The 72,089-nt window shown below is 38.2% G+C and overlaps 5 protein-coding genes and 1 long non-coding RNA gene across 7 annotated transcripts; 3 read left to right on the top strand and 3 right to left on the bottom strand.

The window, feature by feature from the left end:
• The first annotated feature begins 18,497 nt into the window (after nucleotides 1-18,497).
• On the top strand, nucleotides 18,498-21,051 carry LOC111878539 (probable serine/threonine-protein kinase At1g01540). Its single transcript, XM_023875055.3, has 6 exons — nucleotides 18,498-19,241; nucleotides 19,696-19,800; nucleotides 19,888-20,010; nucleotides 20,216-20,386; nucleotides 20,490-20,619; nucleotides 20,702-21,051. The coding sequence occupies exons 1-6, from the start codon at nucleotides 18,652-18,654 to the stop codon at nucleotides 20,930-20,932; spliced, it is 1,350 nt and encodes a 449-aa protein (XP_023730823.1). The 5' UTR covers nucleotides 18,498-18,651; the 3' UTR covers nucleotides 20,933-21,051.
• Nucleotides 21,052-25,656: 4,605 nt separating this feature from the next.
• LOC111878470 (protein BPS1, chloroplastic) lies at nucleotides 25,657-27,915 on the bottom strand. The gene is made up of 2 exons (XM_052770261.1): nucleotides 27,613-27,915; nucleotides 25,657-26,887 (listed from the first exon to the last, which is right to left on the bottom strand). The coding sequence occupies exon 2, from the start codon at nucleotides 26,874-26,876 to the stop codon at nucleotides 25,845-25,847; it is 1,032 nt and encodes a 343-aa protein (XP_052626221.1). The 5' UTR covers nucleotides 26,877-26,887; nucleotides 27,613-27,915; the 3' UTR covers nucleotides 25,657-25,844.
• Nucleotides 27,916-46,739: 18,824 nt separating this feature from the next.
• On the top strand, nucleotides 46,740-48,597 carry LOC111878520 (protein BPS1, chloroplastic). Its single transcript, XM_023875034.3, has 2 exons — nucleotides 46,740-47,059; nucleotides 47,413-48,597. The coding sequence occupies exon 2, from the start codon at nucleotides 47,424-47,426 to the stop codon at nucleotides 48,453-48,455; it is 1,032 nt and encodes a 343-aa protein (XP_023730802.1). The 5' UTR covers nucleotides 46,740-47,059; nucleotides 47,413-47,423; the 3' UTR covers nucleotides 48,456-48,597.
• Nucleotides 48,598-50,313: 1,716 nt separating this feature from the next.
• Nucleotides 50,314-52,373, bottom strand: LOC111878523 (uncharacterized). Of its 2 annotated transcripts, none has more exons than XR_002845820.3 (4): nucleotides 51,660-52,373; nucleotides 51,325-51,568; nucleotides 51,140-51,217; nucleotides 50,314-50,831 (listed from the first exon to the last, which is right to left on the bottom strand). It is a non-coding gene; the product is annotated as an uncharacterized LOC111878523 (long non-coding RNA). The 2 variants fall into 2 exon arrangements; XR_006190317.2 differs by having other exon boundaries at nucleotides 51,664-52,373.
• Nucleotides 52,374-52,647: 274 nt separating this feature from the next.
• On the top strand, nucleotides 52,648-55,868 carry LOC128133822 (uncharacterized). The gene is made up of 2 exons (XM_052771345.1): nucleotides 52,648-54,301; nucleotides 54,376-55,868. The coding sequence occupies exons 1-2, from the start codon at nucleotides 53,663-53,665 to the stop codon at nucleotides 54,865-54,867; spliced, it is 1,131 nt and encodes a 376-aa protein (XP_052627305.1). The 5' UTR covers nucleotides 52,648-53,662; the 3' UTR covers nucleotides 54,868-55,868.
• A 12,546-nt stretch (nucleotides 55,869-68,414) lies between these two features.
• Nucleotides 68,415-70,521, bottom strand: LOC128133430 (uncharacterized). The gene is made up of 3 exons (XM_052770872.1): nucleotides 70,464-70,521; nucleotides 69,989-70,347; nucleotides 68,415-68,439 (listed from the first exon to the last, which is right to left on the bottom strand). Exons 1-3 carry the CDS (start codon nucleotides 70,518-70,520, stop codon nucleotides 68,415-68,417), a joined length of 441 nt encoding a protein of 146 aa, XP_052626832.1. The 5' UTR covers nucleotide 70,521.
• Nucleotides 70,522-72,089: the final 1,568 nt, after the last annotated feature.

The following is a 72,089-nucleotide window of genomic DNA, read 5'->3' as shown; positions in this document are numbered from 1 at the left end:
TGCTCGGGTCCCCACCGAAAGACCGCGACTTTCTTCGTCAGCCGCGTCAGGGGTACGGCTATCTTGGAGAAATCCTGGATAAATCTCCGATAGTAGCCTGCCAATCCCAGGAAACTCCGAATCTCAGATGGAGACTTCGGAACCTCCCATCTCATCACGGCCTCGACCTTGGCCGGATCGACCAGAATCCCGTTCTGGTTGACGAGGTGTCCCAGAAATTGCACCTCGTGCAACCAAAACTCACACTTGGAGAACTTGGCATACAAGCTCTCCCTCCTCAGGGTCTCTAACACCTCTCTCAGATGCTCCTCATGTTCCTCCCGGGTCTTGGAATAAACCAAGATATCATCGATAAAGACTATCACAGACCGGTCCAGCATCGGTCTGCATACACGGTTCATGAGGTCCATGAACGCGGCAGGAGCATTGGTGAGCCCAAACGGCATCACCACGAACTCATAATGGCCATAGCGCGTCCGAAACACGGTCTTCTGCATATCCTCCTCCCTGACCCTCATCTGATGATAACCCGAACGCAAATCAATCTTGGAGAACCAAGATGCGCCCTGAAGCTGGTCAAAGAGGTCATCAATCCTCGGAAGCGGGTAACGGTTCTTCACCGTTACCTTGTTCAGCTCCCGATAATCTATACACATCCGATGCGACCCGTCCTTCTTCTTCACAAACAGGATCGGGGCTCCCCAGGGCGAACTGCTCGGACGAATGAACCCCTTGTCTAGCAGCTCCTGCAGCTGCGTAGACAACTCCTGCATCTCGGGAGGAGCCAACCGATACGGTGCCTTGGCTATCGGAGCCGCACCAGGAACAAGGTCGATCCTGAACTCCACCTGTCGCTCCGGAGGTATCCCAGGAAGCTCCTCTGGGAAGACGTCTGCAAAGTCCCGAACCACCGGAACCTCGCTCATCGATGCATTACCCGCCTCTCGGGTATCCATCACATACGCGACATAACCTGCGCATCCCTGCTGGAGATAGCGCCTAGCCCTTGCTGCTGAACATACAGCGGGTCCACACTGCGGCCTTTCTCCATGAATTACTAACTCTCCCCCACTTGGGGTCCTGACCCGCACTAGCTGCTGCGCGCAATCTATCACCGCCCCATTAGGGCTCAACCAATCCATACCAATAATTACCTTGTTCCCACGCAACGGTATGGGAACCAAGTCTACCAAGTAACGCTCCTCGAACAACCGCAGAACGCAATCTTGGAACACCATCCATGCTCGCACCGAACGATCATCAGCAATCTCTACCTCCAAAGGACAATCTAACTCTCCTGAGGTCTCATGAAACCTCTTGCTAAGCGTAAGAGAAACAAACGATCGGGATGCACCCGAATCAAACAATACCTGAGCTGGGATGCCGTTCACATGGAACGATCCTAAAGCATACAGAGCACATATCAATAACATAACATCATAAAAATAAGATAGAGGGAAAGAATCATACCCGTCACCACATCGGGTGCGGCGCGTGCCTCCTCGGTAGTCAGCTGAAATGCCCAGCTTCTCACCACTGGAGCCTCTGCCTTGCCCTGCCGACCATCCGTGATCCGCAGGGTCGCTGGAGCTGGCGCCTTCACTGGCGCTGAAACTGTCAACTGGGGGCAATTGGCCTTCTTGTGGCCCCTCTGATTGCAGTGAAAACACAGCAACTCCGATGTCTGAATAGCTGAAACTGGAGCAGTACAATCCCTGCTAAAGTGCCCTGCCTTGCCGCACTTGTAGCAGCCTACTGAACCCATCCTACATGCCCCCACATGCGTCCTGCCGCATTTCCCGCAGCGGCTCGGTCCTGACTGACCTTTCGGCCTACCATCTGATCCCTTGGGCTTCTTCCCCGAAGCCCCTCCTGCCTGACCCTCCTCTAGTTTCCGTTTCCGGATGTGCTCCAAATCTATCTCCCTCTCCCTTGCCCTGGCAATCATGGAGTCCAGGGTAGGGCAAGCCGAAAAGCTAACATGCTCCCGGATGTCAGCTCGTAGCATATCATGGTAACGAGTCCTCCTCATGTCCTCGTCACCGGCATACTGGGGCACCAACAAAGCCCTCTCCCTGAACTTGGCGGTGATCTCCGCCACAGTCTCCGTTGTCTGCCTCATGTCAAGAAACTCCCTGGCCAGCTGCTGAAGCTCGACCGCCGGCGCGAACTCTGCGCTGAACCTGGTCACAAAGTCCGACCAGGTCATAGCCTCGATAGCTGAGGCTCCCAACGAGTCACCTACTGACTCCCACCAATCCCGGGCTCGGTCCCGTAGACATCCCGCTGCATACCTCACCTTCGACCCCTCGGGGCAGAAGCTAGTCAACTGGGCAGACTCGATGTCTGCAATCCATCGCCTGGCAACAATGGGGTCTTTCACCCCATGAAAATCCAGCGCACCGCTGCCCCTGAAGTCCTTGAAGGACAGCGTGCGAGATCCTGACTGGCTAGATGCCATATCACTCCTGAATGCCCGAAGGCGATCCTCCATCAACTCCATGATCCCTTCCTTGATCGACCCAAAGATAATGGGAGTCGACTCAAGGATACCCCTGGTGATCTCTGACGCGATGAACTCGCGTAGCCCCTCATCAATTGGCTCGGAACCTGATCCCGAACCTGACCCCTCTCCTGAGCCGCCATCTACCGGCCTCGATCGAAGCACCACCATTCTGCAATACATCACAACAATCATTAGTGATACTGATACTCCCTGAGGGATCACATCTACTTACAAGTTCCCTGGTCTTATCTTGGCCATCCTTGGTTCGGGTACGGATCCTCTGCTTTCAGTAGTACGGGCCCATACTACCTTCCACATCTATCCGTACCTTCTTCAAGGATTGCCTCGACTCCACCAGATCTCTTTCATTACTGCTGATCACTGCTATACTCATCCTAGGCTTGCCCTAGGAAAATCTCTAGTTCCACTTTAACCAGTCCTCAGCTGTTACATGCCTCCTTGTAATGCCAGTTAGCCATTACCCGAATACCATCACATGTGACGAGGCCCAAATAATCCTTCGAGTATCCGACTCGTCCCTACAACGGTTGGACTCAAACAAGAGTTGCGCAGTAGGATCAAATCCGACACTCTAAGATTATTCAACCCTGGTCACACGTGACGTGACGCATTCGCCTAATGGCTAACTCCCATTATTCAGAGTCCCACGAAGCACGAAGCAAGCAGCATTCAGATAGGGGTAACAATCTCAACTAACTCTATCACCTTCAGGAACTGAGTTAACATAAAGTGCTAAGCTCATACTACCAGGCATAACCTAATCAGGCTATCCTACTTACTGTCTACCCGATAACTAACATGCAATTTTTCATACAATTAAAACACAAATAGCAGGCACATAAGGCATCACTCCTAGATCCTTAGTCCTATTCTAGCATGCTGTTCTACGAAAGCTGATAAACACAACATAAACCGGTATGGGTGCTTTGGGGAATACTTACTTGAGCTCGGCCGGTCGCGCACATCACACACTTCGTTATTTCAAAACTCTTTTCTCCATTTTAGAAAACATTTTCTTTTAGAAAATCCTTTAATCCCTTGATTTGAGTCCAGACACTCCCGAAGGTGTGTCCGAATCCCTCAAACCAGGGCTCTGATACCAACTTGTAACGACCCACTTTTCATGACCAAAAATTTTGTTTTAAAAACATTACTTTTAGAAAATATAAAAGGCTAAAACATTGTCTGATCGAAATATCACACCAGTGAACCGTGTCTAAAAGCCAATTCGTACATTTAATTAAAATATCAGAGTACAAATCCCAGTGAAGCTCGTAAATGCGGAAATCGGAGAGTGTGTGCGTGACGTGCCACTACCGCGCCGGCTCCTTTCCCCTAGCTGAGGAGGTACCTGAAACCAAACTGAAAACTGTAAGCACAAGGCTTAGTGAGTTCCCCCATAATACCACATACCATGCAACATATAACAATCATTATTCAGCTAGGAGTTACGGGCCTTGCCCACACTCGGGAAGATACGGGCCCTGCCCACACTTCGCTAGCCGGGAGATACGGGCCTCGCCCACACTTGTGAAGATACGGGCCCTGCCCACACTTCGCTATCTGGGAGATACGGGCCCTGCCCACACTCCGACTTCGGAGAGATACGGGCCCTGCCCACACTCAACCACTAACCCATAACATACAAGTATCACACAGACAACAAGTATAAGCAATTCTATCATGTTAATGCATATATCGTACTTAACTACAACAGAGATACGGGCTCGGCCCGCACTCTAGTACTAGCGTCTCGTCTACACGGGTCGGCCTTGGTGCCTTAGACCCGTTCCTACTGGAAAGGAAACTCACCTCGAAATAGCTGCTGGTCTGTGTGGGAACTGATCACCTACTATTGCTGCTGCTGCTCCGGAAACCCTCCGGCTGAAATTCCCACGATATACTCAATCAAACACTGCTCACTGACCTTTGGGTAAAATGACCATTTTACCCCTGACCTTGCCCTAAGTCAAAGTCAGAGTCAACTTTCAGTTGACCTCGACTCGCCGAGTTGGCTTTCCGACTCGTCGAGTCCCTACGCAAACGACTGCCCTGAATCCCGATCCTACCCGTCGAGTTAGGCGACGACTCGACGGGTTCGCCTTCATGACCAAAATACAAGTCCTTCATCCTACTCGCCGAGTTGTATGAACAACTCGTCGAGTTCATCTTCATCCGAAGAACACTCATGCTAAGACTCGCCGAGTTGTATGAACAACTCGTCGAGTCTGTTCTTGGTCTAAGGAGATTGCCTTGAACTCGCCGAGTCAGGGCATTGACTCGCCGAGCACCTCCATAGATGGGTTAAGCTTCCGACTCACTGAGTCACACCCTGTGACTCACTGCTCACTCGACACTACGAAAAAAGGGACAAACTCGAAGACTCGCGAGCAGACTCGCCGAGTCACATGAACGACTCGCCGAGTCGTTGCCATGCACTCCTAAAATATACCGATTTGCTCGATTCCAGTCCATGCCATTCATAGATCTGGACTTCTAGGACACGAATCACACGTAAAGTTTCCAACTTTACGTGTGGATATTCACCAATATGGATTTTAGGGCTCAAAATGTCTCAAAAGGGTAGATCTAGGGCTAACAAGCAACATGGGGCCAAAAAGCTAACAGATCTGAGCTCCTGGAGCTCAATCTTGCCTAGATCCAAAGGCCAAACATCTTATTACGACATATAATGCACATACAAACTTGGGGATTTGACCAAGAAGGACCCAAATGAAGTTCTAAGCATAGAATCAAGGGGAAAACGGGTTATACCTCAAAGGAACTGCTGGAAGAACACAAATAATGCTTGGATGGCTTCCTTTCTTCTGGATCTACTTCCTTCCTCCTTCAAAGCCTTCAAAAGCACACAACAAAACTTCAATCTTCAAAGAACAAGCACAAACGAGGGTTGGGGAGCTCAGGGGAGAGAATGGGGGCCGGCCTGGGGCAGATAAGTTGCTTAAATAGGGTGCAAACCCCTGAAACTTAGAGTTTCATCCAACAGTTGTGACTCGCCGAGTCCAGGATATGGACTCGTCGAGTCGACAATTTAAACGCGTCCCGGGTCCCGCATCCACTCGGCGAGTCGGACCTATGACTCGCCGAGTCCAAGGCTAAAAGAAAGGAAATGTATCAAATAACATTTACGTACCATGAACCGGGTGCTACACGCATCCTCACTATAAATGAAGAGAAAGTTACATGGATAGTGTTTCCATATAAATTTTAAATTACAATTACAAATCAGAGTTACACTGTGGTTTGGAGAACTACATGCTAAGATGCTTAATGTATGATTCATTATGATTATGAGTGATCCTATTACGCAAGTATTGACATCCAAGTCATATTTAAACATCTAATACATTCTCAATAGTTTTCTTTATATTTGAGTTATATATATATATATATATATATATATATATATATATATATATATATATATATATATATATATGTACATATATATATATATATATATATATATATATATATATATATATATATATATATAACTGAAAACGTTTGTATTCGCAAAGTTTATACAAATCAAGTTGTCAAATCTACTTAACAAAGATCCTCCATTAGCTAAAACATGAAAGTCAAGTTGGCGCTATATGACCTTGTTGATATAAATAGATGTATTTGATTGAAATTTAGTATTTGGATATTTGAACAATAAAAGCAACATATATTATAATAAGTTGAGATATTGGATATGATTCATTTATTAAATAATTTTTGTGCTCTATATTAGCATGTTTAAATCCTTGAATAACTAGGTTATTCTAAATATCTGAAGTTGTTCTTAGTTATGGGAGCATCTATGAGGTAAGACTAATATGAGTGGATTGGTTGATTTGCATGGAGATGAAAATAGCAAGAGCTGCTATCAACTTCATATGTAGTTGATTAAGAGAATAAGCATTGGACCTGACCCGCGTTAAAATCAATTGGGTCATTAAAATCAATTTATGGATCGTAGTCAAAAGTGATGTTTTGATCAAGGTTGTCTCTTTGTATTCTTAGACCTGAGATACATATTTGGGACTTGAAGTTTAGGGATTGTTGTGCTTTGACATGGTTTAAAGTTGTTCCGTAAAAGGCAGTCATAAGGGCCATCGTTGGGTATGACATGAACTACATTGATGGGCGTAAGTAGTCAAGATGGGATTTGTCTCTCTTATTCGTTGAGAGTTAGACATCTAAGGCCTTACTCAAAGTTGAACACTAAATGAGATTGATCGCGATCCATATCTCGTGTTCAACATGATATCTGAGACAAAAGAATAATTGATACCAAACCTTTAGTAACAATTGTAGCTTAGAGCTCTTGGAATTGGCTGTTGATGAGATGACACCCTTCATATGTTGTTAGGTGCAGTAGCCTGTTGCTAGGCGCCAACTACTATCTATGTCAGTCTGTAATGAATCTTGTTCAAGTGGGATATTGCTGAATCTATATGCCCAAGAATAATTATGGAGTGACATTACTAATAATATATGATCCTATAGGGTCACACCTTTATCAAGTTGACACATTTTGTATATTTATTATTAATGTGATTATTAATAAACAATGTCAATTCTTGTATTTTAATTAGGGAATATTTATTGTTTTATGAAATAATAATTATAAGATAATATAACTAGTTATTATTTCATATGATATGAATTAATAAGTCATTCACAACATTTTGGACTTGTTGGATCTTTTTGTCTTTTACCTAAAGACAAATTTTATATTTTATAAACTTTAAGTTTATAAAATTTAAAGAATCCTTCACTTTTGTAAAGGTATGGCCGAAATTTAGAGGCAGGGGAGACTGCTTATCAACCTCTCTCCTCTTGTTCTCCATGATTGCTTTAGTAGGCCATACTTTATATTTAAATAATATGTAGGTTTTACTTTGCATGGTAGTATATAAAGGAGAGTAAGAGACTTGCAAAAGTAGCTAGTTTTTTTTGGTGAAACCTTCTCTTTTCTTCTCCATGGCCGAAACCTCTTTCCCTTTGCCTCTTCTTCTTGTCTTTTGAAGTATGTTGAAGGTTTGATGGCTTAAAGTGCTTCTCCTTTAGTTCTTATTTGAGTTAAATAATTAAAGGCTTAAGTGCTTATTTGAGTTAAATAATTAAAGGCTTAAGTGCTTATTTGAGTTAAATAATTAAAGTGCCTTACTCTTGATCGTGGATACTTATAGAGAAGATCATATTCTTTGATCATTACATCTTCATCAACACCCCAAAACCATGTGGGGTCATAGTCTTCAAAGGTTGTCATTGTAAAAACTCTTTGGTTGTTTTTATTTCATTCTAACCTCTATAAATGGATCATTGATGGTTTGATTTTGTTATGAACTAAAAATAAACTTGTTATTTTTTAAAGTTGTCCGTTGCGGTTTTTGTGAAAAACAAACTTATATTTTGTATCAAAACCCACCTAGCATGTATCCCTATTTATACTTGAGGGATTAGACCTAAAACCCTAATGGGCCAAGCCCATTAGCCCATAGACCCATGAATGGTGGCAACCAATCATATTCTGCCTTGTAGTATCTTCTAGAACATTCTTCTATGCCATACAACCCATGAACATCAACAACAGACATGATGAAGCACATTGTGCCATAATGGAGCATCATGGTGTACAACTGGCACATCATGAACTCTAATGGCCCAACATCCATCATGCTGGTACAACATGGTGTAATCATTGACCAATACCAACTTCTGAGCATCCTTGAACGAGCTTGAGCATCATAGAGGACTTCATAGCATACTTGGCTCATTAGGACCAAGATGGTCCATCTTGTGCCATGATGGCGCAACAGGTGTATGGATTGCTCAACAGGCTTCATGTGTGATGCAAAAGGGAGTAGCTTGGCGTAAGAAGGAATGCCCTTGGCGCAACATCATCCTTCTTGGCCCAACCCTTTATCAGATGGCGCAACAAGGTCCCCTTGGTGCTCCATATCACTCCCAAAGTGCTCCAAACATCTTCCAGGTGCTCCTAACCCCCTTTTATATGATCCGTTCCTTTGGCACATGATTCGTTCCTTTGTCAGACGATCCATTCCCTTCTCAGATGATCCGTTCCTTTATCACATGCTCCATAAACCCAAAGTGTTCCATTGAGTTCCAAGTGCTCCAAATGCTCCATGAACATGATCCAAATGCTCGAGTCACATTTAACAGTCACAAACTCAGTGCTTGCTAATTTTTTTGATGCAAATGGTCCATGTTTCTTGAAAAACTTGCACGGAATGTCCTTTTTACTCATGTCGTCCTTTTTGCTAGGCATGTGAGATTATTTTAGTCATTTCAAGTATAACACTATATCATGGGCTGAATTCGTTACACTTGGTAAACCAAAGGAATCATTTTTGTTATTTGTCTTAACATAAAAAAAATGTAAGAGAGTGAATGGAAAACTATTTTTTTTTTTTTTTATATATTTTACATAAAACAAATACGTTATAGTTATGTGAAAGCAAAAAAAAAACCTTATTTTTTATGAGTGCAAAACATATTAACATATTATACGAGAAAATATATCTTAGGATTATAACAACGTAATAACATATTATACGAAAACGTATTTTTAAATACATTAAAAACATATATATATTTTTGTTTATTTTATGTAAAGACGTTAACATAAAATAAAAGTATATTTTAAGATTATAAAAATATCTTTTCATATAATATTTATCACGATGCTATAATCCTAAAATATATATATATTTTTTCGTATAATGTGTTATTAGCTTTTGCTGTAAATCCTAAAAGGTTTTTTGCTTTCATAAAAAAATAAGATTTTTTTTTTCTTTCATGTTAAAAAAAGTTTTTTTACATATTAATTTTATGTAAAATATTAAGTAATATGTTTTCATATAATATGTACGATAACATGTTATAAGAACTTAATAACATATTATATGAATATATATTTTTTAAATACAAAAAAAATAGTTTACATAAGATAAATACGTAATTTTTTTTATGTGAAAGCAAAAAAAACTTATTCTTTTATGAAAATGTGAAAATATGTTTTAGGATCATAGTCCTTGGCGCAAAGTTTTCATTGGATGTGGCTTATTCTCTTGTATGTGTATGTGTAATAGGTCGAGTCTTTCCTACAAATAGGAAGTGAGTGACTCCTATTTATGGAAGAACTTGTAAGACCCATTTGGAAAGTTTAGTTTAGTGAGAGAAACAACATTACTCATTTGTACTCTTACTATTCTAATGGAGCTTAAACGTGTTTATTTACTCTTGGTGTTCTTGATGTTTTTATGATTCACTAGATCGTTATAATTATGCACATGTCATCATAATCAGGGTCACTACAATTGGTATCAGAGCAGGTGTTCTTGAAGTTCTCCAGAATTGATCCATGATGATAAATTTTGATTTGGTGGATCCCAAATGGGTGTATATTCTTCATCTTTGAGAGAGTTTTTGTTGTAGAAATCGAATTTATTCCTTGATTTGATTCAAAATTTGATTTTCCCTCTCTAGAATACTTGTTAATTTCAATTTCTCTCTCTAGAACTTGGTTCATATTCACTTTCTCTCTCTAGAAAAATCCAAGTTCTTGTAATCATGGTGTATTTGGCTTATGATTCTTAGACCGTGATGATTAAAGATTTCAAATGCAAAGTCAATGAAAAACAATTTTATGGGTTATTTTTGAAAGGCACGTTGATTTCATGGGAAACTTTGATTTCTTATGGAGGCTTGAAAGATAATCATGGAAGATTGATATTTCAACCTCTTTCGAAGATTGGAATTTTGATTGATATGACCATGAATATGTTGTGTTGTTATGGTAATAAAAAAGAAGAAAAAGAAAAAGAATTATTCACAAATGAATATGTTTCTCTTATTGAAGACCCAAATAATCTTCATGTTCTTGAGTTTGTTGAAGATGTTCTTGAAGAAGTTCATTATGTTCATGATGTTCTTGATGTTCAAGACAAGGGAATTCAATGTGGTTTTCATTAAGATGTGAATTTTTTTTGTTCAATTGGAGTTCAAACCGATGAATGCTTGAATTCTTGTGATTCGTTTGAAGGAATGGTGTCATATTGAAAGCCTTCAATCGAAGAAGTTCAAATGTATCAAACTCCAAAAGATTTGATTCAATCTTGCAAAGTTGAAGTTGTTCTTGAATTAAAAACTTCAAGATCCAAAAAGATGAAAAGGAAGAAAAAAAAAAGAAAATCAAAAGCAAGAACAATTGAGTTTCTAAACAAAAATCTTCAAAAGTTGTCTTGAAGCCGAAATGTATGAAGCAAATTTGAGTTCCAAAACTACAATCATCAAGTGTTGCAATGAATTTGAATTCCAAACCCAAAGTTGTTGAAGATTCACATGAAGATGAAGTTAGATTTTGTAAAAACGGATTGTACAACATGCATCGTGGGTGGTACAATGTGAAGATTGAAGATTCTCTTGTTCCAACAAAAGAATATAGATCTTCAATGATCGATTCGAGTATTGCAAATGGAAAAAGAATCATCAAGAAGGTTTCTCAAATGGATTCTGAAAAATTCATCTTGAGATTGAAGATGACGATTAAGATTTTTCTCGAAATTCGAATTCAATCATTTTTATAAATCGTGCTTTTCGTTTTTGATTGTTGATCATTTTGACTCGTTGGATCTATTTTGTTTCAACCCCATTGATGATCCAATAGTTTTTTTTAAGATCAAACACCAAAATCAAAATTAAAATCTCATTTTTTTTTTGTTTACTGTTCATCAATTCGAAATCCATTTTTTAGCCCAATTGAAATATCTTCATTCCTTGAGCCCAAATAATCTCAAACACTGTTCATTCTTTTATTTGATTGAGCCCAAAAATCATTCGAATATTGTTCTAATCTTGTACGTAAACCAGATTCATTTTCATTGTCTATTCGTCTATCTCGGTTTCTTATTCTCGATAAAGTCAATTTCGAATATTGATATCTGTGATTGTTGTGTCAAAAGCTATATAGCCTGGTAATCTAAAGCACATAGAATCGAAAATCAGTGAATTTGAAACAATGATTGGATTCTTAGTTAAAGGATTAAGATTCGACTATGTATTGGGTTTGATAATCGAAGGATGCAAGTTCGACTAATGTTGTCAGTAATCTTGGAATCGAATTGCAAGATTGAATTGGAATCGATGTTCATTTAATTTTGACTGGAGTGATACTTGGATTAGATTCGAACATCATTTTGATTGTTGTTGCTTTTTTATTCGAGTCAAGAAACTAATTTGGGAATCGAATTTGATTTGAAAATCGAATTTGACTGTTGTTTGGAATTGAACGACTTGGAATCGAAAGTAGGTGTTTCGATGGTTAAATTAAAAAGTCAAGCATCCTAATTTCGATTGGTATTGTGTTGATTGAGTCTAAGTCAAAAGCAGATGTAGTTATGGGATTGAATGCTTTTAAAACATTACATAATGACAATCAAGATTCAACTGTTGAAGGGGAGCATGTGCGAATTACGTCTCAAGTCGAGGGGGAGCATGTGCTAGACCATGCTGATGTTGAGAGGGAGCATGAGAACTCAAATCCTTTGGTTGATTGGGAGCCAAGTGGATCGAACCATGATAAGCTAAATGATCAAACTAATGAGTTTCATGATGTCACTGACAATCTTTCGAATGTAGGAAAAGGTTCAGAAGCGAGCGATGTATTCCGAGATGCGCCTTTAGATTTTGATCTTGCACATCCACCGATGGATAAATGGACACACACTCATCCAAATGAACAAGTTCTTGATGACCCACATGCTGGAGTATTGACATGAGCACAAATTCGAGCCAAAAATGAAGTGCTTAATGTTCATCGGGAATACTGTATGTTTAACATATGTTCATCAGGAATACTGTATGTTTAACGTGTTCATTTCGAAACTTAAACCATATATTTTTAAAATACATAAATAAATAATATTTTACATAAAATAAATACGTAAAAAAACATATAAACTGTTTGTAAAAAAAATTTACAATACGTAAAAATATATTTTGTTTTATTAGAAAAAAGTTTTATGTAAAAATATATTTTTTAATTTATTTTTTTATTTATATACAATTTTATATAATATTAATTAATTTTTGAAAATATAAATCAAGTTTGATTCTAACCTAATTGGTTAGGAAGTTGGATAATGAGGGAAACGGGGAGGATGTCCCAAGTGAATCTTCTTGCCTTTAGTTTTCTTGCATTTTTTTTGAGACAAATTAAAAAAATGATCATTGTGGTTTACCAAATGTAACGAATTGAGTCTTTGTTATATTTGAAAAAACCAAAATACTCTCACATGACCTGATGACTCAAAATAACTATGTTAGTAGAAATGATCTTCAATGCAAAACTAAACCTAGAGACAATTTGTGCAAAAAAAAAAGTAAGGACTGTGACTTTTAATTTAATTACAAGAACCATTTATATAATTTTTTCTAGAAAAATACAACTTGTGATATTAAAAAAAAAAAAAAAAAAAAAAAAAAAAATGGTTTCTTATAAAATGGAGGACGTAATGGCGCTTGTCTACATGATTGATGGTTGGAGAAAGCAAGTGAGAAAAATTGAATAAAATAGGTCCGACATTCAAAGTAAAAAATCTTCTTGGGAATTTGTTTTCAAATATTTTACTCACAACTTGCTAATTTTGTCTAAGGAAATTCATTCTCAATTATGATATTAAAACTTAAAGGTATGATAAACAAGAATCATACAAATAAAGATATGTTTCAATTTTAATCGATTGTTTGTTTTATTTTAAATTTCTTTTTAATACCGAACAAACTAATAAGTATTATTTTTTTCAAAACAGAAAAAAAAAAACGTATTGTTTTAAATTCGGCCCAATCACATCGAGTTATCTACGTTCAACTGAACAAAATATAGTGCTTCATTTCTTCTCTGAATTATGTTTGTTGGTATGATCGATGTATTTTTCTTCATAGTTTGTTTGTTGTAATGTTTGCTACTTGGCTCCTTGTACTCCCTTTTTTGTTTAGCTTCCGGCTATAGTCTTAAAGAATCTGTAGTTAAAAAAACTAGAAACATCAGTCAATTCCTGAATCAAATAATAAGAGTTTTATGAGGGAAATTAGTAGGTTTTAGAACCTATAATAAGTGAATATTCCCAATGATACTTTTTGATATTTTGGGCGATCTAAAATTTTTGGATTCTAAATCAATAAATCATTGCATTATTTTTTATTACATGAATAATCGCTGTTGGAGTTGTTGTAATCCATTAACTATTTATAATGATATCTCTTTTCAAAATTCCTTTAACTACTAGACGGGGATTAGCACTACCCTTAATCAATCATTTCCTTTTAGATTCCTGTGGAAATAATTAGCGAATAATATTTTTATAATACAAATTTAGAATATTAATCTTATTCGTTATTTGGCTATCATTTTATTGATTTTTTATGGAGGTCTCCAATCCCAACAAAATCTACATAATTATATGGGGACAATCAAGGGGTATACCCATATGCTATGTCTAACGTAAGAGTAACACATTATCATTTATAGAAAAATCATATAAAATCATATGAATTATATCAAACAATACGTTATTACGTTATGCAAATAATTACAAATTTCTAAACGTTTCAAAGAATTATTGATTGATTTTAATGCGGAATTATTATTTCTTCTTCATTTCTTATAGTTTTGTAATTTTGTCCTACTTTGACTTTGATGTCAAACAAACTATATGTATCAGCTATAAACTTCATGCGAACGTAACAGATTTGTGATGGGTTGATCATTTAATCAAAAGATACGCTAAATATTATTAGGAAAATGACATAAAAGTCTTTAAGTTTTCACAAAAATGTCGGTTTTACCTTTGGACGTGTTTCATGTCCAGTAAAGCCCGAAATTTTGTTTAATTTGTTCATTTTTACCCTAGCCGGTTTCCAGATAACCAAATGTCATTAAAGCCCTTGATTTTTCAAAAATGTTTGGGTTTACCCTTAAGTTTTTCAAAAATATTCGGATTTACCCTTACATTGATTGATTGATTGTTGTTGTTGTTGTTGTTATTATTATTATTATTATTACATTTTTAATTGTATAAAAATATTTTATACATACATTTATAAATGTATAAAAATATTTTATACATTTTTAATACATTTTTAAATGTATTAAAATAATTTATACACACATTTTTAAATGTATAAAAATATTTTTACTAATATAAATATATTTTTAAAAATATATGTACTTGTATTTAGTATTTATATACATTTGAAAACCCTAAATAGTCATCTATAATTGTTGAATCGGACAGAAAAAGCTTAATAAAGTAAAAAATATCGTCAATGACCGACTTTGCAAAAACAAGTGCTTCAGATCAATATAAAAATTGATGCATTTCGTGATCTTTTTTGTGAACTTACAACAATCATAAATGAAGTTTACACTCGTATTTGACATTTCGTAATCAATTTTTGAGATAAAAACAGTTAATGAATGATTTTAAGTTGATAATACTTAATTTTTACAGTGATCAAGTGTTTTTGTCGAGGTTATTTTTACAGTGATCAATATGTAGTATTCATGTATTTTATAAGTATAACAATTTTAAGATCAAAAAGTTTGAAGGCATATACAATGTTGCATAAATCATGATTATCTTTCTTTCATTCATACTAGTACATATCAATAATGTTTTAAAAACCGGTTGGACCGGAAACTGGAGAAAGGAACGATTCAGTTAGTACTATTTTTATATCTATTTGTGAATCAGAATGAACTGACCGTTTTTTACAAAAATTCGGTTGAACTGGTTATGTTAAACCGGTTAAATTAAATAAAAACACATGCAAATGAATCATTTTTATACCAAACTTTAGTTCTTTTCACATCTATTTAGATTTTTTTGAACAAAAACACATGATAAATGTTATAAAGTTTTTTAATGCGTTTGTATTCATCTAAAACTATATTTTGTTTCTGTATTATACTTTATTTTATTTTTGATTTACGTGGATTGATATAGAACTTACGGTTATGTGCTTTTAATGTATTTGGATTAATCTTCAACTTGTATTAATGTGCATTTTTAATATTTAAACTTGCAGATGTCTATATATATGTAGGGAAAATAGGAAAAAATATGAAAATTATAGAAATCGATTGAACCGACGGTCGAACCGAGAACCGGTCATCATACCGGTTCAACTAAAAAACCGATTTTTAAAAGATTGGTACATAGGTAAAGAGATCACACACACCTAACGTGTTATTTTAACATATACATATAGGAAAAACATGCATTATGGTGTGGATTGAAAACAAAAGATAGTCGCACGATTGCACGAACATGAGCTTTTTTTTCGAAAAGAAGGAAAATATAAAGTTCTTTTTTCTAAGAAAAATAAAAGATCTCAAGATAATTTATTTTATTATACTACATATCAAGTTGCACATTAATATAAAAACTAAATTCTTATATTAATAATCAAATAACTAGAATAAAAAATCATCAAAATATATTATATTGATGGTTAATAAACAAAGAAATAAATGTAGCAATAAAAGCTTTGCATGGAAAAAGATTATGGCTTTCAAACGATATAAACAAAGTGCTGTTTTCTTTTATAATTTATTTTGAGGGGACGAAAAATCTTTGATTATGCAAAGTAGAGGAAATATAATGTAACGCACAAATGGTTATTTGACTTATGATAATATTAATCACATGTATCATCAAGTCGAATAATAATTAATTGAGTTGGTGTTTTATTTATAAAAATAAATAAATTAGTTCTACTATGGAATCCGTGGGTAGATGTATACCTAATTAAGGAGGCAAGTTGTCTCCATCTAATTTGACTAATGGTATACGTTTTGCATAGCTATAATTTGTCGCCATCGTTTTTTATTAGCAAAATTACAACCGATTTAATTCAAAACATTTATGATTTGTCTCAAATTAGATAATGGATCGTCTTTGATACGGAGTTTTTTAAAGTTTTTATTTTAAAAAAAAAATCTCAAGAAAAGTAAAATTTCCATTTAATAATAGATGCTTTTAGTTTTTTTTTTTTAAATAAAAAATATAATTTAAAAACTATTTCAAATAGACTTTTAAAATTTAAAATTTTTTATTTTTATATAATTTTATATATTTAAAAATTAACAACTACTTTTATTCAATATTTATACATGACAAAATTGCAAAAATGGTCCCTGTAGTATGCATTTTTTGGGGTTTTAGTCCAAACAGTGACTTTTTTGGATTGGTGGTCCTTTTGACCATGTTTGTTTGTGATTTTGGTCCCTTGGAAAACTGAAAAGACTAAAATGCCCTTACTGATATATTTTTTATATTTTTTCTATTTAATTTAAAAGAAAAAGAAAATAAATAACTAATTTGGGCCCACATCTTTCTCTCTCTCTCTCTCTCTCTCTCTCTTTCTCTCTCTCTCTCTCTCTAGCCATTCCTTCATTCATCGGGTAGAAGACATTCCTTCAAAACTTCCCGTTTTTCTTCACCACCGGCCAAGGAAGAGGTTGTCGGTCACCGGAGCTGCTTTTGTCTGTTGTGTTTTCTGTCGAATTAAGAAAGAAACAACGAGGAACTACTAGACCATCGATCCCCTATCCCCACCATTGTCGGCGATGATAGTCACCAACATCTGTCTATGTTTCTTCTTTGTGTGTTGCTACTGGCGCCGGAGCAAATGAACCAAGGAGGGCTCTCCATAGATCGGTTGCCCGTCCTTGCCTCGTGATTTCTCAGTCATCACCGGAGCTTCCCGTTAGCTGCCTTCGTTCCTTTCTTCTTGATCTGTCGAATCTCGTTGGTTGGAGCTTTGGGGGAAATACACTTATGTTCTTAATCGGCTTCAGGTAACATTTTCTTTTATCCCCGATGATCGGATTTTGTGTTGGATCGAATTTTGCAGTTTATTGTTATGTGATTGTTTTAGGGTATACTAGAGTTGGTGTTCTCTAAACCACGAGCAGAGATGAACCCATGTTTCCGTATGCAATTTTCGACTTCCTATCAACAACGATACCACAGGGACCGTATTTGGTTGATGTTTGCTCTACGTATTCCAGTTAACAGCCTTTACTTCAATCTATGGATGTATTTCTTTCTTTTGCTCAGTTTGGTGGCTTAATTTCAGATTATGGAAGTGGACGCCCCAAATAAAGATTCAGTGTGTGTATCTCTTCCCCATGGTGTTTGTGATCAATGGTGATAGGGGATGATTACCTCGGTACATGTTTTTGTTGTGGGATTTTCAATGGTGCAGCTTCGGTGGTTGAAGAAGGAAGATGATGATGGCTAAAAGGAAGATGATGAATGTTGATGATCTGGAGTGTGTGTGTGTGTGTTTGCTTGAGAGAGAGAGAGAGAGAGAGAGAGAGAGAGAGAGAGAGAGAGAGAGAGAGAGAGAGAGAGAGAGAGAGAGAGAGAGGTGGGTCCTCCATTATTTTTTAATTGTTAAAATAAATAAATAAATATTTAATTTAAAAAAAATGAAAGAAAAATGAAAAATAAATACCCCAAAGGTATTATAGTCATTTCAATTTTCGGAGGGACTATTTTCACATACAAACTACCTCAAAAAGGACCATCAATCCAAAAAAGTCATTGTTTGGACTAAAACCCCAAAAAAATACATACCACAGGGACCATTTTTGTAATTTTGTCTTTATACATAAATAAAAAAGATACAACTATCTATTTATATATACCAACTTCCAATTATATATACCAGGTATCCGTTATTTTTACTGAAAACAAAAATATGATCATCAAGACATCGACTACATGACATATTTTTCCCATTAAGCTAAACTAAAATTAATATTTAAATTATTAATTATCTAACGGTCATTTACGTGGCAATTTATGTAACAAAGGGGTAAAAGGTGTAATTAAACCAACTTAAGCCCTTATTTGTAGAGAGAAGAGAGAAACACAGCTTACTCATTTAGTGAAGAGTCTGAAGACCGAAGCCAAGACTTGTCGGAAAAATATTGCATAATCGCCGGAGACATTATTTTCCGGCTAAACAGAACACATGTTCCGTTGCTTGCATAATTACGTTCTAACAGTATCAGAATGTCGCTTTATGATAAAGCGTTTATAAACAGCGAGCTCTCAAAACCCACGTCGATATTCGGTCTTAGGCTATGGGTCGTCGTCGGAATCTTCGTCGGAGTTATCATTGTTCTCCTACTATTTCTTCTCTCCCTCTGTATTACCTCTCGCCGACGAAACTCTCCGTCGAATAAAAGAAAGAAGAAATTTGAACAAACCCAAACCCTAAACCCCGCTGTGTCAAAGGATATACAAGAGATCGTCCATCATGACGCAATAGCAGCGGTGGATCACCGTCTACCTGTGCCGGAGATTCAAATCGATTTAGGGAAGTTGGAGCACCGGGTGGTTTTCTCCGATCGGCAGTCGAGCGGTGAGAGTAGAGCAACAAGTATCGAAGCACCGTCGTGTGGTGGTGGCAGTAGTGTGCCTTCTTTGCCCGAGGTTTCGCATCTAGGATGGGGCCGGTGGTATACGCTCCGGGAGCTTGAAGCGGCGACGAATGGACTTTCCGATGAAAATGTTATCGGAGAAGGTGGTTATGGCATCGTTTATAGCGGTGTGTTGGGGGATGATACTCGTGTTGCAGTCAAAAACTTGTTAAATAACAGGTAATTACATTACTATCACCTTATCATCTCTAAATTTGATTTTGCAGTTGATCATGTTAGCAAAAAATCAAAATTCTGTTTCACGATTACCCGTAATTAGATAACCGATGCATTCAATCGTGATTCTTCTTCATTAGTCATAATTTAAGCTCCAAATATATTGGACTTTATCAAGGTAATCTCTGATATGATGTTCATGTTGTTCTTCAACAGTGGTATCAATTGTGTCTTTTTCTTTCAAAGGTAGCAATCAATGATGCCTTTATAAGAATTAAATTCAAATTTCAGCTGATTATAGCATCAATAATTAGAAAATCTTAGCTACTGTTTACCCACAATTCGATAATTGATTGTGCACTATTTTTTTCCCTTAAATAAACATGGTTTGGAAGTTCTGTTTTATGAGTTTTCTTTTTGATTTTTGATTTTTTTTAATGGAATGATTAAACATCAGGGGTCAAGCTGAGAGAGAGTTCAAAGTAGAGGTGGATGCAATCGGGCGTGTAAGACACAAAAATCTTGTTCGCTTGCTAGGATATTGTGTCGAGGGAGCCTACAGGTAACAATTTTATATTATCTAATTGCATAAAGCATAATAATCACATCAAACATTATGAATCATTTCTCATATTATCTTTGTTTATAGGATGCTCGTTTATGAGTATGTAGATAACGGGGATTTGGACCAATGGCTTCACGGGGAGGTTGGAGATGTTAGCCCGTTAACTTGGGCTATCCGTATGAACATCATTTTGGGAACCGCAAAAGGGTAAATCCGTCATTTTCAAAACTTGGTCAAGGGTTTTTTAAGTCTTGGAAGTTGCATTGTGAGAGTTTCAATTCTAATGTGGATTTGCCTCCTTATGGACAGTGGGCCCTTATGTCAGCCATCTAGTTGGCCACTGAGTACTGTTAGACCGTTAAAATAACCCTTTTGCATAAACAATTGTTTATATTTGTATTTTTTTATACAGTTTGGCGTATCTTCACGAGGGTCTCGAACCAAAAGTGGTCCACCGGGATATAAAATCGAGCAACATATTAATCGATCGTCAATGGAATTCTAAAGTTTCCGATTTTGGTCTTGCCAAGCTTTTATGTTCAGAAAGCAGTTATGTTACGACTCGTGTAATGGGAACTTTCGGGTAATTTTCTTGATAATTTTACATAAATCCTTTTCTTTATCCATTTTACTACAATTTCTCATGTTTTTTGTTGTCCAAAAAAATAATTACTACCAATTGTTAGATATGTTGCACCAGAGTATGCTTGCACGGGTATGCTAAATGAGAAGAGTGATGTATATAGCTTTGGGGTACTAATTATGGAGATCATTTCCGGAAGAAGTCCCGTTGATTATGCTCGACCTCAAGGAGAGGTTAGTTCGTAGATCTCCAGCCTCATGACATGACAGATAACTGGTACTGATCCTGAGACTGATGTTATTATTATTATTGCAGGTGAATTTAGTGGAATGGTTGAAGACAATGGTAGGAAACCGAAAAGCTGAAGATGTGGTGGATCCTAAGTTACCCGAAATACCATCTTCAAAAGCGTTAAAACGTATACTTTTGGTTGCTCTTCGGTGTGTAGATCCAGATGCACAAAAAAGACCCAAAATGGGACACGTTATTCACATGCTTGAGGCTGATGATTTGCTCTTTCATAGAGACGACAATCGTAGTAGATAATAACTATTGTTTTTTTTTTTATATGTTTCAACAGTTTAAAGGCCTAAAGTTACATCACTATTGGAGCACACATATGTATGTAATGTTATTCACATATTAATTCAATTAGTATTCTTTCATGTGTTACACTTTTATTTAGATTATGTAGGTTGTACTCTTGGCTGAATCATTTGTACCTTCTTGGGTGGGGATCCTTTTGTGCAAATAAATGGTAAATCAAAATAACGAGATTGGGTTTGTTCCATTTTGTGTGGGGTAGTGGGCCATTTGCCAGCTATTTTTTGATTTGAGGAACGAGGAAGAAGGTAAAGTAAGTCTTTTTGTCAGCATATGGAATTGTACATCATTCAATAAAAACTGTACATTGTATTATTGGAATAGCATAAATGTGATGGAACCTTATTTGCCAGCTATGTTGTTCATCGGAAAAGGTAACTCATTTATTCTAAGCAATAAGCTATGCTGGTTTGTACATCGTGCAAAGGATGGTTGTACTTGTACATCCTCTTAGATTTTGCAATGTCAGTTGTTGTCATCATGCATTAAAATGTCAGTCCTTGTCTTCACCGTGCATTAAAATCTTACATTTGGCCATGCGGTGTACTCGCGAAAGGCAGTACCATCAATGTAACGGATCCGTCGAAACATTGGTACCGTCGAAATGAAGTCACACGGGTATCTTAATTAACCGTGTCTGATTTTTTTTAGTAAATTACACGAATGGTCCCTATGGTTTAGTGTAATTTGTATGTTAGGTCCCTAATTTATATTTTTTAACTCAAAAGGTCCCCTACTGTTTGTTTTTGTTACGCGTTTAGTCTCTATCTTACCTAAAAAAACTATTTTGCCCTTGATTTTTTAACTTATTTAAATAAACACCCCAACCCCCTCACATTACCCTATCTACCATACCATTTTTCATATTTAAATAATAATTTTTTAGGTAAGACAGGGACCAAGCGCGAAACAAAAACAAAAAGTAGGGACCAAGCGCGAAACAAAAACAAAAGGTAGGGACCAAGTGCGTAATAAAACAAACATTAGAGACCTTCCGAGTTAAAAAAATAAAATAGGGATTAAATACGTAAATTACCTCAAACCATAGGGACTATTCGTGTAATTTATTCTTCTTTTTTTTCTCTCAAAGGGTCAAAATTATTTATTGATTTTTAACTTTTTACCAATATAAATACTCACATTTTAAAAAATCACACATTCTCCTATTCAATTTCATATTTCTTTCAGTTTCCGTTATTGGTGAAGTTCTTTTGTGGACAAGGACTGAAATTTTAATGCATGATGAAGTTTTTTGTGGACAAGGACTTACATTGCAAAATCTAAGACGATGTAAAAGTACAACCATCCTTTGCAAGATGTACAAACCAGCATAGCTTTATTGTTTAGAACAAATGAGTTACCTTTTCCGATGAATATTTATTTTTAAGTTTAAGTTTTTGGCTCAATTGGTAACTAGGTGGTCTGGTGGGAGAGGAGCCGCAGATTCGAGTCTGACTCCCTTCATTTTCAAAAACAATCCGTTTTGATGTGTAGATTTAATAAGTGGCAAAAAAAAAAAAAAAAATTGTTCAGATCTAATAAGTGGCAAAACACAAGAAAATGTGTATGAAAAATCAACATAAGTTTATATCTTTTGCATTTAATAATTTTGGTTTCTTTGCGCCGGATGTTGTGGAGCTCGTCAATAGAGTCCAACAGATCATACATAGTAACATTATGACCGTAAAATCTATTAATGTTTTTAAAAGAATTAGTTTTGTCATCCAAAAAGGGTTACGGCACAGTTTGTTGTTTGTTTGCCTGCTACGTCTATATAAAACTTTTAAGAATCACCATAACTGATCAATTTAATTCGCTTGATTAGCAGTAAAAACATAGAGCAATTTTTCATTGCAATCTAAATGGATTCTTGTGTCTAGCCAAAAACACAACTAGCAAAAAGAAAACATTTCTCAAGATTTTTTATTTTCTGCTTCAAAAACTCAAAACCCAACAACTTTACGATTCTAAGTTTAGTTGCAAGGTTAAAAAGTATACTTTCAGCAGCCGTGGATATTCGTTGTGTCGTTACAAAATCCACAAAGAGGTTGTTCGATTTGCTCCCATCTTTTTATTTTGTCTTGGGTCTTGAGTTTCAAGATTACAACAAGCCAAAGAACAAGAGTCTGGCTCGTAATAGATTGGTGAAACGAGACCAACTTGAACCATGGAACTCTATCCCTATGGTCTTGAATAACCTTTCAGACATTATTCGCTAGAACAAAAAAATAACCAAGGGTGCCAAATGGATTTTGGGTTTGTGATTACAAGAACACACTCTCAGAGATAATTTCACATAGAAATTACTGATTACAAGAATATGGAAGATATATGAGAATAAATCCTAACATAAATACTAGGTACAGGGGCAGAACACAAACATTGGAACGAAGGGGGCCGAAACCAAACTTCAAAACATGTCATCTATTAGGGAGTCTTCTATGTTAATCTTGAAAACTTTATCTTGATTTTGATAACATATGGTACTTATCACGAAGTATCACGGTCAGCATTTTGTAGCGTATATATCTTCAGTCATGCTGACAAATCTTCAAAACACCACACTGAGATCATCCATACAAACACACGTTGAGACCATTAGTGTCAACATAGTTGGAAGCATATCAAAATTTCTCCTTTGACTCGTCAAATCATAGGGTTCGACTCGACATGCTCTGATATCAGTTTGTTGTATAATTTTCTTTGTTTGAACTTTAAAGTGTTTGTGATACTGTGAAACATCGATTAACCAGAAAATTTGATAAAAAAATTCTTTGGTGTCAACGTTTTTATAAATAATGGTGTATAACTCAAGGAGAAACATTTTAGTAACTCGATATGTCACATGTACTATGTGATAATCCACAAGCAATGGCTAATGATCTTTATATTGTGATGTAAGCTTGGCTGTTCCAAACATATTTTGGGCATAGGACGAAAAGAGGAAAAAATGTTTTTAAAATACACAAATTTCATCAACTATTTTTATATTAAATTAATAATTGAAAAAAAATTACTTATACTAGCTTCTAAATATAACATTTTCGATTATAAAAAACCATATATTTAAAGAAAAATATTTATTTTAGTTTTTTGAGATACAAAATCACTAATAATATCTTCAAAATTGATCATATCTAACATTATATTAATAAAGTTTGTAAAAAATTTGGGTCCTTTAAAAGATGGGTCATGAACGGTCGTCTCTCTCACCCACCCTTTGGGACAGGTCTGAATGTAAGCTCTTTCCATTCTTTATCCATCATTACAATCACTTCAGTTTCAAGGAAACATTCCTTGTGGAACACCTCACTGAGATGGAAAATCGTAAAAGACATTTAGGTACTAAAAAGTAATGCTTGGGGAACCTAAGGGATTACCAGCTACCCCTCAAAATTTTCAAGAAATTTTCCTGACATACTAGCCTTAAAATTATGTATGCTACATGTACGATTATCAATTTTACCCACCACTCGTCATGATTTAGTATGCATCAATATGCATCCATGTGCATCAAAGATCCTATGATTGAGATACAATATATGGAAGCTTGTTACGAAGAGAAGTCAATGCACAATCATAATCAGAATCCATACCATATATGTCACTATCCTGTAAGGTGTGGTCTTGCAATGCTCAAGATTGGGCCCTTGAGACAACAAAAGCATATGAGTTCGCCATTGTATGTCGCCAAAGAAAGGGTCACCATAACCATAATGTCCTCAATCGCCCTGCACAACCAATTGTCAAAGAATATTGCCGCCTCCTCCATATGAACGGTTTGACATGCCATCAGCCCAAAGAAAAGCTTAACACCCTTACAAGACCAAAGCAGAAGGAGCTCACTCTGGGGTTTAGACAATTATGGAAGAATGCACATCAAATTCACAGCGTTTTCGGCTCTTTTTATGGCTAAACTGCTAATGAAACTAGTATTTTCGTAAAATTATTCATGATATGGAAGTGCATCTTGATCATTTTATCCCCAAAAATGTAAGTCAAACACATTTTAAGGATGAGGAGTTTTGTAGTCTTTTCAGCACCGTCAATCATATATGGCAGCTTTTACCAGCGGTAAACACTGCCCCTCACCCTTTGTTTTACTGGCGGTATCATGTCGGCGGTGGAAATTCACCGATGATAAAAATCAAGTGTATGTGAATTTTGTTGGCGGCAATCTAAACTACCAAACCCACATGTTTTTTACAAATGACAAAAATTGCAAACATAGTCTCTATCAACAAACGTGGCCATCCGTAAAAAAAAAGGTAGGACTACCGCGATTTAAATCCACGTGATAATATTCTATTGATGATGGTATTAATCTCTTTCGTATACATACAAGTGTTCCAATCTGTGTGTCTCATTAGCAACGTAAATCGATACAATCTTTTACTGAAAGTAAATTATATTTGTAACCAACTTGTACTATTTCTAAAATTACACAAACTATAGACAATTTAATTATTAAAAAATAATTATTTTATTATTTTTTATTCTAAGATTATAAAAAGTATATTAAAATATGTTAATATTGATTTTTTTTTGTAAATGAAAAAAAAATCATCAAATTGAGTATATTTTGTTTTTTATTTAAAAAAAACAAAAATCTAAATTACAAAAATTAATTTGGTTGAAAATAAACTTAGTCCATATGACAATGCCAATAAAGACAAATACAAATTTAATGCTAACTATAATATATATAATAATCCAACAACAAAAACAACATCCAAAAAACTCAAGAAAAACAACACATACAATTCTACAACATAATCGACTGAAAAAAAAACATATAAATATATAAACATGTACCAAAAGTATAAAAAAAAAAAAAAAAAAACATTCCTTGAAGTCACATTCTAACCTGTTGGACCCCACTCCTTGGTGGTTGCTGTTGAAAATTATCCAACAACGCCATCCGACCACTCACCACAACTTTAAAAAATCGATCCATTTCTGATTTGATCTCATCCAACCCAATCAAAAACTTCTCATTATTCTCCATCAATTCAGAACAATAACTCTTGAAATCTTCATCTTTAACATCACCCAGACCCTCATGAAGCAAAGGGTACAACTTCTTCACATTTTCCTCAATTCTTCGAAGCTCCATCAATGGAGAAACCCCATTCGAACTATATACATTCTTGATTTCACCATTGACAACCACCTGCAACTCTGTAAAAGATTCTTGCCATAAATACAGTTTAGGAACCTGCAACTCGACAAGAACCCTAGGGAAAGTTGAAAATGCAGCCACGAATGTGGAAAAGATGAACATGGTCTGAACCTTGAGTCCATACATGGCTCGAACCAAGTCTTTGGCTTTGGGTATGTTCTTGATTTTGGGCAAGTTGAGTGTTTGTTCAAGCTTGGATATAACATCACAACAATCTTGTAGCTTTGAGTTGTGATAAGAGTTGTGATATTGTCTCCATTCATGAAGCGAAGAAGATGCTTTCATTAGCTTTTGTGGGTTATCTGAATCAAGATCAAGTAATGCACATTTTAGCATCACGTAACCGAATCTTTGCCTCACGATATCAGTTCCAAAAGCACTGCAAAAATCAAGTAAATTTAAACTGTTGTCTAAATACATATCCACCCATTTTATATCCCAGCTGCATATTGGAAGCTCTAGATCTACAATGAGTTTCCTTACATCATCAAGTGTATCACAAATTGAAGACAATGCGGATTTCATCCATGAAAAGGTGATGACATCGTTTGGATGATTTGGCTTTAATTGTTGAAATCTTTTGGCCAGATTTTTCTCGAATGTAGTTAGGAATGTTGATGGGAGATGAGAAGTTTTGGGCATCATCATCTTGAAGGGATTCCCAATCGGGAGAAATCCTCGGTGAGGTCCCTCTGAGCGACTCATGGTTTATGTATCTGCAGAAAACGAAATTGCAAGAGGAAAACATATGAACCGGATCTCAATTCTGACTCCATTAAGGAAAAGAAGAACCATTAAGACAGGAATTGGAATTCGAGATTCCATTCCATGGAGTGCTTGGTTGCCAAACGGGGGGAATTTGATTCCATATTTAGCTTACCAAGGAGCCAGGGAGAAATCTTTGTTTCCATGGCTGGCACCCGTGACTGAACAAAATCATAAATAAATTTATGTTTTCTGCTTTATCATCATAGTAATGGATAACTCGAAAACAAGGCCATATACCCTTTTCAAATCATTAAAAAATTCGTAGATCTTGATCATCATGTAATTAATGGTTACTACATAAACTTTCAACAACAATTATGATGATCCATAGTTTAGTGGACTTGATTATTGGAAACTGGCACCATCCAAGATTATATTCATAATTCTTGATTTGAGAAAAGGCAACATATGATTACATCGAAGCATATGATGCTCTAGAACTACAAAATTCACCATGAATCTAGAAAAATCAACTATAAATGTAAAGCTTAACTAATGGGTTGAGTAAAATTTATAAAATTATTACAATTTTATTCCAAATACTTTCTCTGACAATCTTATAAAGCGAATTTTCGAGGTTTAGAACCCAATTTTCATTCTAGGACGAAACTAATAAAGCGCCAGTCAAAAGCGCAATTTATCCATCAAAAGGGGGAAAATGAGAAAATCTTACCGACAAACGATCTTGGATGGGTACAAAGAAATTCAGGTGATGAACTCCAATTAAGCTACGCTTAATCTGTATGAATATCTGAAACCATGATGAACTGAAGAAGGAGTTATATAAAAACAACTAAAGAAAACCCCCAATTCCGTTGAAACTGATAGATGAAACGTAAAATTCAGATAACCCTTGAAAAAAGTTGTAAGGTTCAAAAAACCCAAATTCGATTTGATAAAAGTGTAGACTTGGAAAGATAAAAAGGGGCGCAGAGAGATGTTGCCCTGATAATCCAGCAATTCAGCAACTCTACAAGACTTTATGTGTCCCTTTGACCCAAACCCCGTTAGTCTCTTACGGTGTTTGCTTTTTCGAAAGACAAAACTTCAAAAATGGTCCTTATGGTTTTCAAAAATCTAAAGTTTACTCCCTAATTTTTAAAAACCTCACAGATGGTCTCTATGGTTTCAAAACTTTTAAAAAATGGTTCTTTTTGTAAACTCCGTTAGGTTTTGGCCGTTAAGTGAAAGGTATTTATGTCATTTCACTGTCACAAGGACCATTTATGAAGATTTGCTTTATATATATATATATATATATATATATATATATATATATATATATATATATATATATATATATATATATATAAAAGACAAAACTTCAAAAATGGTCCCTGTGGTTTTCAAAAATATCAAGTTTAGTCCCTAAGTTCAAAAAACTTCACAGATGGTCCATGTGGTTTCAAAACTTTCAATGTTTAGTCATTCCGCCTAACTCCGTCAGCTTTTTACCGTTAAGTGAGGGGTATTTTCGTCATTTTAATACCCAGGGACCATTTATGAGGTTTTCTCTATTTAAAAAAACAATATAAATATCTAATGTCAAAGGGTCTCTCTCTCAACATTTACTCCTCTGCTACTTCTCTATTTCTCTTATCACTTTCTATGTGTGTGTGTGCGTGTGTGTGAAGATTTTACGTATTGATCCACATAAAAAGGTCGTGTTTATAAAAAGGGTGTTCATAGGTTATGTACGATTGATTTCATGCGTTTAGAGTAAAGGGTGTCAAATTAAATGGGAAAGCTTCATCAAAACAATCTGGGATCAATTATTCTAGACCATCACCCCACCACTGTTGGAGATGGTGGTGGGAATTTGAAGTTTTGGTTGTCATGTCGTCGTAGAATCATTGCTACAATGAGATGCGGTGGAGGCAGGTATCGCCACCGCGAAACTGTTATGTCTCCGGTGATGGAGAAGCCAAAGGAGGAGAGTAAGAGATCCGAATGCAGATCTGATGTGATTAAGAGCTATAAAAATTGTAAGAGTTAGAAGTCTGACAAGCTTTTAGAGTTGTTGTGGATGTCAGAGTTGTAGGAGGAGGAGGATGAAGCGGTGAAGAAGAAGGTAGGTGAGTTAAAGCAGGTAGTGATGGGGTTACAGTGCGGCAGAGATTTCAACTATGAAGAGCTTAAGCCTAACCCAATTATTTACAAAATAGAAGCATTTATGCATTTCTCTTATTAAAAAAGCTTGTTTGTTAATCTCCTCAATTTCATACCTTCATCCCTGCACATTCCCCTATTATCTTGTTATCTACCGGATTTCATATACTAAGGTATAGATGAATCATTTTGCATTCGTTAATTATAAATTATCAGAAGAGCTACGCACATAAAGTGTTCGGTAAAATGACATAACCAAAACACTGTCCGGTTCCACCAACTTTTCCTTTGTTATATCCAAATTCATTTCACACCACTGTTACACTTGACACTAAACCAGTCTATAGTGTTGATCTGGGAATTATAACCATTATACTTAGGAAAGGAGAAAAGAACGACCATAGTGTTCATCACCTATCGAATTTGTATTCATAATAAAAAGGCCCCATGGAAATTTGTTTCAGATCAAATAAAAGAATGGAATCCGGCGGCGATTTAAAGAATGGGGTGGAAGAATGGTGATGACAGTAGGAAGTAGGAACGGTGGAGAGAGAGAGAGGAGGGAGGGGGTGGGACCCTTTAATATTAAATAATTATATATATTTTTTAAATAAGGCAAATCTTCATAAATGGTCCCTATGGCATGAAATGACATAAATACCCTTCATTTAACAGCCAAAACTAACGGGGTTAACGAAAAGGACCATTTGTTAAAAGTTTTGAAACCACAGGGACCATCTGTGAAGTTTTTTGAACTTAGGGACTAAACTTGATATTTTTGAAAACCACAGGGACCATTTTTGAAGTTTTGTCTATATATAATTATTTAATATTAAAGGGTCTCTCTCTCTCTCTCTCTCTCTCTCTCTCTCTCTCTCTTGCAACTCAAAAACCTCATATACAGATACAAACATTGAAAAACAAAAAGCATACACACTTCAAAATCGTTTCACTTCTTTCTTCACGTTTCTTTATCTTTTCAGCATATAAATACCGATATCTGCTCCAATGTTCAAGAAAAATGTGGGATTGTTCTTAAGGGGTGTTTGGCTTATCTTTTTGGGAGGCAAAAGTCCTTTTGGCAAAAGTTACAAAAAATCAGGATTTCCTGACTTTTCCAAGAAGTCGGTTTTCCTTATATCAAAAATCCAAAAGTTGCTTTTAAAATGCTTTTACCAAACATCTTTTGCATTTTATCTTTTCCAAAAAGAACTTTGGGCTCTCAAAAGATAAGTAAAACACTCCATAAATTTCAAAAACCTCCACACCTACGCCCACCTGATTTGATCTGAGTTCTCAGCTTTCATAAACGATTTCAAATTCAAAGAGGGAGGACTACAAAGGTTATCAGATCAGATTTTAGAAATCTGGGTTTTTCTTGTGTTTACTCTTGGTTTTATATTTGAATTTCAACAAGAAGCTCACCTGAGGAAATATCAGAATATTTTAGCTTTCATAAATGATTTCAAATTCCAAACTTGGTTGTTGTAACGACCCAAAAATCCTATCATAAACAACGTTATTTTTTCCGTTACTCAAAGAAATATTTATGCAGAATATTTTAGCTTTGTGAGGTTAAACTGGAATAAATTAACTAAAAATAGTATTAGTTAATATATGGAAGAGTTAATAAAAATTAAAAGGTGTGTTATTAAATGAAATTGATTTATAAAATTATTAGGGTAAATAGAATTCATTTTAATGTGGTAATTGGGATTGAGGTGAAGTAAGGTAGATGGGAATTGGAGTCACCGACGAGGTGAGGTGAGTGTGAGGTGAACATTCGTGTGGAATGACATTTTATGAAAAAAAAAAGCCCTAGACTTGGACACCTTTTGTAATTGAGGATAATGGAAGCACTTTTGGTAAAAGAATTATAAAACGATGCCTCTACACGACACACATATTTGATAGGTAAGCTCTGTGTTTTTAATTTTTTTATTAGGACATTATTTTTAGGACACACAAAAAATGAGTGTCCTAAATCCTTCGAATTTTAGGAGAGATAACAATATTTTAGGACACGCACTTTTGTGTATCATAGATTACCGTGTGCTGTGTTTTGCGCATCATAAACACCTATATTCTAATAGTGTGAACAATTACACTTTGGTCCCTGCACTTTCAATTAACTCTTTTATTCACCACATTTATTCTAATTAATTTCTGATTAAATATTAATTAAATATTACTATTTCTAATTAATATATTAACAAATCATTTATTTCAATTTATTAATTAAATAATAAATCATTCTTTATCTTAAAAATATAATGTTCATTGCTAGGTTTGAGGGCAACCCAAAAGGATTATGCTACTATCAATTCAACTTTATACCAATTATAGTTATAGGTTTAGACACCTAATCCGACACTAAAACCGTAGTCAAACAACCTTTAACCGCAGTTAAAGGCATGTTGACTATAGACCAATCCGAAGTCTACGGTTTTAAAGGGTATTTTTGGTTAATTGCTTATTTTTGGATAAAAACTGAAAAGTAATTAAGGAAAATGACTAGTTTAGTAATTGCCCCTTAACTCTATGCAAACCATCTTTTTCTAAAACCATTAAATTACTTTTTTTTTGAAAAAGTTTCAATAATCCAATATGTGTAACAATTTAATCTTTAAATTATCTTGATAACAATTTAATCCGATTTGTATAACAATTTAATCTATAAATTATCTTGCAGACATCTTCTAGGCATTTATAAATTATCTTGATAACAAATTAATCAAATTTGTATTTAAAAAATATTGTTGTTGCTAATTATTTAATACAAATATAATCTAATACTTCAAGTATTATTTATTCATATTTTATGATTATAATATATATAAGATGAATATTAGTTTATATCATTTCAAATACAAATCTATTAACACATGACAATTTCCTCGAACACAATCTCACACTAATGACGATTTTAGTGTATGGGATGGGTCATTTGTCCCACCACAATTGTTAACAATTACTAGATATTCTATATCCAAAAAATTATGACTTGTCTTGAAAAATTAAAGGACTGCCTTGTGTTGGAAATAAAAAGATAGAAAAGAAATGTATTAGTTAAAAGAAGAAGAGACATGTATAGAAAGTTTCTTTGATTACGTCTTATAGTTAGTCCCACACCAATCAATTAAATGAAACATGTGAAAGATGATGCCTAATAAGTAACAAAATGAGAGAAAACTTTGAAGTACATTCGTGCTTGGTGGCTATGACTCAACTAATGAATTAAAAGCCGATTAGTCGGGGTGCCTTTTTAATTTAAATTGGCTTCTACAATTGTTTCTAAATTTTTAATACATATATTTATTGAAACCGGTTATCAAGGTCTAAACAGTCTGGCTCATACTAGTTTACTAACAAGCGGTCGTTTGAGATAAAAAAAAAAAAAAAAAAATCGACAACTTTATCGATTCTCGATTCAACTGGTCAAATCGGCTAGGTCTTGTTTTCAAATCGTGCTTATACCGATCCAACTTTGGTTAAGGAACCACATGGTTTTATATTCTTGATCTGTCATTGTCTCACATCAAATACCTCTTTATTTTTTTAAAAAAAAAAAACTTATTGGATGTTATAAAAAGAAAACCTTGTTTTTTTTAGCTTCAGAAATTAATCTAATCGAAGGAAGTAAAAATAAGACTAAACTACATAAATGGTCTCTGTGGTTTGCTTAAAATTGTCACTTTGGTTCAATAATGTTTGTATTAGCACCAAAGGTCCAAGGTTTTCATTTTGTTGCTTGTTTGGTCAAATATGTTTTGAGTTTTTTTTTTCAAAATGATGGATTTGCCTCTGTTAATAGGATTTTCTTTTTTTTATTTGTTTTTCTGATTTTTAGATTTAAAAATATAAAAAATAAAAATAAATCTATCTCTCTCTCTCTCTCTCTCTCTCTCTCTCTCTCTCCATATGAACACACAAACAATAATAAAAAAAAACTAACATACAAGAACACATAAAAATATGAATGTCCTAAATCCTAAACTTGTAACCATGAAAGAGATCGAGTTCAATGGTTTAGAATGGAACCCCAAATATATACAAATCCAAATACACACACAAAGATACATCGATCTGCATAGTTGGGATGTGAGGAGTATAAATCGTCATCTGAACACGTGAAGTCTCTCCTTCTCCGTCTTCAAGATCTAATGAGTCGTCCACCGTGTCTCTCCTTCTCTGGCAACACCGTCTTCAAGATCTGATGAGCATCAAGGGGTGACGACAAGATGGCTCTAAATGTTCTGATCTCGATGATGATCAAGGGTGATAAATCTTCTTCTTCGGCATGAGGATTTTCATCTGGAACCCTAAACGACGGTTGAAACCCTAAAAACAAGAAGGGTGGCAGCTGAAACCCTAAAATAAAAGCACACACGAAACATTAGCGACGCACCATCTCCGATATGTTTCGTCCTCCATCATTTCGTCTTCGGATCTGGCAATGATTTTTAGGGGCGATGAAACGATTCAAGTTTAGGCTTAGGTTTCATTGTAGAAATCGATTCAGGTGGTGGTGAAGGGCCTTGAAACACCGACAAGGGTTTCATCGAATGTGAGAGGGATAATCGAAAATGGACAACTGTGGTGGTGCTCTTTTAGATCTTCACAGGCTGCTAGGCAGCTGATGAAGGCCATGAGACGGAGATACATTGACGATGGCCATGAGCAGCAGTGACATGGATTAGATATCCAAAAAAACCCCACCTTGGAAACATCCATTCTCGTTGGATCGTGGTCTGATGTCGTCTCTTCCGGCTCCAATGAATGCTTCGGCAAGTGAGAGATTAAAGGCGGGCTTCAAGTTGAAGACATTGTGGTGGATTTGGGGCAGGAGGATTGTTATCGATTTGTGGATTTGTGTTTTCACAGTAAACACACACACTCAAATACGAGAGAGAGAGAGAGAGAGAGAGAGAGAGAGAGAGATCTTTTTTTAATCTGAAAATAAAAAAAAAACAAATAAGAAAAAAAATCATAATTACAGGGGCAAATCCATCATTTTGAAAAAAAAAATCAAAACAGATTGGACCAAACAAGCAACAAAATGAAAACTTTGGACCTTTGATGCTAGTCCAATCCTTTTTGGACAAAAGTGGCAATTTTTAGTAAACCACATGGATCATTTGTGCAGTTTAGTCTAAAAATAAAGTAAATTAGATCAATACATGTTATCGATGATATGTTAAATAAGGTAATATGGATAATATTTAATTAAATATGTTATATATGATTGTTTGTTTTGTGCTGTTTTAAATATACAATCAATCAAAAATCAAGGACATGTCCTATTTCTCGTACAAGTCTATTTTAAAATGTAAATCGTTATATATTTATCATTTTAACCATAATAATAAGTGGTTCTTAAAAAGTTTTCTTTAACTTATTAATAATAAGTGGTTTTAAAAATTAATGAACAATAGTTATAAATAATGATAATATCAAACTATAAATTACATAATGTTACCTAAAAATGAATTGTATTTTAAATAAACACCATGACTGAAATTAAAAGATGGTTGTGTAAGTAAAATTTTAAATTAATCGTTCATAATAATTGTTAAAAATAACATTAAATCGAGAACTATATTTAGTTTTATTTATGAGCAAGCATCGGATAGAGGTCATCGAATAATATTGTTCAAAATAGTTCAGATTATATATATATATATATATATATATATATATATATATATATATATATATATATATATGATTAATGTAAAAATTATTATGTTAAAGTTCAATAATATAACGATTTTAAACATATATTTTCCAATATTCTAACAAGATTTTTTAACATGCATAACGCATGGATATTTGTCTAATTTTATATAAATCTATAATAATGTGATTTCTATTGTTTTTATATATACAAAATTGTTGTATTAAGTCACCCCTTGAAATTGTCATAACTCGTAAAGTTTGCGGCTTGATCTTGTTGTAGGTCACAATTCACGTCATTTAGAACCATGAATAAAAACAACCAAACACTTTGAATCTTTTTGATTCTTAATGGAATCATTAATAGGTGAAACAAACAACCCTTAAGGAAGGTGTGGCATAATAAAATCTAGGATCAAATATTTGAATGAGATAATGACTTAAAAGACCATTGAAGTTTCAGATTTGTTCAAAAAACACCATTCAAGTATTAAATGTTCAAAAAACACCATCAAACTAAGACATATGTTCAAAAACACCAACGAAGTACATATTCTGTTCAAAAAACACCATCTTTATGGTTTTGGGTAACTTACATGTTTAGCCCCTAACTTTTTTTTCTTAACTCGGACAGTCCCTAGCGTTTATATTTATTTTTTCTTCGGACCATGATCGAGTTAAAAGACTAACATACCCTTATTAGTTTCATTTAACATTCATTTTTATTACTTGTTAATTATTTATACAATTGATATACTTATAATAAATAATAACATAAATTGTATAAATAATTAATAAATAATAAAAATAATGTTAAATGAAAGTAATAAGGGTATATTAGTCTTTTAATTCGATCAGGGTCCGAAGTCGAAGCAAATTTAAACTAAAGGGACCGTCCGAGTTAAGAAAAAAAAAAGTTAAGGGCTAAACATGTAAGTTACCCCAAACCTTAAAGATGTTTTTTGAACAGAACATGTACTTCGTTGGTGTAACACCGTGAATTTCAAAATAATTTTTCACAAATTATAAAAACATTTCTCATTTAATTTTCATAAAAACATTAAGTTAAAATCTCAATTCACATCATACAAATCCCAAGATCATATATATGTATCAAAAATCTCATGCGTGTGTACAGATCAAGTCGGCGCCTTCCCACGGTCATCGCTAGTACCTGAAACAAACAACACTAACACTGTAAGCACAAAGCTTAGTGAGTTCCCCAAAATACCACATAAACATATATTAGCCACTCGAGGCTATAACTCTATGGGTCCGTGCACCCAAGCTCTGTGAACCCTCAGGTTCTAACTCTGGGAACCTTCCGGTTCCAACTCTAAAAACATGCACAACATAAATCACATAGACATCATGCAGTACAACACATAGCATACACATAACATACACATACTCTGGCACATAACTTTGATTACCTACTCAAGGTAAAGTATAGTGAGAAGACTCACCTCGGGTATCTCGATAACTCGCGAATCCTGGAAATCACTCGTGCTCGATCCTCCGAGCTATAATCCTCCTATAACATCATATATCTCTTAATTAACACTTTTACCACTAAGGTTGACTACCCTTATCAAGTCAACACTGGACAACTCTGGTCAACGGTCAACGGTCAACGGTCAACGGACTCGGCGAGTGCACTAGGGCGACTCGGCGAGTCTAGGCGTTTTCACCAACTCTCTAGGATTCCCTTTTTGACACGTCGAGTATTCCCCTGACTCGACGAGTTCCACCTGGTATGAATCGCAGGGCCACCCTGACTCAACTTGCCGAGTCTCAAGAACAACTCGGCGAGTTCCAGTTCGACTCAATCCACCTGTCAACCCTCTCTAACTCTCCCTGACTCACTGAGTCAACTCATAACTCGGCTAGACCACTCACTGAGTGGTTAAGGTCAATCTTCATGCTACTCACCGAGTCTGTTCTTCAGACTCGGCGAGTCCATGCCATGCATCAACTCAAACTTGCTTCTGAGGTCAGATCCGCTCCAACAACTCATAGATCTGGCCCTCCTAAGCTTATTTATCATGTAAAGTCCACATCTTGGTGCTCATAACACACCCCATGACTCATAAATGGTGTTTTGACCTTAAGCACAAAGACCCCAATCCAAAACCCCCATGGATTCATAAAAAGCTGGGGCAAAGGGACACTCTGGACCTCCAAAGGTCCAGATCTAGAACCTAACTCGCTTAAGGGACCAAGGAAGCACTAGATCTAGCCACAAAAGGGCTCAATAAGCCCTAAATCAATATAAACATCAACATAATAGAGAATAGCTCGAAGGTAGTACCTCAAATGTGATGTTCTGGACCTCAAATCTTCAGGAAGTGGCTCCTCTTGATCCCCCCCCCTTAGCTATTGCTTCCTTTCCCTTGCAATATAACACCTCCAAGGTCAATAATGGCTCCTTGCTTTGCTCCAAACGCTCAAACTCGCTAGGGTTTCACTCAGGGGTTTGGTGAGCACAAATGACGGCCTTAAGGCCCTTTAAATAGGTCCCAAACCCGAGAAATTAGGGTTTCATTAAACAGCGCGGACTCGCCGAGTCCAGGCGCGAACCCGCGTCCAGAACCGCGATCCTACTCGGCGAGTTTGAGCTCCAACTCGCCGAGTCCCCTCACAAAATACCAAAAACATAAGCATAAAAGATACCTGGAAATCCGGGCTGTTACAACTCTCCCCCACTAGAACTAGACTTCGCCCTCAAAGTCTCGCTCTGAAAATAGCTCCGGATGCTGCTCACGCATCTCACGCTCCGGCTCCCAGGTCATCTCTGATCCCTTCCTGTGTTGCCACTGAACCAACACCAGGGATACCTCCTTGTTCCTTAGAACCTTGATTTTCCGATATCTGATGGCCACTGGTCTCTCGGCATAATTCAGGCTCGCATCCACCTGAATATCCTCTAATGGAACCACTGCCGACTCATCGGCTATACACTTCTGCGACACATGAAAAGTGTCGTGAATCTGCCCCAACTCTGCTGGCAAATCCAAACAATAGGCTACCCGGCCTACCCTCGCGATCACACGGAATGGACCAATATACCGGGGCCCCAACTTGCCTCTCTTCCTGAATCGAATCACTCCTTTCCAAGGAGAGACCTTCAGGAGAACAAAGTCGCCTACCTGAAACTCAAGCTCGGACCGGCGCCTGTCTGCATAACTCTTCTGTCGGCTCTGAGCGGTCAACAACCTCTGTCTGACCTGCTGAATCTGCTCTGTAGTCTGAAGTACGATCTCTGTACTGCCCATCACCCTCTGCCCAACCTCTCCCCAACAAATGGGGGTCCGACACCTCCTCCCATACAACAGCTCAAAGGGCGGCATACCAATGCTTGAATGATGGCTGTTGTTGTAGGAAAACTCTGCCAAGGGTAAATACGCATCCCAGCTACCCCCAAAATCCAACACACATGCTCGGAGCATGTCCTCAAGCATCTGAATCGTCCACTCACTCTGACCGTCAGTCTGGGGATGATATGCGGTACTAAAATGCAGTTTAGTACCCAACTCCTCATGAAATTTCTTCCAGAATCTGGAAGTAAAGCGCACATCACGGTCTGAAACAATCGAGATCGGCACCCCATGCCGAGATACTACTTCCCTCACATACACCTCCGCCAATTTCTCTGCTGAAGAACTCTCACTGATGGCAAGGAAGTGAGCGCTCTTCGTCAACCTGTCCACAATCACCCAAATTGCATCAACTCCTCTGGCAGTCCTCGGCAATTTGGTGATGAAATCCATAGTGATCTGTTCCCACTTCCACTCGAGAACCTCCAATGGCTGCAACTTGCCATGCGGCCTCTGGTGCTCGGCCTTAACCCTACGGCAGGTCAAGCACCTCTCAACAAACCACGCAACATCTCTCCTCATACAGGGCCACCAATACTCCTTTCTCAAATCCAAATACATCTTAGTGGCCCCCGGATGGATCGAAAATTTCGACCGATGAGCCTCCTCCATCAAAATGGTACGCGTTCCTCCCACAAACGGCACCCAGATACGCCCCTGAAAAGTCATAAGCCCCCGACCATCGGTAACGAACTCTGAAACCAAACCAACAACCCGTTCCCTCTTCTGCATCTCAGGTTGCACAGCCTCGGCCTGTGCCTCGCGAATGGCGTCCAATACCGGAGCTATCACGGTCAATCTCAAGCATACATCCCGCAGTGGAGTGCTCTCCGCCCTGCGGCTCAACGCATCGGCTACCACATTAGCCTTGCCTGGGTGGTATAGGATCTCACAATCATAATCCTTGACCACATCCAACCACCTTCTCTGTCACATATTTATGTTGGGCTGATTCATCAAATACTTCAAACTCTTATGGTCCGTGTATATCGTACACCGAACCCCATACAAGAAGTGACGCCAAATCTTGAGGGCGAACACCACTGCCCCCAACTCTAGATCATGGGTGGGATATCTCGCCTCATGAGGCTTTAGCTGCCTTGATGCATATGCTATCACATGCCCTCTCTGCATCAGCACCGCTCCCAGTCCTAAAATCGATGCATCACAATATACCACAAAGTCCTCCATCCCTTCCGGGAGAGCTAATACCGGGGCTTCGCACAACCTTTGGCGAAGTGTCTCAAGGGAGGCCTACTGCTCGAGGCCCCATGAAAAAGCAACACCCTTCCGGGTCAATCTGGTGAGTGGCACTGCGATCTTAGAGAAATCCCTGATAAACCTCCGATAATACCCTACCAACCCTAGGAAACTCCTGATCTCGGAGGGTGACTTCGGCACCTCCCAACTCATCACCGCCTCAACCTTGGCCGGATCGACCAAAATCCCTTCCTGGTTAACGAGATGTCCTAAGAACTGGACCTCTCGAAACCAGAAATCACACTTGGAGAATTTGGCATAAAGCCTCTCCGATCTCAGAACTCCGAGAACCTCTCTCAGATGATCCTCATGCTGCTCTCTATATCTCGAATATACCAGAATGTTGTCGATAAACACAATCACCGACCGATCCAACATCGGCCTACACACTCGGTTCATGAGATCCATGAACACCGCCGGGGCATTGGTGAGCCCAAAAGGAATCACCACAAACTCATAATGCTCATAACGCATCCTGAACGCTGTCTTCTGGACGTCCTCATCCCGCACCCTCACCTGATGATACCCAGACCTCAAATCGATCTTGGAGAACCAAGATGCTCCCTGTAACTGATCGAACAAATCGTCGATCCTCGGCAACGGGTAACGGTTCTTGACCGTCAGCTTGTTCAACTCCCGGTAATCAATGCACATCCGGTGTGAACCATCCTTTTTCTTGACGAACAAGATAGGCGCTCCCTACGGTGAGCTGCTTGGCCGAATAAACCCCTTCCCCAGCAGCTCCTAGAGCTGTGAGGATAGCTCTTGCATCTCTGGAGGTGCAAGGCGATAAGGCACCTTAGCGATAGGCGCAGCCCCCGGAACCAAATCGATACTGAACTCCACTTGCCTCACAGGAGGCACACCCGACAACTCCTCGGGAAAAACATCCGGGAACTCACGCACCACCGGAACCTCCTCAACTGAACTCGGCCTGTCGGAAACCACCCGTGTATCCATCACATACACCACAAAACCCTTACAGGCCTACTGTAGACACTGCCTCGCCCTAGCGGCCGAACAAAACGTTGATCCTGAACGTGTACCCTCGCCGTACACCGAAAGAACTCCCCCACTAGGGTCTCGTATGGTCACCAGCCGACGCTCGCAGTCGATAACCGCACCGAATCTGCTCAACCAGTCCATGCCCACAATGACACAGACATCACCCATCGCAATAGGAACCAGATCAATCGGGAACTCAACACCGAAAATCTCGACTACGCAACCTCGTAGAACCTCCGTGGCATATATCACTCTCTCATCAGCTATGGAAACTCTCAGAGGCCGGCTCAACGCCTCACGACTAACACTGATATGCTGACTAAAAGCCGAAGATACAAAAGACCGACTCGCACCCGAGTCAAATAACACCAAGGCAAGTACAGAATTCACAAGAAAAGTACCTACGCATAACATAACATAAGCGTAATATCTCAACATCAAAATAAATACATGAAAGAATACATACCAGCCACGACATCGGGCGCTGCACGGACCTCCTCCGCGGTCAGCTGAAAAGCTCTCCCTCGTGCCCTCGGCGCCTCGGCCTTCACCGGCCGACTCTCTGTAGCTCTGATGGCGGCAGGGGCGGATCCCTGAGGTGCTCCCTGAGCTGATCCCCGCAACTGCGGACACTCCGCCTTCCGGTGTCCGGTCTGGTTGCAGTGAAAACACACTGCGAACCCCTTGGGGCAGTCCTTGGCCATATGCCCCTCCTTGCCACACTTGTAGCAAGATCCCGCTCTGCAGACTCCATTATGACCCTTGCTACACTTCCCACAAGTGCGGCCCTTCTGGCTCCCTGGTTTGGGATCAGCGGGCTTGGCCCGCTTGGCTGTCGGCTGAGATTGTGCCAGTCGCCGATCCCTCCCCTAAGATTCCGCCTCCTCCCTGGCCTGAGTCTCTAGCTCAATCTCCCTCTTCCGGGCATTTGCCTGAAGCTCCGCAAATGTCCGGTACGAGGAGTTCGCCGCGAACTCCCAAATATCCCGCCTCAAAATGCTCAAATAACGGCTCATACGTGCCTGCTCCGTAGACACGTGCTCAGGGCAGAACATCGCCCTCTCATGGAACATCCTGGTAATCACCGTAACAGACTCAGTACCCTGCTTGAGGGTCAGAAACTCTTGGGCCAAACGCTCCCTCTCCACCTGGGGAACGTACTCATCTCGAAACATGACAGTGAACCTCTCCCAGGTCACTGCCGCAAGCTCAGCAGGCGTAAAATGCGCTGTCACAAACTTCCACCAGTCCTTCGCTCCCAAGCAAAGTTGGTTCAGCGCGAACCGAACCTTCAAATGCTCAAGAGATGAGCAAGTGAAGAAACACCCCTCTATATCAGATATCCACCTCACAGCTGCCACCGGATCCTGGGTCCCATCAAACTCTGGTGGTTTTGTGTTGCTGAACTCCCGGAACAACAACGCATCACCACCTTGCGGCCTCGCGGCAGCAATCGTTGCGGTGGCCGCTGCAACAGCAGCCTCAGAAAGAGCGGCATAACGCTCGTCAAAGGTCTCAATCAGCGTGGTCTTTATAGACCCAAACATCTCCGGTATCTCTGCCCTGATGGTCGCAGCCACCTCCTCATGGATGATCCGGTGGATCTCCTCATCACTGGTACCACTGTTCTCAGGCATCAAGCGTGTCCTCACCATGATCTACCTCTGAAACACAACATACGATAAATTAGAACCCATACGAGCATACTCACACTCGTCAACTCTTTCCTCCTTGATCCTTGGTATTCCAAAGATTCTTACTTGGGCTGTACATCGCTCCGGTGCTTTCAGTAGTACAGGCCCAATACTACTGTCCACACCGTATCAGAATACACCCCAAGTCCTCCTCTTCGGATCCCAAATTCCAAGTACTCTATCATGCATACATCTCCCTCTAATAGATCTCTTACAAGCCCCTCGCTGCTACCTACTCACTCTCAAGCATCTCATAGCAACTCACCTCCTCCTAGGCTAAGGAATCACAAATCAGACCACTCCAGTCCTAATAGGAATACCTAGCCTACTCTAGCATGCGGATACATCATATCAATATCAATATCACATAACATAAGGGTATTTTGGGAAATCACCGCTCGGGCGCGGACTGATCGTACACACAACTCTGCTCTGCGTTTTTTTTTTCAAAATCTATTATTCTTTTTGAAAATACTTCTCCAATCCTCAGTTTGAGTTCAAATACGCCCGAAGGTGTACCCGAATCCCTCAAACCAAGGCTCTGATACCAACTTGTAACACTGTGAATTTCAAAATAATTTTTCACAAATTATAAAAACATTTCTCATTTAATTTTCATAAAAACATTAAGTTAAAATCCCAATTCACATCATATAAATCCCAAGATCATATATATGTATCAAAAATCCCATGTGTGTGTACAGATCAAGTCGGCGCCTTCCCACGGTCATCGCTAGTACCTGAAACAAACAACACTAACATTGTAAGCACAAAGCTTAGTGAGTTCCCTAAAATACCACATAAACATATATTAGCCACTCGAGGCTATAACTCTATGGGTCCGTGCACCCAAGCTCTGTGAACCCTCAGGTTCTAACTCTGGGAACCTTCCGGTTCCAACTCTAAAAACATGCACAACATAAATCACATAGACATCATGCAGTACAACACATAGCATACACATAACATACACATACTCTGGCACATAACTCTGATTACCTACTCAAGGTAAAGTATAGTGAGAAGACTCACCTCGGGTATCTCGATAACTCGCGAATCCTGGAAATCACTCGTGCTCGATCCTCCGAGCTATAATCCTCCTATAACATCATATATCTCTTAATTAACACTTTTACCACTAAGGTTGACTACCCTTATCAAGTCAACACTGGACAACTCTGGTCAACGGTCAACGGTCAACGGTCAACGGACTCGGCGAGTGCACTAGGGCGACTCGGCGAGTCTAGGCGTTTTCACCAACTCTCTAGGATTCCCTTTTTGACACGTCGAGTATTCCCCTGACTCGACGAGTTCCACCTGGTATGAATCGCGGGGCCACCCTGACTCAACTTGTCGAGTCTCAAGAACAACTCGGCGAGTTCCAATTCGACTCAATCCACCTGTCAACCCTCTCTAACTCTCCCTGACTCACTGAGTCAACTCATAACTCGGCTAGACCACTCACTGAGTGGTTAAGGTCAATCTTCATGCTACTCGCCGAGTCTGTTCTTCAGACTCGGCGAGTCCATGCCATGCATCAACTCAAACTTGCTTCTGAGGTCAGATCCGCTCCAACAACTCATAGATCTGGCCCTCCTAAGCTTATTTATCATGTAAAGTCCACATCTTGGTGCTCATAACACACCCCATGACTCATAAATGGTGTTTTGACCTTAAGCACAAAGACCCCAATCCAAAACCCCCATGGATTCATAAAAAGCTGGGGCAAAGGGACACTCTGGACCTCCAAAGGTCCAGATCTAGAACCTAACTCGCTTAAGGGACCAAGGAAGCACTAGATCTAGCCACAAAAGGGCTCAATAAGCCCTAAATCAATATAAACATCAACATAATAGAGAATAGCTCGAAGGTAGTACCTCAAATGTGATGTTCTGGACCTCAAATCTTCAGGAAGTGGCTCCTCTTGATCCCCCCCCCCCCCCCCTTAGCTATTGCTTCCTTTCCCTTGCAATATAACACCTCCAAGGTCAATAATGGCTCCTTGCTTTGCTCCAAACGCTCAAACTTGCTAGGGTTTCACTCAGGGGTATGGTGAGCACAAATGACGGCCTTAAGGCCCTTTAAATAGGCCCCAAACCCGAGAAATTAGGGTTTCATTAAACAGCGTGGACTCGCCGAGTCCATACCTTGGACTCGCCGAGTCCAGGCGCGAACCCGCGTCCAGAACCGCGATCCTACTCGGCGAGTTTGAGCTCCAACTCGCCGAGTCCCCTCACAATACACCAAATACATAAGCATAAAAGATACCTTGAAATCCGGGCTGTTACAGTTGGTGTTTTTTGAACATATGTCTTAGTTTGATGTTTTTTTTGAACATGTAATACTTGAATGGTTTTTTTCGAACGAATTTAAAACTCCGATGGTCTCGTAAGTCATTTTCCCTATTTGAATATGAGGCATTAAACGTGAATATTAGATCCGTTAGTTTGTGGCAGAGTATTAGTGCATCTCCAACATCATTGTGTTTTTTGTCGTTACAGACTATTTATAGAGTATGAAATATAGTAAATATTCAAACTCATTTATATTTGACACTCTATAAAAATAAAGGAATAAATAGTGATACTTTAAATTTAGAGTATAAACTATATAATCTCTCACACAAATTATTTTTACATTGAGTGAGGTTGGAGATGAACATTCTAAACTCTATTTTAAATGAAATGTAAAAATAATGTGTCTAGATATGCTTTTAGAAGAGTTAATATAATGTTAAAAGTGTTGTAACTCTTAAAATTCAAAAATCAGCCATTATAATGTATAGACAAAACTGTAAATTTGGTCCTTGTGGTTTTCAAAAACCTTTGGATGGGGTCCAAAAAGTTTCTGACTTCCATGGAAGGTCCAAAATCAAGGTTTTTCTGTGTTTTTGGTCCAAAAAAACTTAAAATGACGATTATACTCTTTTATTTTCTTTTTTTGTATTTTTTATAATTATTATAATGTTGTTCTAATTAAAAAATAAAAAAAAGAAAAAAAGTATTCCCACCCCAGTCCCCACCCAACGCTCTCTCTCTGTCTCTCTCTCTCTCTCTCTCTCTCTCTCTCTCCTTGTCGAATTCAATTGGGTAAATGAAAAAACCTTTTGAACCCATTCACCACAAACTCCACCTTATATCCCCCACTACTTAGATTAATCAAACATCACACAAGCACCCATAAACACCACCACCACAGCCTCCCTGTCGTTCTTGGGGTTGTGTCACCGGGAACCACCCAACTCCACCCCTTTCTTCCTTGGATTACCGACCAACAGTCCCCACCACCTTATTTCGGCGGTTTCCACCACCATCCTCTTCCTTCCCTCCCTCTCGTTGAGCTCATCGGAAACGAAGCAACAAAAGTAGTTGGAGCAGCCCTTGCCACCACGTCGTCATTGCTGTGAACCACCGTTGTCTTTAGCTGCTGCTTCCGTCAATCACATCTCCAACCAACTTCGTCACCCCTTACGACCCCTGTAAGTCCGATTCTCCACCTCGTTATTATTGTTCTCCTGTTCAATCAATCAAGAGGATCGATTGTTTAGTTAGTTCCTTACCTACGACGTCTAACAGACGAGGGAGGAAGATGATACAGGAGCCCTAATAGTCGATGTATTTTTTGGGGGGGCAATAGAGGTAGTGATAGTCAAAACCCCATTTGGATTTGGAAGATAGAAGAAGAAAGGTCAGAGGGAAGGAAGCAAAATCGGGTCACCCACAAGTATCTGAATGGAGGACCATCGATGAGTCTATATGGACTTGGGGGAAATCGAAACGGGATCAAATTGCAGCAAGGTTTTTCTTCAATCTTATTTGCAGATGCATAAGGATGAAGAAGAAGAATGGCAGAGTCAAAAGAGCGGGTGTGATGGAGAGTACAGGGGTGGGTGGGTGTTTTTTTTTTTTTTTTTTTTTTTGAGAGAGAAAGAGAGAGAGAGAGAGAGAGATATTTTAGTTATTTTTTTAATTATTTAAATGCCAAAATAAATAAAGAAAATAGAAAAAGAAATGAAAAGGGTAAAATTGTCTTTTCAAATGTATCATGGACTAAAAATGCAGAAAAACCTTGATTTTGGACCTTCCATGCAAGTTGAAAACTTTTTGGACCCCATCCAAAGATTTTTGAAAACCACAAGGATCAAATTTGCAGTTTTGTCTAATGTATAAATATGATAGATTTGAACAGCATACAACAACAAACATAATTAAATTACAAAGAAACAAAAGAATATGTGAATATGTTACATTAATTATTAAGGATGATCACAATAGGTAAACCTTCTTTAAAGATTAAAAATAACGTCAATTGATAAAATAGATTACTAGGAGTGTTGGGGCTAATATCGTCTAATAACACCCATGAACACCACCCCCTTCAATATTATTAGGTATTAAGAGCTTCTGTGTTTCCAGTTACCACTACCACTTTCCATTAACGCTTGTTTTCTTCTTTTTATCAAAAGGCCGGTGCCCACACCCACCAGGCTAATTTATTTACAAAAAGTTGTCAGCAGACATAAGTTGATAGAATTTTACTAATAAAATGATAAATATGGATTATAGATCATTTGTAAACTAATAATTAATTTTTTGAATATCAGGTATGTATGACCTACAGTTAACCAGAGTTACAGAAACGAGGGTTTGGGTCAAAGTAACATAAAAAGTCTTGTAAAGTTGCGGTATTATCAGGCAAGTTCTATCTCCTCCTCTCTTTTGTCTTCCAAGCCTATCCTTTTATCTAATCGAATTTTGGTTTCTTTGAACTTCACAAACCCACATAATCTCAGGATTATCTGATTTTTACGTTTTATTTTTCAATATTCAACGGATTTGGGGTCCTTTATCTGGAAGTCTTTGTTTTATATAGCTCTAAGTTGTTCGATTCTTCATGTCATTTCAAATTTCGTGGTTTCATATAGTCGTACGGATTTAGTCGTAGCTTAATTTGGTGTTCTTCACTTGAATTTCTTGGTAGCTGTCCAAGATTGTTGTCGGTAAGTTTTTCTCATCTTTTTTGACTAATTTTTTTGAATGAATTTAGTTTGTCTGACGCTTTATTAATCTCATTTCTGCTATGAGTTTAAATTGTTTTGATCTTTTTATTGGACGATCTGGTTTCAGATGCTCTTATTCGAAAAAATAAATTCTGGAATAAAATTAGGGTTTTAAACCTAGAAAATTTGTTGTAATCGTCAGATAAAAATAATTGGAATAGAATTGTACCAACTTCATAAACATTATTACATTAATCAAAGGTTTTCTACAATTCTAGTTCATACTTTAGATTCATGGTGAGATATTGGCTTCCTCTTCATATGTTTTCCTCTTGCAATTTCGTTTTCTGCAGATACATAAACCATGAGTCGCTCAGAGGGACCTCACCGAGGATTTCTCCCGATTGGGAATCCCTTCAAGATGATGATGCCCAAAACTTCTCATCTCCCATCAACATTCCTAACTACATTCGAGAAAAATCTGGCCAAAAGATTTCAACAATTAAAGCCAAATCATCCAAACGATGTCATCACCTTTTCATGGATGAAATCCGCATTGTCTTCAATTTGTGATACACTTGATGATGTAAGGAAACTCATTGTAGATCTAGAGCTTCCAATATGCAGCTGGGATATAAAATGGGTGGATATGTATTTAGACAACAGTTTAAATTTACTTGATTTTTGCAGTGCTTTTGGAACTGATATCGTGAGGCAAAGATTCGGTTACGTGATGCTAAAATGTGCATTACTTGATCTTGATTCAGATAACCCACAAAAGCTAATGAAAGCATCTTCTTCGCTTCATGAATGGAGACAATATCACAACTCTTATCACAACTCAAAGCTACAAGATTGTTGTGATGTTATATCCAAGCTTGAACAAACACTCAACTTGCCCAAAATCAAGAACATACCCAAAGCCAAAGACTTGGTTCGAGCCATGTATGGACTCAAGGTTCAGACCATGTTCATCTTTTCCACATTCGTGGCTGCATTTTCAACTTTCCCTAGGGTTCTTGTCGAGTTGCAGGTTCCTAAACTGTATTTATGGCAAGAATCTTTTACAGAGTTGCAGGTGGTTGTCAATGGTGAAATCAAGAATGTATATAGTTCGAATGGGGTTTCTCCATTGATGGAGCTTCGAAGAATTGAGGAAAATGTGAAGAAGTTGTACCCTTTGCTTCATGAGGGTCTGGGTGATGTTAAAGATGAAGATTTCAAGAGTTATTGTTCTGAATTGATGGAGAATAATGAGAAGTTTTTGATTGGGTTGGATGAGATCAAATCAGAAATGGATCGATTTTTTAAAGTTGTGGTGAGTGGTCGGATGGCGTTGTTGGATAATTTTCAACAGCAACCACCAAGGAGTGGGGTCCAACAGGTTAGAATGTGACTTAATGTTTTTAGTGCATGTATGTATGTGGTGTTTTTGTTGAGGTTTTTTGGTGGATTATACATATTTGTATTTGTGTTCATTAGCATGTCATATATAACTAGTTTATACTATAATAACATTTTAAAAAGGTATTGGTGTCTGCTGTGTTGTTTTGACTTGACAGTTCTTAATAGAGAACGACTTTATAAAGAAATTCAAGAAAATGATCATGGTGTTTTGTTTCACAGAATATGCACCTTGTGAATAAAACATGTTATTAAATTATAATGCTCACTTTTTGAGTAAAGAATGACTTATGTTATCCAAGAATCTTAAAATTTTGTTGCAAATGGTTAAAGTGAGTGTCCTTTTGTAAAAAGAAAATGCAACATATGTCGAGAATATTTTTGACAAGATGAAGTTAGTTAACAATGTTTTTTTTTGAAGAAGATGCGTATCATCATGCATGTTATACTTTTATGTTTGTTTATCATCAAATAAGTAATCACATGTACCAACAAAATAAGTGGATAGTATATAACAATAAGGAGTTTGGTTTGTTTGTTTGCTCTCATCAACACAGAAGTAATGCAATAAGAATATGAGAATAATAAACCGATTCACATATCGTGCAAATACATCTAATCAGATACTTTTGACTTTGGTACAAGCCTTCACTTTTAACAATTAGTTTTGAATACTTTTGATATAAATCAGCACTATAAAAACATCTAAGCTATATAGCAAGTTAAAGTTTGATATACATAAGTAACATATGAAGCTTAAATCGGTCTAGGAAGTTATATAGTGAGAATGGTAGGTAGAAGATTGGTAATTGGGTTGTGATTATGTGTTTGACTTGGTAGTTGGTGTTAAAACTCTTTATTTCAAAGTTGTTGATATGCTCAAGGTTTGATTGCCATCATAGACTAGCTTTCTGTCTTTTCCGCAAAAGTAAATTGCTGACTGGGTAGAGGTTTGCCTATTTGATTTATATCGGTTTAGGACCGCGGTTAAATCTCTTATCTACAACACTGACCGCAATATCCAAAATCAACTGATATCGTGATAAAAATATAAGTGACACAAATTAAACAAGTACAACTCTCCTATTGATGAAGAATCAATGCATGAACTTTTACAGATAAAATTCACAACAAAATTCCTCAAACCTTAGACATATTATATCACTAAGTAATTAACACAATGAACAAACGAGAAAAAAACGCATAAAGAGAAGAATTCGACCGAGAACTCATAAAAGAACTCAACCAATAACTCATAAAGAGAAGAAATCAACCAAGAACAAGGATTTCTAGTTGAAAAGATGAAATAACAGAGAAATTGATCTGAATGTAAAAGTCTAACTCTCTAATGACTAAGAAACAATATATATATATATATATATATATATATATATATATATATATATATATATATATATATATATATATATATATATATATATATATATATATATATATATAGGCTTAGGTTATTTTATTCTAACTAATTATTATACGGATGTAGAAATGATTGTAGGTCAGTCATTTTACTTATTTTAAGAAATTGATTAATACATATTATTAAATTAAAAATAATTAAAAAATACCATCTAATTTCAATATAAGGGTATTTTAGACAATTGTGATAAATTTAAAAAAAGAAAATTCCATATTTTTGGGGATAATTAATTCTCTTGATTTTAAAATTCTGATTTTTTTTAATTAGTTCAATTTTAACTATAAAATAATTTTAATTTTTAATTAAACCCGATTTTATTCTGTCAGAATAACATTCTATTAGAATCATATTCTGTAGGAATGTCACGATACATATTTCTATTAGAATAATATTCTATGAGAATGCCAACACAGACTAATAACAAATTTTTGAATACAACTTAAATTTTTCATTACATTCTTAAAAAATAAAAATTTTATATAATATTTTATGACAATGAAACACTAACTAATAACAAACAAAAACATGTATATTATTCCACCTGAATATTCTAGCGGAATATATTATTACATATAGTCTTATCATTCAATTGTAGATTATTCTATCAGAATATAACAACGAATAGTTCTTTCTTTTGTGAAGACCAATGACCATTGTTCATCTGCATCCCACATGCCATCGTCTAATCTTCAAACCCTTGATCATCATGTTCTTTCCACCTGATGCGTTTCCGTGGAATGGAATTCATGATTCCTTGAGTCATTTCAAATACTCCAATACAAAATTAGCATTTTTTAGTGTTCTACTTTTATAAATATAAATCATGCATACCATAATATATCTACCGTGGATACCTGCCAAGATTGATGGACCACGGAAAAATGAAAATGCAATATAAAACTTCCATCCAACAAGAGGCCATGGCTTTCCCTAGTATTAAATTATAAATTAACAATTTGTGAAAGATTATATATAACTTGACCAGTAAAAGTAAGCATTTTTAATAATAATCTTATAGAAGCAGAGCAATAGCCTGCAAGATATTCTTCCAAATAAGGAACTCCTTGAGAAGTATCAATCATTTTAAAGCCTCCATTATGTTTCACTTTCTCATGTGAAATATCTCCAACTTAAAATTGTCGGAATGGAAGGACAAAATGGTAATTTACTTTTAGCTAAAAATGTTTTGTTAAGCTTCATGTATGATATACTAATAATAGTGAAAATAACAGGTTTACCATATAGATGTATGCAACATCACACATCTGGTTTCCAAGAGTGGACAACTCCCAATCAAGAATCCCAATCACTCTATCCTGCATTTCCAAATTTCTACAAAGTCTTAAAATACTAACAAAAGAAATATGTAATGAAAAAAATTATATATAGAAAATGAACGATTAAAAGCTTCAAAGAAACACACCTCAACAGGATGGAAAACAAGATTATCAATTCGGAAGAATCTTCAAAAGGAATATTCTCACGCAACCAGCCAATAGGTTGCAACATTTTAAGGTTTCTTTCAGATTTTCCTTCACCAATAGAAGCAATGTACTGGATTGACCATAATATTCAAGACCAATAGCATCAACATCAGTAGAATGAAGAGAAGTTAAAGCTTTAGCAGTAGCATCGTATAAAGCTCGCCTCCTATTGGGTGTTATACCCTAATATAAAAGGAATAGATCAACTGAATATGTACTTGAAGCAATTAACAAAACAAACCAAAAACGGGAGGAAGGTTATTATAATATGTACCTACCGCCATAGCAGCATTCTGATATTCTTTGAAGATGTCAACTGAAGGAAATCGAACAGACAAGTTGTGTGTCATCACCAAGGAAGCCAAGGAACAATTTACAGGACTTCGATTATGATACTAAGAACAATACGAGGATGGTGTGGTAGGCGTGCAATGCACGTGCTTCACCATAACAAGAGGAGCGGGAGGATAAGTTGTTTCAGAGAGAGAAAACCTGACGATCTTCTTTGGGCGTTGGTCGATGGAACTCTCCGTTAGTAATACCTCTCCCTCCGCTATTGAGTGACTTCTAGATTTTGTGTTGCTAGATGACGGAGATGAAGAAGTGAATTTCTAGATGATCGGAAATGTGATTTGGGGAGAATGGAAACGACTACTATTATTGTTTTGAGGTTTGATAGGTTTGGAGGCGGAGGGCAGAGACGAAAAGGCAGCAGCAGAGTCAATTACAGCATACAGAGCTTCGTCGTCGAGATTGTTGTCATTTAGGGTTTGGCATATCGGCGAGATAATCTCTCGAAGATGGAGTGATTGACAATTGTGGTAGGGTTGCAGATCGAGTGGTGGAGGACCGACAATGAAGGGTCAAATGATGTTAGTGTTCGACGATGGAGATGATGATGGTGGTGGTGGCCGGCAGCCAAGAGGACGGTGCTTGGATTGAGTTGGGGGCGAAGAATCAAGATTGGGGCAAATAGGGTTTTTAAGATTAGTGGTAAGCATGCACAAATGATTTAAGGACTAGAAAATGACAAAAATAGTCATTTACATTAATTGCATTACAAAAATAGCTAAAAAAAATCGAAATTACAAAAATAGCCTCCCATTTCGCAGATGAGAATGTCCCATCTGCGAAATGGGCTTCTCATCTGCGAAAGTACAAGTACCTAAAGCACAGTTGTGCTTTAGGTACTTGTACTTTCGCAGATGAGAATTTTTTTTTTTTTTTAATTTTTTCTGTATAAATAGGGTTAATTTCGCAGATGGAGTAGGTCCATCTGCGAAATCCTCTGAGCCTATCTGCGAAATGGTGTAATTTTTTTATTTTTTTATTTTTTTTTATTTTATTTTTTATTTTTTTAAGTTTGACTATGAAATGAATTGGTTTGACTACGAAATGAGCTTTGCTATATAAAAACTTTTGTAGAAAAAATATCATTTTGGTTGTTATTTGTTTGTCTTGTAAAGAAATACTCTCTACAATTTGCTCAAAAAATGATTGAATATTTGGTTTGTCTTGTAACCGGTGGGAGATGGCAAGTTAATGGAACTAATCTGGAATACATATGTCCACAGGGAGGTATTTCTGAACTTGCTTTGATATTTTCTGAGTATATTAGTTATAGTGATTTTGTATCTTTGGTAAGAAGCAAAATTGGTTTGTTAGACAAATATAGAATTAGTCTTCGTTTCCACCATCCTGAATTAAATTATTATATAGCTATAGTTGAAGACGTGGATGTTAGAATGTTGATAAACGTAATCAAATGTAGTGGAGGAAGGGCTATGAAAGTGTTTGTGGTGGTTGATGAAGTTGAGGAGGTTAATGGGGGCGGTGAAATTGGAAACCAAGTTGTTGGTAATTTATGCAGTTATAAAGGGAGCAACGATCCGATAGGTACTTTCAATACTCCTAGTGTACCTCAGTTTCACAGTGTTGCTGAAAATGTTAATGTTAGTTATTCACCTATTCACTATGTGGATCCCGAGAATTACAAGTATCTTGGTGATGATGATGTTGGTACATATCTTAATCATGTGGGTGGTCGTTGTGATGATGTTGCCGAACAAGAAGTTAAACTTATGAATAGGCGTGTGGTAGATAAAACTAAAAAGAAAAAAAAATTCAACTCAAAAAAATGAAAAAAATCATGTTTACGGGCATTATGTTGATGTTGGTGATGTATGTTTAGATATAACCGAGCTACAAAGTAATTCCGATAGAGATGAGTTGGGTGATGAAGTTAAAGCTAAGTATCCCGATAACCTTTTTCACGGTATGCCCCCTGTACCAGCATGGCCAGTTGATATTAATGAAGATATCCCAACACAGATGGTAGACATTAATCTTCAAAAGATTCAATGTGAGAGTATATTTAAAAACAAAGAACTTTTAAAGCGATGTACTGGTAAAAAATGTCTTCGAGAAGGTTTCCAGACGAGGACAAGTAGATCCACCAAATCAAGGTATGAAGCTGTGTGTGTTTTGAAAAATTGTTCTTGGTTACTAAGAGCAAAAGCAATTAAAAATACTGATGGACTTTTCCAAGTGAATAAATTTGTTGATGTACACACATGTTCTTCAACATTGTTGCAACCTAATCATCGACAAGCAAACAAATATGTTTTGGGTGAATATGTTGCTGATGTTTTGGCTGAAGACTATAGTAGAGTTTATCGGGGAAAAGAAATTGTTAATGATATGAATGCTCAATTGAATATCAATATCTCATACCATCAGGCATGGCGTGCGAAGCAATATGCATTGTTGTCGTTAAGGGGTACGAAAGAGGATTCTTTTACCAAACTTCCGGCGTATTGTCACAACTTGGCCAAACATAATCCGGGTACTGTCACACATATTAAAACAGATGCTGATGACCGGTTTGAGTTTTTGTACGTCGCACTCGGTTGCTCGGTTAGTATTATCATGTCCTAATTTTTTTTAATATTTATTTTGGTGTATTTGAATAGATATACAATGTATTGTAGGTACGAGCTTTTGTCAATTTTTGTAAGCCGACCCTAGTAGTAGATGGAGCTCACCTAAAGGGCGAGTTCAAAGGTACCATGCTACTTGCAGTTACTAAGGACGGACAAAATCAAATATTACCGGTTGCATATGGTATATGCAAAAATGAGTGTACTGATTCTTGGACATGGTTTTTTCAAAAACTACGTGATTGCATAGGAAATATGCAGGAGCTTACAATTATATCTGATAGGTCTCCATCTATAGCAACATCCGTTGCCAACATTTTTCCTCACGCTCATCATGGAATATGTGGTGTCCATTTGTATTTCAACATAGTATCTAGATTGGGCAAGAGTAAGACGGTTAAAGGAATTTTTTGGGAGGCGTGTAGGGCGTACACAGTTGATGCTTTTGATGCTGCCATGGATGTTATGAAAAAAGACAAAAGAACCAGTATGGGAGTACTTAAAAAGTATAAATCCAGAAACCTGGTCAATGGCACATTTTAAAGGGAACCGATACAATCTTATGTCGTCCAACAGTGCGGAGTCTATAAATGCATTATCTAGACACGCACGTAAGGTGCCAATACTTATGTTGATTGATTTTTTTCGTGCTACAATGCAACAATGGTGGTTTCAAAGACGTAGCTTTGCATGTATTATGTAAATTTGTAATATTAATGTTTTATTAGTTTCGATGTTATTGATTTTAACTTCTTCATTTTGGCTGTTTTTTTAGCGGAAGCAACAACAACACTTACCCCTTGGGCGGATGAAGTTGTAAAAGAAAACAAGAAAACTTTTACCAAATGGGATGTTCGCATGATCTCAAATACGAAATGCGAGGTCAAAAAGGGGGCACAAAATGTGATTGTTGATTTTCAACATATGACATGTACATGTAGGCATTGGCAAGTTGATGGGATACCCTGTGGTCATGTCATAAGATGTTTAACAGTGAACAATTACCAAGACTGCTCGAGGTTTGCATTAAATGCTTACCTTACCGAAACACTGAGGAAAACATATGAGGAATCAATAAACCCTCTGCCGAAGCCATCCGAATGGGAGATCCCCGATGATTTGATGATTGTTAAGCCACCTATAATGGATAAACGTCAGCCAGGCAGGCCAAGAAACACATACCGCATTCCATCCCAAGGCGAGGGTCCAATTATAAAAGAGTGTTCTACATGTGGTCAACTAGGACACACGAGAAATAATTGTACTGGAAGGGCGTCTGGTAGCAGAGCAGGTCACATAATTTCTACTGCAGAAATGGCATATAATATTGGTGGTTCAGCGGGTTGCTCACAAACCCATAACGTTGATTTTGATATAAAACAACCTTGAAATTTAGAGTAATGACGAGTTGTTAGCTTATTATGTATTGTAATATTTTTATTAACTCTTACAAGACATTGCTATGCTTTCATATTTTAGTTAAGTTTGTTGATTATAACAATGAATGAAGCCTTTATATTATAAAATATAGTTTGCAGATTTATTTTAACAGTTACAACATGTTATTTAAAAAAAACAACAAATGATCCTTTGGCAACCTAATCTGTTTCATGATAATATTACAACAACTTTATAACTAATTTTTAAATTCAGGGAACTGCAACGGGTACTTCTCTTTCTCCATTGTTATATAGTCATCCCTAATTCTCATTTTGTCTTCGAAACGATCCTTTTTTACCATAATGTGTATCAACTGCTCATCCTTCTCAGCAAGCCGTTTTTCAGTCGTTTTGATTGCCTTCTTACTCTTTTTATCCAATCTTTATGATCTTTGATTTTGTTTTTATTGAGGTCAATCCATTCTTCAGCTTGTTTGCATTCCGAACCTATATCATTAGCAAGTTGAGTGAGAAGTCGGGATGACTCTTTGTCCTCTTCTTGTTGTGCTTCAGCCTTCTTTAATTCTTCAAAATTTTCATGTGACATATATGACCCGGCTGAAGAGGGTGTAAAAAAAGGGTCTACCGAATCACAGTAGTAACAATCTACTTCGTTGCATGAGCAAATTTCGAATTTGTGTGAGGAACTCATAATAAAATCGATATTGTATTAAACTGGAGCAATAAGTGGTATTTATACATACTAGACAGTAATGAGAAGTCCAACTTTGAAATGACTAGACAGTAATGACAAGTCACTGTAGTAACCTGCACATCTCAGTGGGTCCCTTAAGTGACAAGAGATAAATGACAGTTTGACATGACAAAACACTGCATAAAGCTGAAATTCGTATTCCAAATATAACCATTTCGTAGTCAAAGTATTATTTCATAGTCTATTTATTTATATAAATAGATGTTTAAGATCTATAAACCAAACACCCAAATCACCTAAACGAAACGAATTCCCATTATTAGAAATGTCGTCGAATGCAGCAAGTTTTTCGAATGAAGTACCTGGTTCCAATTCTGAAAGGCCATGGACGACAAACGAGGTGTTAGTTCTAACACGGTGCTGGCTAAGTGTTAAGGATGGTGAACCGTTACTTGCTCCCCCGCATTGCCTAATTGGTGATGAATGGAGTCGCATCACATCTTTGTTTAACCATGAGATGGGAGAAGGGCAAAAAAGAGAAAAATCAGATGTTGTTACTAAGTGGACGGATGTAAAGGAAGAAGTGACATGGTTCAATCGAGCATGTAGTTATGCGAAACGTAACAATGTTCGTTGTCGTGACGAAGAAGAGTTCTTGGAAGTTGTTACAGAGTTTTACATCTTTGAGCATGAGGGCAGAGACTTTGAATATGAGGAAGTTTGGAAGGTTGTTAGAGATAAACAATATTTCAAGTAGACCGCTCTAATTTGTGTTAAGAATAAGCCATGGACTTGTGTTTTACGTTAATGCTTTGTTCGTATTATGTCGTTGTTTATCATGTAATTGTTGTGATGTTTTAATGGTTCATGGAATCTTGTTACTAATGTATTCTAATATATTTTGATAACTAATGCAATGGCCATTTATTAACTCAAGTTAATCATACGAGTTTCTCACATAATAAACTAAAATATATTAACTCAAGTTAATCATACGAGTTTCTCACATACTAAACTAAAATATATTTTAAACATATGAAATACATACGAATTACATACGAAATACATGAAAATAACCTAGTACTCACATAATAAACTAAAATAGATTTTAAACAAACGAAATACATACGAAATACATAAGAAATACATTAAAATAACCTAGTACATGAAACTAACCTAGTACTCAAATAATAAACTAAAATAGATTTTAAACAAACGGGATATATTTCAAAATATTCCAAGGGGCTTCAAACTGGAATTCCAACCCGTTACTTAATGACTTGTATTCCTCCTTAGCAGCTTCCAAGATGACATCCTCAGTAGCATTTAAACGGGTGTCGTCAATTTTGGTATAAAGATCGTTGAATAATAGAACTTCAGTTTTCATTTCATACCATCTTGCTAAGATGTCTAGTTCGTCACGATCGTTTCTTGTAGCCATTCGGTTTTCAGCATTGAAAATATTTGTTAAACGGCTCCAAAACATTTGATCGTTCAACTTGCTTGTCTCGTACACATGAATATAAGCATGTGTAAGAACCAAGAACTCTTCATTGCTCCATGATATAGAAGTCATTTGGATTGAAACAAAGAGAGTAGAATCTAAAAAACAATATTTGAACAACTATATTGGTTAATTTAATAAAGTATTGCATGTAACTTATGGTCAATTTATAGTCAAAATTAACTGACGAATGCAGTGTACTATACTTATAACACAACAGATCACTGTTTGAGTTGACAATTCATCCCCGGTTGAATGACAACACAATACATTGCTGTTTGAGTTGACAAGTCATTGCACCAGGAAAGTAAGGAGTCGTTATAAATAGATTTCAATATCCGTTGTAATTGTATTCTATTACTTCCCTCCTTGCAATTATGGACTCACCACGTATATGGAGGAACGTAGAGGAGGTCGCTTTGGTTCAAGTTTGGATTACAACTGTAGAGGTGGATTTTCCACCGGGTCCCCCACAAGTTCGTGTTGGATCATTTTGGTCTCATGTCTGTCATTTGTTTCACCATTTAATGAACCGCACTCAATATCGAAGAAGAAGAGATGTCAAAGCGAAGTTTCTTGATATGAAAATGAAGGTGAAACAATTTCAACGTATTTATAACGAGTTGGATAACGAACATGCAAATACGGATGAAGACATTCTACGACAGGTGGCTTTGGAAATATACCGCTTTCAATACGATGGTAGCGAGTTTACCCACTTAGATGCATGGAATGTTTTAAAGAATGTCCCTTATTTTTAATATGCATGTTGGTTAAGTTAATTGTTTTTCGTTATTTAAGTTGTTTGTTGTTGTATGTGTCTAGTCGTTACTATTTAATAAACGTCCATTTCTTTTAATGTATGTTGTTTCCTCAATAGTAAATATTTAGAACGAAATAAAATATAAATGGGGTACATAAATAACTAACACATAATACGACATAAAAAATAAACTAGGTACATGGATAACTAATACGTAACACAACACTAAAAAGAAAACGGGGTACATAAAAAACTAATACATAATACTACATAAAACATAAATGTGCTACATGAATAACTACTGCATTGAGGGAGGTAACACGACCACCGGTTCATTTGGTATTTCCCAATGCTCATATGATGGTATACCATTCACCAACTCAGATCCATATGCAACTCGATACACATAATTAGTGAACTTGTAATCAACCATTCTCTGAATGGACTCAGATGTACGGGTTCTTAGACATGCTATAGCGTGGCCACATGGTATACCGCTTTTTTGCCATTTACCACAACTACATACCCTTCGTTCAAGTTGTACGTTGCTGGTGGCAAAAGTGTCATCGACTTCAAATGTATCCCCATACAAACGTCTTGCATTACAATTATAAGACTTGTTGAGACTTTTTTGAACCTTACTCTCAACGTTAGGGGTCAACCCACCAGACAACCTCCCTGTAAAATTTGATATTTTAATAAAAATAGCAGCACAATAAAAAAAACAAAATATAACAATCTCCCTTACCAGCCAGTTCGGCCCGTTCACGTAACAGCCCGAAATCTCAGGTATTATTAAATTATGTTTTTGGGGTGATTTAAGAGGGGACTCGGCGAGTTGGAGCCTAGACTCGCCGAGTAGGATCGCAGACTTGGTCGCGGGTCCGCGACTGAACTCGACGAGTCCAGATATGGACTCGGCGAGTCGACGCTGTTTAGCGGAAACCCTAACCGTTCAGGCTTGGGACGTATAAAAGGGGTCCATTGGCCGTCATTGTTCGTTTTAGCCTTCTGAGAAAAACCCTAAATCGATTTAGTGCAGCTGGAGCAAGGATCTTAGGCCATTGTTGGTTATAGAAGAGTGGTTGTGCAAGGAAGAGGAAGGATTGGCTAAAAGAGCAGCAAGGGGTCACATTCTGAGGATTGGGAATACAGAGAATACATCATCCAGGTAAGAATTCGTGTATGCTCTGCTATATTGATGTATTTATGAAATTAGGGTTTATAGAACCCATTTAGTGATTTGATGAAGTAATGCCTTGTTACCCCACGACTATAATCTTGTATTAGGACCTTTAGAGGTCCAGAAGGTCCCATGCATGTGTACTTCGGGACGAGACCTATCTCAGGAAGCAGTTACTCGTCTGCATGGCATGGACTCGCCGAGTTGTTCTTCAGACTCGGCGAGTAGCTTGAAGATTTACTGGGACTCGCCGAGTTGTTCATCAGACTCGGCGAGTGGAGTCGGGGTGGCCCCGCGATTCTTCCACGAGGACCTCGTCGAGTCAAGAGGAATATTCGACGAGTAGAAAGGGAATATTCAGGAATTTGTGAGGACGACTAGACTCGCCGAGTCGCCATGGTACTCGCCGAGTCCAGTCGAGTTGACCGTTGACCGTTGACCAGAGTTGACCTAAGTCTGACTTCTTAGGGATAGTCACACTTAGATGATATGAGTGCTAATGAGTTATGTAATGCTATAGGAGGGTTGTAGCTCGTTGGTTTGTGCACGAGTGATTTCAGGAGTTGCTAGCTTTCAGTATTTACGAGGTGAGTCTTCTCACTATACTGTACCCGGAAGGGTTTGATTGTGTGACCGGAAGGTCGAATATGATATGTGATATGTATGCTATATGTGGTAAGTTATCTGTTATATGTGCTATGTATGTTATGTGGACCGAAAGGTCCGGGCCGGAAGGCGATTATGTTATGGGCCGGAAGGCGATTATATTATGGGCCGGAAGGCATTATGTTATGGGCCGGAAGGCGATATGATGTGTGATGGACCGGAAGGTCGGCGTGGGTAAGGCCGGAAGGTTTACCCAGCAGGGACGGAAGTCCCCTGAGACACATGGACCGGAAGGTCGGGCCTGGAAAGGCGTATGTGCGTAAGTTGTATATTGGGGAACTCACTAAGCATTTATGCTTACAGTTGTTATGCATGTATTTCAGGTACTAGCGAGGACCGTGGGAAGGCGCCGGCGTGATCGATACACACTGAAGATGGTTTTTAGGATCTTGGGATTTTGAATATATATGTATTTGACAGAATACTTAACTATTTATGCCTTGTCTTAAATGGAATTAATTATGTTTTAAAAATGAAAAATTTGTTTGAAAATTTGAGTTGTTACAATTGGTATCAGAGCCTTGGTTTGAGGGATTCGGGTGCACCTTCGGGGGTAACTGAACTCAAACCGAGGATTTGAGGAAACTTTTCAAATAAAGGCATAAACTTTTGTAAATGGTTTTGTGGTAAGCAAGAAAGAAGCAGTGTGTACGATCAGTCAGCGCCCGAACGGTAAAGATCCCCAAAATACCTTACAATATTATATGATATGAATTGTTATGCATGCTAGAAGACTAGGTATTCATGATAGGACTAGAGTGGCCTGATTTGTGATGCCTTAGTCTAGGGAAGTTGCCTATATGAGATGCTTTGCTAGTATGCGGGTAGATAGAGCGTATCAGAAGTAGAGTACTCACTATCTGGAGTTTGGGGAGGAGGACTTGGGATGAACATTGATGCGGTGTGGTCGGTAGTATTGGGCCCGTACTACCGAGGACACCGGGTCAGTGGGAGGCCCAAGTAAGAATCCCTGGATATCTGGGACTGAGTAGGGTTGCGTGTCGAGTACGATTATACTCGGTAGAATCTCTGATAGTTTTATGTTGTATTTCAGAGATATCATGGTTAGACCGCGCCACGGAGCGAGTACGAGCAGTGTGAGTGACGAGGATATTCGTCAAATGATTCACGAGGAGGTGGCGGCGGCGATCCGGGCCGAGATCCCGGAGATGTTTGGGTCTATCAAGACCACCCTGATGGAGACGTTCGACGAGCGGTACGCCGCACTGACTGAGGCTGCAACCGCTGCAGCTACCGCAGCTGTGGCCGCTGCTAGGCCACAGGGGGGCGACTCATTGCTGTTCCGGGAGTTCAGCAACACGAAGCCACCAGAGTTCGATGGGACGCAGGATCCGATTGCTGCGATGAGGTGGATCGCGGATATAGAGGGGTGCTTCTATACTTGTTCATGCCCGGAGCACCTGAGGGTACGGTTCGCTTTGAACCAGCTCCGTCTGGGAGCGAAGGACTGGTGGAAGTTCGTGACAGCGAATTTCACTTTGGCAGAGACTACAGCGGTGACATGGGAGGGGTTTACTGCCATGTTCAGGGATGAGTACGTTCCCCCGGTGGAGAGGGAACGATTGGTGCAGGAGTTCTTAACCCTCAAGCAGGGTACCGATTCTGTTGCGGTGATTACACGGAAGTTTCATGAGAGGGCGATGTTTTGCCCTGAGCTGGTGTCCTCAGAGCAGGCTCGGATGAGCCGATACTTAGGTGTCTTGAGGAGGGATATTCGGGAGTTTGTGTCAAACTCCACTTACCATACTTTTGCTGAGCTTCAGGCGAATGCCAGGAAGCGCGAGATCGAGTTGGAGACCCAGGCTAGGGAAGAGGCCGAGTCTCAGCGGGTGGATCGGCGACCGGCTCAGTTCCAGCCGGCAGCCAAGCGGACCAAGTCCGCTGATTCGAGGACAGGAGGTTCGAAGGGTCGCACTTGCGGGAAGTGCGGCAAGAGTCATGATGGGGTATGTCGATCTGGTGCTTGCTACAAGTGTGGCAAGGAGGGGCACATTGCTAGGGAGTGCCCCAAGGGATTTTCGGTTTGCTTTCATTGCAACCAGACTGGCCATAGGAAGGCCGAGTGCCCTCAGCTTCTTCAGGGATCTGCACCTGCTGCCGGAGTTCCTGCGACTCGACCGGTGAAGGCCGAGGCCCCGAGGGCTCGGGGAAGAGCCTTTCAGCTGACTGCGGAAGAGGTCCGCGCTGCGCCCGATGTTGTGGCAGGTATGTTGTAATTCATGTAATTATTTTAATGTCGATATGTTATGCTTATGTTATTATGCGCGTAGGTACTTTCCTTGTGAACTCTGTGCCTGCCTTAGTGTTATTTGACTCGGGTGCGAGTAGGTCCTTTGTGTCCTTGGCCTTTAGTCAGCATATTGGCGTTAGTCGTGAGTCGTTGAGTCGACCTTTGAGAGTCTCTATAGCTGACGAGAAGGTGATTTGTGCTACGGAGGTTCTTCGGGGATGTGTACTAGAGATTTTCGGGGTTGGATTCCCGATTGATCTGATTCCTATCGCGATGGGGGATGTCTGTGTCATCGTGGGCATGGACTGGATGTGCCGGTTCGGCGCTGTCATCGACTGTGAGCGTCAGTTGGTGACTATACGAGACCCTAGAGGGGGAGTTCTTTCGGTATACGACGAGGGTACCCGTTCGGGATCAGCTTTTTGTTCGGCCGCCAGGGCGAGACAGTGTCTACGGCAGGGCTGTAAGGGTTTCGTGGCGTATGTGATGGATACGCGGGAGGTTTATGAGAAACCGAAGTCAGTTGAGGAAGTTCCGGTGGTGCGCGAGTTTCCAGATGTCTTTCCCGAGGAGTTGCCGGGAGTACCACCTGTGAGGCAAGTAGAGTTTAGTATCGATCTGGTTCCGGGGGCAGCGCCTATTGCCAAAGTGCCCTATCGTCTTGCCCCTCCAGAGATGCAAGAGTTGTCCTCGCAACTCCAGGAGTTGCTGGGAAAGGGATTCATTCGGCCGAGCAGCTCGCCATGGGGAGCGCCTATTCTGTTCGTCAAAAAGAAGGATGGTTCACACCGGATGTGCATTGATTACCGGGAGTTGAACAAGCTAACGGTCAAGAACCGTTACCCGTTGCCGAGGATCGATGATTTATTCGATCAGTTGCAGGGAGCATCTTGGTTTTCCAAGATCGATCTGAGGTCAGGATACCATCAGGTGAGAGTACGGGATGAAGACGTCCAAAAGACAGCGTTTAGGACGCGATATGGACATTATGAGTTTGTGGTGATGCCTTTTGGACTCACCAATGCCCCGGCTGTGTTCATGGATCTCATGAACAGGGTATGCAGGCCGATGTTGGATCGGTCGGTGATCGTATTTATCGACGACATTCTGGTGTATTCGAGATCGAGAGAGCAGCATGAGGAGCATTTGAGGGAGGTCCTTGAGGTATTGAGGTCGGAGAAACTTTATGCAAAGTTCTCCAAATGTGACTTCTGGTTGCGGGAAGTCCAGTTTCTAGGACATGTGGTTAATCAGAAAGGGATATTGGTCGATCCGGCCAAGGTTGAGGCGGTGATGAGTTGGGAGGTGCCGAAGTCACCCTCTGAGATCAGAAGTTTCCTTGGGTTGGCAGGGTATTATCGGAGATTTATCCAGGATTTCTCCAAGATCGCAGTGCCACTCACCAGATTGACCCGGAAGGGTGTTACGTTCTCATGGGGGCCCGAACAGCAGACCTCCTTTGAGACACTTCGCCAAAGATTGTGCGAAGCCCCGGTATTAGCTCTTCCAGAAGGGATGGAAGATTTCGTGGTATATTGCGATGCATCGATTTCGGGATTGGGTGCAGTGTTGATGCAGAGGGGTCATGTGATAGCTTATGCGTCAAGGCAGCTGAAGCCTCATGAGACGAGATATCCCACGCATGATTTAGAGTTGGGGGCAGTAGTGTTCGCTCTCAAAATTTGGCGTCACTACTTGTATGGGGTTCGATGTACGATATACACGGACCATAAGAGTTTGAAGTATTTGATGGATCAACCCAACCTAAATATGCGTCAGAGGAGGTGGTTGGATGTGGTCAAGGATTATGATTGTGAGATCCTGTACCACCCAGGCAAGGCTAATGTGGTAGCCGATGCATTGAGTCGCAGGGCGGAGAGCACTCCATTGCGAGACGTATGCTTGAGACTGACTGTGATGACTCCAGTATTGGACGCTATTCGTGGGGCCCAGGCAGAGGCTGTGCGACCAGAAATGCAGAAGAAAGAGCGGGTTGTGGGGTTAATCTCAGAGTTTGGCAAGGATAGTCGAGGCCTTATGACGTTTCAGGGTCGGATTTGGGTGCCGTTCGTGGGCGGTACGCGTATTACGTTGATGGAAGAGGCTCATAAATCGAAATTCTCGATCCATCCCGGTGCTACAAAGATGTATTTGGATTTAAGGAAGGAATATTGGTGGCCCTGTATGAAGAGGGACGTGGCATGGTTCGTTGAGAGGTGCTTGACCTGCCGTAGGGTTAAAGCTGAGCACCAGAGACCGCATGGCAAGTTACAGCCATTGGAGATCCCCGAGTGGAAGTGGGAACAGATCACCATGGATTTTATCACCAAATTGCCAAGGACTGCTAGGGGAGTTGACGCAATTTGGGTGATTGTGGATAGGTTGACGAAGAGTGCACACTTCATTGCCATCAGTGAGAGCTCTTCGGCGGAGAAATTGGCGGAGATATACGTAAGAGAGGTGGTATCTCGGCACGGGGTGCCGATCTCGATTGTGTCAGATCGTGATGTGCGCTTTACTTCCAGATTCTGGAAGAAATTCCATGAGGAGCTGGGTACTAAATTGCATTTTAGTACCGCATACCATCCCCAGACAGACGGTCAGAGCGAGCGGACAATCCAGACACTGGAGGACATGCTCCGAGCGTGTGTGTTAGACTTCGGGGGTAGTTGGGATGCGTATTTACCATTGGCAGAGTTTTCCTACAACAACAGCCATCATTCGAGCATTGGTATGCCGCCTTTCGAGCTGTTGTATGGTAGGAGGTGTCGGACTCCCATTTGCTGGGGAGAGGTGGGACAGAGAGTGATGGGCAGCACGGAGATCATACTCCAAACGACAGAGCATATTCAACAAGTGAGACAAAGATTATTGACTGCCCAGAGCCGACAGAAGAGTTATGCAGACAGGCGCCGATCCGAGCTTGAATTTCAAGTCGGCGACTTCGTTCTCCTGAAGGTCTCTCCTTGGAAAGGAGTGATTCGGTTCAGGAAGAGAGGCAAGTTGGGGCCCCGGTATATTGGGCCATTTCGTGTGATTGCAAGGATAGGTCGGGTAGCCTATCGGTTGGAATTGCCAGCAGAGTTGGGTCAGATCCATGACACTTTTCATGTGTCGCAGCTGAGGAAGTGCATAGCCGATGAGTCGGCAGTGGTTCCATTGGAGGATATTCAGGTGGATGCGAGCCTGAATTACGCAGAGAGACCAGTGGCTATCAGGGATCGGAAGATCAAGGTTCTGAGGAACAAGGAGGTACCTCTGGTGTTGGTTCAATGGCAACACCGTAAGGGATCAGAAATGACTTGGGAACCGGAGCGCGAAATGCGGGAGCAACATCCGGAACTATTTGCAGAGCGAGACTTCGAGGGCGAAGTCTAATCCAAGTGGGGGAGAGTTGTAACAGCCCGAAATCTCAGGTATTATTAAATTATGTTTTTGGGGTGATTTAAGAGGGGACTCGGCGAGTTGGAGCCTAGACTCGCCGAGTAGGATCGCAGACTTGGTCGCGGGTCCGCGACTGAACTCGACGAGTCCAGATATGGACTCGGCGAGTCGACGCTGTTTAGCGGAAACCCTAACCGTTCAGGCTTGGGACGTATAAAAGGGGTCCATTGGCCGTCATTGTTCGTTTTAGCCTTCTGAGAAAAACCCTAAATCGATTTAGTGCAGCTGGAGCAAGGATCTTAGGCCATTGTTGGTTATAGAAGAGTGGTTGTGCAAGGAAGAGGAAGGATTGGCTAAAAGAGCAGCAAGGGGTCACATTCTGAGGATTGGGAATACAGAGAATACATCATCCAGGTAAGAATTCGTGTATGCTCTGCTATATTGATGTATTTATGAAATTAGGGTTTATAGAACCCATTTAGTGATTTGATGAAGTAATGCCTTGTTACCCCACGACTATAATCTTGTATTAGGACCTTTAGAGGTCCAGAAGGTCCCATGCATGTGTACTTCGGGACGAGACCTATCTCAGGAAGCAGTTACTCGTCTGCATGGCATGGACTCGCCGAGTTGTTCTTCAGACTCGGCGAGTAGCTTGAAGATTTACTGGGACTCGCCGAGTTGTTCATCAGACTCGGCGAGTGGAGTCGGGGTGGCCCCGCGATTCTTCCACGAGGACCTCGTCGAGTCAAGAGGAATACTCGACGAGTAGAAAGGGAATATTCAGGAATTTGTGAGGACGACTAGACTCGCCGAGTCGCCATGGTACTCGCCGAGTCCAGTCGAGTTGACCGTTGACCGTTGACCAGAGTTGACCTAAGTCTGACTTCTTAGGGATAGTCACACTTAGATGATATGAGTGCTAATGAGTTATGTAATGCTATAGGAGGGTTGTAGCTCGTTGGTTTGTGCACGAGTGATTTCAGGAGTTGCTAGCTTTCAGTATTTACGAGGTGAGTCTTCTCACTATACTGTACCCGGAAGGGTTTGATTGTGTGACCGGAAGGTCGAATATGATATGTGATATGTATGCTATATGTGGTAAGTTATCTGTTATATGTGCTATGTATGTTATGTGGACCGAAAGGTCCGGGCCGGAAGGCGATTATGTTATGGGCTGGAAGGCGATTATGTTATGGGCCGGAAGGCGATTATATTATGGGCCGGAAGGCATTATGTTATGGGCCGGAAGGCGATATGATGTGTGATGGACCGGAAGGTCGGCGTGGGTAAGGCCGGAAGGTTTACCCAGCAGGGACGGAAGTCCCCTGAGACACATGGACCGGAAGGTCGGGCCTGGAAAGGCGTATGTGCGTAAGTTGTATATTGGGGAACTCACTAAGCATTTATGCTTACAGTTGTTGTGCATGTATTTCAGGTACTAGCGAGGACCGTGGGAAGGCGCCGGCGTGATCGATACACACTGAAGATGGTTTTTAGGATCTTGGGATTTTGAATATATATGTATTTGACAGAATACTTAACTATTTATGCCTTGTCTTAAATGGAATTAATTATGTTTTAAAAATGAAAAATTTGTTTGAAAATTTGAGTTGTTACAGTTCAGCATACTTTGATTTTATCGACGTGGTGGTTAACTCAATTATCGTTGTTATAGGAAACTCACGTGAGGATATAATTTGCAAAATTTCAGGGACGTCAATCGATTTAACATTGTAACGTATTTTTGGGAAAAATGCTCTTGTCCATTTTGAAATCGGTATATCGTCAAGCCAGTAAATTGGACTCATAAGCAAGGTGCAGAAAGGTGGTTGCCTACATGTACTTTGCAACCTTTCGAAACACAAGTAAAAATCATCAACGCTATATGCATTGCATGACTTTCAAAACAACGATTCGACTTCCGTATTGTTATGTCCGACAGACTCACGTATCTTTCGAGCTATATCTTTAGGACAATATCCATGATAGGAATCCGGGTAGGCACTCTCAACACCAAAGTCTATGTTACCACACAGGTTGCTTATGAAACCAACCTCTATGTCCTCACCTAAACAATCTCTTAACCTCATCATGAACCATCTCCATGATTCTTCACACTGTAAGGTTCCCAAACCAATTGCTAAGAGTAGTGGTTCATGATTTCCATCTAAAGCCACTGCGAAGTACATTGTTGTCAGAAAGCTCCCAAGAAGGAGTAAATAACCCACATATATGAGCGGTATCATGCACCTAAGGAAGGTACGAATCTACATAAAAACGAACACATATTAGTGATAAGTAACAACTAATCGAGATACATTACCATGAAATATTGTATAACTCAATATAAGAAGTATGTTATACCATGCAACCTAAAGCCACAAAACAGAATTGAAAGCGGTTGGTATCGGTTTTCTTAATGGCTGTGAAGGTATTAGGATTTGTTCTTTGAAGGTTATGCAAGAAAATTGGTAGTTGAGAAAAGGTTCTTTCGCTGTAACTACTCATTTTCAATACCGATGATTGTGCTCTACATTGATCACCCAAATGCAATTATAAATAGAAAATATTGTATCTCTACTGATCAAAATTCATAGTTTAACCTTTTAAATTCATAGTTGAACATTTTGAATTCATAGTCAAACCAGTTCATTTCATAGTCAAATTTCACTGACCGACATGACAATACTACAGAATGTACTTGTCTGCATTTCATAGTTGAACATTTTGAATTCATAGTCAAACCAGTTCATTTGATAGTCAAATTTCATTGACCGACATGACAATACTACAGAATGTACTTGTCTGCATTTCATAGTTGAACTTTTTGAATTCATAGTCAAACCAGTTCATTTCATAGTCAAATTTCACTGACCGACATGACAATACTACAGAATGTACTTGTCTGTATTTCATAGTTGAACTTTTTGAATTCATAGTCAAACCAGTTCATTTCATAGTCAAATTTCACTGACCGACATGACAATACTACATAATGTACTTGTCTGCATTTCATAGTTGAACATTTTGAATTCATAGTCAAACCAGTTCATTTCATAGTCAAAAAGAATTGTCGGTAATATGATTTATTCTATAAATGGGTGTCACTCATTATGAAAAAATTTAACTGAGAAAGTAACTCCGATTTAAAAGAATAAGAAGGCTAATGGCATACTGCAATTGCGGACGAGAACGTATCGTTAGGATTTCTGGTACAGCTAAAAACCCAGGAAGATTGTTTTATGCTTGCCCGTATTTGGTATCATGTTCTTACCGTCATTCAAATTTAAACCCTCATGTTTACATCACACAAATTTATTTTCTTACTGTGAATATTAAATTTAACAGGGACCAAAATGCGGGTTTATCAGTTGGGTTGATGAAGAGAAGGACCAATCTTCTATGGTAATAGCTAAAGTAGCTAACTCTAATAAGCTCTTTCAATCAGAAAATAAGAAGTTAAAGATAGCATTGGTTTGTAGTTGGGTGTTGTTCTTGGCAGTTCTTGTTTACAAGTTGTAAGGTTTTCAGTATTGTTTTTATGGTTTTGAAGTTGTTAGGTCAATAAATTGTTGTATTTGTAACGTTAAAACAAATGTTGTAGTCGTTCTTATGTTGTATGTATTGATAAGTAATTAGTAGGTCATTAAATTGTTGTAATTGTCGTAACGTTATATTTTTTGTCATCCGTTGAGTAAACTCTAAAAATAAACTAATAATGAAATCCAACATTAATTTGTATATACATTTATATAATCCAACTACATAGGAGCAAGACTAGACCCCCAAATAATTTTTGCCATCCGGAGACGGAACTCTAAAGCTGCGTTCTTTGGGTCAATAAGAACACGTATTGGTTGACCTGAAACCAATTGCTCCATAAACATACAAAGAAAAACACCGCAATCTCCCAAATGACTACTTTGTTGGGGAACGTTTTCTTCATAAATGAATTGCATATTCAATGGAATTCTTGGGATGTTCCTCCGGGCCCAATACTTAATCTTGTCCAAATAATTTGCCACCCGACGTTCAAATTTGGAAAAGATTCCTTCGGATTGGAATTTTTCATAAGCACCTCTACCAAGACTGTCATAAATATGCACTTCCATTGACGCTAATCGTAGTTCCCCAAATAGCCAATGATTAGGGGATGAATGAATCGGCAATAAGACCTGTATAAGGATCAGAAAATAAAATTATGTTTATTTACATCACAATACAAAAACATCACAATACAAAAACATAACAAAAAAACGATATTATTTTCAATATAAACTATTAAGTTTACCGTATCAACATCCCACCAAGCAACCATGAAGTTGGGGTACGTAGCAATACCAGCCATAAACGCCCGCCAGTCCTGTCCTTCTTCCAAAGCATGAGAAACAAAAAAATTTGGAGGCATTATTGTATGTCGGTCGCTCTCAAACCGTCTCTCCATCAAAAGTCGGTACCAAATGGTTATATGCTGCACACATGATACTTTTGTTATTGACTAAAAAACAATTAACTTTTAAAAGAATTAATTAACAATTTATTTACCGCTGACTCCAACCATCCGTCGTGTGTATGCCCAAACAATGAGCTCCAAAAATCTCTATCTAACACGAAATTAAACAAACGATGTTGCACATCATATGAATGCAATACATAATTTTGGATGACATCCTCACCGCCTGCTACGTAAGGTTGCAGGCGCAACATGGAGAAGTCATGAGCAACACCAAAAACTGGAGGAGGAACGGGGCTTGTTGATTTCATATCAACCTTCTTTTTTGTTCTTATTTTTTGCTTCGGTGTCGTGTGCAACTAAAAACAATATTCAAATGTTTAAATCTATATCTTTCTAGATAATTCACATAAACATAAAATCATCAGTTTATAAATAAAACGAATACCTCGGTGTAAAGAGGGCACAAATATTGTGATGGTTTTCGACTCCTCGGTTTATCGGATGTAACTTCTTTGTCATCATCATCATCATGAAAAAAATCTACATTTCCCGTTATTATTAGTTCGTCTTCGTCCGGCACATCATCATCAAATTTGTTCCCTGCATTGTCATTCCTCTCCTCCCACTCCTACATTAAAAATAATACTTTATACTTAATAACGAAATACACATAATTTAATAAGCAATAATATCTAAATAAACAAAATATTTATATTAATGTAACTATAATAACCTCTTTAACTTCACTATAATCGTTTACATCAAACACATCATCATCAAATTTGTTCCCCGCATACTGATTACTCTCCTCCAACACCTACATTAAAAATATAACTTTTTACTTAATAACGAAAGACACTTTATTAAAAAGTAATTATTAAAATCGTAAAGGTAACATCTATAACAACCTTGTCGTCTTGAGTATCACCAAAAACATTTTGAGTTGTATTGTTTTTATTCATCACTTCATCTTGCACAACCTATATTTTCAAATATAAAATATGAACACATGTATTCATATATGTTAATAAAATTTAATAAATAATGTAGCGTGTAACTAACCTGTCCATCATAATTTCTTTGTGACACTGTCGTATCATCAAAAAAAATGTCGTTCCAAAATTGGTCATTATTCACTTCTTCAACAAAAACCTCTTTAGGTTGTCGGTTCATAAACACATGTTGCTCCAGTGCATGTAGCCGTTTCAATACCTCGTCTAGCTTATGTTTCCCACTGCCCCGACCTCTACCATGAGAGCGACCACTGGACGACATACTAGACGAAGATTCGTCTTGTCTCCTAAAATGGTCCCGTACTGGGGATGGAACTGCTTTCCCTTCACCATATACATACTCTTGAAATGACATATAATAAAAAGATGTCATCTCACCATCACCCGGTAACATGTTTTGTCTTGGTGGTAGCCCCTCCTAAAAAAATAAACATATTAAAAATGCATA

This window comes from Lactuca sativa, chromosome 4, assembly GCF_002870075.4.
Source record: "Lactuca sativa cultivar Salinas chromosome 4, Lsat_Salinas_v11, whole genome shotgun sequence".
NCBI classification, from domain to species: Eukaryota; Viridiplantae; Streptophyta; class Magnoliopsida; order Asterales; family Asteraceae; genus Lactuca; species Lactuca sativa.
Note: the sequence above shows the minus strand (reverse complement) of the source record. Positions and strands in the feature narration are given on the sequence as shown.

Excerpts from the sequence above, each read along its gene's own strand:
- LOC111878539 (XM_023875055.3), top strand. The coding sequence starts at position 18,652 with ATGTCGCTTTATGATAAAGCGTTTATAAACAGCGAGCTCTCAAAACCC. Across the intron at positions 19,801-19,887 it reads TGTGTCGAGGGAGCCTACAG|GATGCTCGTTTATGAGTATG; the intron begins GTAACAATTTTA and ends CTTTGTTTATAG. Across the intron at positions 20,011-20,215 it reads ATTTTGGGAACCGCAAAAGG|TTTGGCGTATCTTCACGAGG; the intron begins GTAAATCCGTCA and ends TTTTTTATACAG.
- LOC111878470 (XM_052770261.1), bottom strand. The coding sequence starts at position 26,876 with ATGAGTCGCTCAGAGGGACCTCACCGAGGATTTCTCCCGATTGGGAAT.
- LOC111878520 (XM_023875034.3), top strand. The coding sequence starts at position 47,424 with ATGAGTCGCTCAGAGGGACCTCACCGAGGATTTCTCCCGATTGGGAAT.
- LOC128133822 (XM_052771345.1), top strand. The coding sequence starts at position 53,663 with ATGCCCCCTGTACCAGCATGGCCAGTTGATATTAATGAAGATATCCCA. Across the intron at positions 54,302-54,375 it reads ACGTCGCACTCGGTTGCTCG|GTACGAGCTTTTGTCAATTT; the intron begins GTTAGTATTATC and ends AATGTATTGTAG.
- LOC128133430 (XM_052770872.1), bottom strand. The coding sequence starts at position 70,520 with ATGGCTGGTATTGCTACGTACCCCAACTTCATGGTTGCTTGGTGGGAT. Across the intron at positions 70,348-70,463 it reads CTTGGTGGGATGTTGATACG|GTCTTATTGCCGATTCATTC; the intron begins GTAAACTTAATA and ends ATCCTTATACAG. Across the intron at positions 68,440-69,988 it reads CCAAAGAACGCAGCTTTAGA|ATTCGTACCTTCCTTAGGTG; the intron begins GTTCCGTCTCCG and ends GTTTTTATGTAG.